Source organism: Arachis hypogaea, chromosome 20, assembly GCF_003086295.3.
Source record: "Arachis hypogaea cultivar Tifrunner chromosome 20, arahy.Tifrunner.gnm2.J5K5, whole genome shotgun sequence".
Classification (NCBI taxonomy): domain Eukaryota; kingdom Viridiplantae; phylum Streptophyta; class Magnoliopsida; order Fabales; family Fabaceae; genus Arachis; species Arachis hypogaea.
Window position 1 is genome coordinate 118346691 of NC_092055.1, and position 72089 is coordinate 118418779.

The window sequence follows — 72089 nt, forward strand, 5'->3', positions numbered from 1 at the left end:
ATTTAGTTATTTTCAAGATATTGGAATGCTTGGTTGTGTGTGAAAAATTTGGTGAAATATTATTTAAAACTAAAAGATGCAATAATGTGTATAAACTTACCTTGGAGGAACTAAAAGAACAAAATGTAGCTTGTTTGACTTCCATTAAATTTGAAAATGGTTATGGTATAAGAAATTATGACATGCCAGCATGTTTCAAATTTTTAAACTTATGAAAAGAAACTTGGTTAGAGGTCTTCCTAAAATAAAATTTGAGAAAGACATCACTTGTGATACTTGTCAATTTGAAAAACAAACTAAAATTTCTTTTAAACCCAAGGATGACATCTCAACCAAAATGCCATTGGAAATGCTACATATTGATCTTTTTAGTCCTACTAGAACTCAAAGCCTAGGTGGTAAATATTACAGTTTAGTGGTAGTTGATGACTATACTAGGTTTGGATGGGTTCTTTTCTTGACTTATAAAAATGATGCTTTTCTTGCTTTCTCAACTCTATGTAAAAGAATTGAAAATAATTTCTATAAAAAGTGATCATAGAAAAGAGTTTAAAAATAAAGACTTTGAATCATTTTGTGATAAATTTGATATTTCACATAATTTTTCATGTTTTAGAACACCTCAACAAAATGGAGTTGTTGAAAGGAGAAATAGAAGCCTCAAGAAATGGCTAGGGTAATGTTTTGCAAAAATAAAATTCTAAAATTACTTTAGGCTGAGACTGTAAACACAACTTGTTACATTTTAAACCGAACTATCATTTGAAAAGTTTTAAAGAAAATCTCATATGAGCTTTGGAAAGGAGTACCACCCAATCTTAAGTACTTTCATGTTTTTGGATGCAAATATATTTTTTTTAAATACTAAAGATAACCTTGAAAAATTTGATCCAAAATCTTATGAAGGTGTCTTTGTTGGTTATTCAACCACTAGTAAAGCATATAGAGTTTACCTTAAGGACATAGAATCATAGAAGAATCCATTCATGTAACTTTTTGTGATTCTAACACAATTTCAAGTGTTATTGAGAAAAATGATGCAGAAATTGAAACTGAATTAAGCTCTAAAAGGATCCATGATCAAGACAAATTAGAACCTACTTTGAAAAAAGTTGTCCCTATTTCTGTAGACCAAAATGTAGGAGACAATTCTATTTTGTCTCCTACTAAAGTAGAGAACTCTGGAACTCTGAACAATGAAAAACCGAATCATGTCCAACCTGAAATCACTTCACCAAGTTCCAGAGAATGAAAGTTCTTGAAGAACTATCCACATCAGTTCATTATCGGAGATCCATCTTATGGAGTTACCACTAGATCCTCAAGTAAGAAAAGAGCCAAATTCAATAATCTTTCTCTTATATCTCAAGTGGAACTCCAAAATGTGAAGGAAGCCCTTAATGATCCTTCTTGGATAAAGGCAATGGAAGAAGAACTAGTCCAATTTGAAAAGAATGAGGTTTAGACTTTGGTACCTTATCCGAATGATAAGAAGGTAACGGGTACGAAATGGATCTTTAGAAACAAATTGGGTTAGGATGGTAGTGTAGTTAGAAACAAAGCTAGATTAGTAACTCAAGGGTATGATTAAGAGGAGGGCATTAACTTTGATAAGTCATTTGCTCCGGTTGTAAGAATGGAAGCAATAAGATTATTGCTTGCATATGCTGCCCATAAAGGGTTTAAAATCTTTTAAATGGATGTTAAGTGTGCCTTGTTGAATGGCTTTATTGATAGAGAGGTATACGTAGCTCAACCCCCTGGTTTTGAATATAAAGACTTTCCAAATCATGTATTTAGACATTCAAAAGCTCTTTATGGTTTGAGACAAATTCCAAGAGCTTGGTATGAGAGACTTAGCTCTTTTTTGTTGAAAAATAGTTTTCAAAAGGGTACTACAGATACTACTATTTTCATTAAAGAATCTAATGATCATTTCATACTTATTCAAGTTTATGTGGATGACATTGTATTTGGATCGGCAAATAAAACCTTGTGTGATAAATTTGAAAAATTAATGACTAGTGAGTTTGATATGAGTATGATAGAAGAACTCACATTCTTTCTAAGACTCCAAATCAAACAAACACCTACTGAAATTTTTGTGCACCAAAGTAAATATGCCAAGGAGTTAGTGAAGAAATTTGGTTTAGAAAATTTCAAACTAATGAGTACACCAATGCATCCTAATTCTAAACTTGAAAATGATGAAAATAGGAAAGATGTTGATGAAACAAGGTATAGAGGTATGATAGGATCACTTATGTATTTAACATCCTCTAGACTGAACATTGTTCATTGTGTGGGTATGTGTTCTAGATTTTAATCTCATACAAAAGAATCACATCTTTTTGCAGTAAAAAGGATCATTAGATATATCAAAGACACAACTGATTTTGGTCTTTGGTATCCTAAAACTGATGAATTTTGTGTAGTTAGGTATTATGATGCAGATTTTGCTAGAGATTGTATAGATAGAAGAAGCACTTCAGGGACTTGTTGCTTTCTTAGACAGTCCTAAATGTGTGGTCAAGCAAGAAGCAAGATACTGTTGCTCTATCCACTACTGAGGCAGAATATATAGCATCTTTCTCCTGTTGTTCTCAATTAATTTGACTTGAAACACAACTTGCAGATTACAAATTGCAAGTCAAAAGTATCCCTTTATTATGTGACAACTTGAGTGCAATTAATATTTGAGTAAATTTTCTTTTGCGGTCCCTAACCATTTGTCCGATGGACTTTCCACCCCCTAAAAAATCTAAAAATCCAAATCGGTCCCTATCTACTTTGATATATGTACGTTCCAGTCCCTATCTATTTTGAGTAAATGCCCTTTCCGGTCCTTAACCAGGGACTAGAACGTACATATATCAAAGTAAATAGGGACTGGTTTGGGGATTTAGATTTTTTAGGGGGTGAAAAGTCCATCGGACAAATGGTTAGGGACTGAAAATGGCATTTACTCTTAATATTTCTAGGAATCCTGTTTTACACTCAAGAACTAAGCACATTAAAGTAAGATTTCATTCCATAAAAGAACATATGCAAAAGAGTACTATTCACATACAATTTGTGAAATCTGAGAATCAGTTGGCTGATTTCTTCACAAAACCTCTATGTGAAGATAGATTTTGTAAATTGAGAACTGTTTTAGGGATGGTTGATGCTGAATTTTTTAACTAAACTTGCTTAATTTGAGTTTTAGTTATTTTTGTCTCTCAGGCCGTCAGGAGACAAACTGGACAGATGATAACTTCTTCTAGGTTCCATGAAGATCTGAAAGTGCGTTGATGATCATAATTTTTTTTTGGTTTCCAACGGTATCCCCCAACCTGACAGGTCAAGGACTAATCCGTCGCGGATTTGAGCTCCATTTAAGGGTTTGCCGCTGGCCAATGGGATGCTGCATGCACAAGGCGGGATTCGAACCCCCGACACTTGCTTAAGCGGACTAGTGAGCTGACCACTTGACCAACCCAAGTTGATTATTGATGATCATAATTAATCTAGAACTGAACCAAATCCATGGTGGTCCATTGTTTTTCCTTAAAACCACCACTGGCCCAAGAGAAAGATACTCTGTTATATGAAGTGGGTCTCATTACTTGTTTTGGATCACCAACATCAAAAGAGTATTGACTTTTAATTCATTAATTTTATTATTTTCTCTCAAGTCAAATCAGTTTCAGTTTCTTTTCAAAATCCTTATTTGATTTGTCATTTCAAAAATTGCATGCATTATTTTAAAATTCAAAATTCTTTGAATCACGTTCCAATTTATTTATTTTTATATTTTTAAAGCATTTAAAGCAGTTATTGATTTGATAACTTCTTATCTCCTCCCATTACTCCACCACTTCCTCATTCTCTTTCTTCTTCGCACTCTTTATTTCTTTCACCATGAGAAAAAGGTTGCCACACGTAGGAGAACGGACACCATAAGACCTCCACAAAATCCACCTTCCAGACCACTAGCCCACATTCACATTCATATCCATTCACACTGATCCTCCTCTCACTCCTCTCAACCTTCCGAATCAATGGCAAGAACCAAAACCACAAATTCAAGGCCATCATCGGCTCCTCAAGAGGCTAGTTCCTCAAAGGCTAAAGTGGCAAAAGGCAAAAGACCCATGACAGAAGAGGAACCTCCATCTTCTCCTCCTCCTCGTTCAACGTCTCGTCTTCCAGGACACCCAGTTCCCTCTTCTCGTCCATCTAAAGGTAACAAAAGACCTTTTCTTCACTCCGTTAAATAACCCATTTACCCATATCTAGTTGTATTCAAATCCTATTTTGGTAAACAACTTCACTCTCATTTTGATTCTCAACGATTTACTTCTTGCATGGATTTTGAGTTTCATAAAGATATTGTGTCAAAAAGACCCCTATACTCTACCTTTGTTGCTAACCTGAATAATTTGGCTGAAAAAGGAATAAATTTCATTGAAAATTTTAAATTTTTGGGGTGAAAAAATTGTTTAAAATTCGAAAGCCCATATACCCAAATTTGATTAGGGAGTTCTGTAATTATGCACTATTCTGAGGTTGTTGTTCACTCATATGTCAAGGATTGCCAAATTTACTTAAACAAAGAGACTATTGGCAGATCCTTTGATTACCATGAAGTAGGAGTGAATGCCTACATCTCTCGTAAGTGGGACAATAATCTTGGAGTTTTTCACTAAGATATTTTGGCAAACATATGTGAGAACATTTTTCTCATGAATGGTGTCACACCCACTCACAGAGCCATAGGTCTGTCCCGTGCACAACTTCACCGCCTTATCACTCATATTTTTCTACCGTAAAGCGGTTCATATCAATGGGTCACCCTCTGTGATTCTTTGGTTCTCTTTGCCATAATCAACAAAATAAGAATTTTCTTTGCTTACTTAATGATGCTCCATGTGTTTGACTGCATAAAAAGTGATAAAATATCTCTCTTTCATATGGAATATTTTTTACTTGCATCTTTGAGTATTTTGGTATTGATTTGAGCGATGAGATCATGGAAGACAAATTTTGATACCTCAAAGGTGGTGGTGCAGTAAAACAGACCCAAAAAAAAAGCATAAAGGCTACTAAGGACATGGTTCTTGGAGAAGATCAGCAAGAAAGTCTCCTCCTCTATCCACAACCGAAACATCCTCATCTCATAAGTATCTTGTGAATGGTATTATCAAGTATGTTTTACAAGAATTTGTCAACCTTACAAAACAGATGATTAATTCGAGCAAACAAGCTAGGCAATTGGCTCTTCAAAATGAGAATTTCTTTTGGAAATCTCAGAGCCGAGTTGAGGTATTGCTTAAATATATAGACGCCTTATATGATGACCAAGAAATGACCAATCAAGATGAGGATCTGGCTGGAATCGAGGATGGGGATTCTGATGCTTAGTCTCTGCTCACTATTAATGTTGTTGGAAAATTGTCTCTGAAAAACTATGTTATTTCTTTTAGACTTTTATTTTATTTAGTTGACTGTAATAGACTTAGAAACTTAACTCTGCTATTAACAGACTTTCTCATTTTGCTCTTTTGGTTTGATTGTTAGACTGATTTTTCTGCATATTTTCCTTCTTAATGACAAAAGGGGGAGAAAGAAAATAAATTGAAAACACTGCTGTTGTTATTTTGAACATGTGATGAAGATGTTTGAAGTTTGGTTTTGATCTATAATGATAATGTTTGAAGCTGCTATTTTTGATGACATTTATGATTTGATTTGTTTTAAAATTTACAGCTTGATCTAGTTGAATGGATGATTTTTTATTAATATTTGGATTAGCTCTGATTTATGCTTGATTCAAGGTTGACCTATGATATTTTTAATTGACAATAAGCCTTGTGAACTCATGACATTTGATCAAATAGGTTCCTTAAGATATATAACTATTTTATTGGATGTTTGGCATTATTTTCTGTAAAAAGCTTGTTGGTATCAAATTATGAAAAATTAACATTCAGGAGAAGTTTGGAGATCAAAAGAAAGGGGGAGCTTTATGACAAAGGAAACATCAAAGGAAAGTTTCTAAAATTTTTTATCATTTTATTTCAATTAATTTAATAATGTTTGTCATAAAGGGGGGAGATTGTTAAATTTAGAGAACTAAACTATGATAAAAATGATGATTAAAGATTATTGGATTAATATCAAATTGTTTGTATAATTAATTTTGTTTAGTGTGCAGAAAATAAATTGAATTGAAACTGGCCCAAAAGGCAATGAAGCAAGCCAAATGGCATCCGGTCCACAAACTCAAATTATGGCCCATGATTCATTTGCTCTCACAAATATTTTTCATCAGAAAAGAAATCATAAGAAAAGAAAGAAAGTGAGCCCATATCCATAGCCAAGCCCAAACAGGTGGTCACTATAAAAATTCACACACTCCACTTAGTTGCTAACTAGGTAATTCAAATTTTATTTCATTCGAACACACCGCTCCACACCGCTGAAATAAATCCTCTCTTCTTTCTCCTCTTTTTTCTTTCACATTACATCACTCTTTGAAACAAGAAGAAAGAAAAGAAAAATTCTGAAGTTAGGGCAAAGGGAAGAACAAAAAGTAAGTTTTCATTTTCAAGCAAAGAAGAGAAGATAAAAAGGGCTAGAGCAAAAAGGAAAGATCACATAAAAAAAATCACAAAAGGAGATTTTTTCATTTGTGTTTCATTAGAGATTGTTGAAGAAATCCTCTGTGTCACAAATACTGTTTTGGAAAATATGAAAGGGAAGTCAATGGTGCTCTGTTGCCTATCAACGATCAAAAATCAAACTTGGAGGCAAAGCAAGAACGCACGGCTCAAATTTAAGAAGCAAGATGAAAAAGGTTGAAAGAGAAGATTGAAGGTATGGTTGCATGTCACTGCTTCTGTCATCTCTCTCCTCTGAACATTGCTACTGCATCTGTTTATTGGGAGAAGAAAAACCAACATGTGCTAAAGAAAGGTTTCAATCCCTGGAAGCTTCACTCCTCTATAATAGGGGTAAACGGCCAAGTATTGGAGCAAGGAGTGAGAGTACAACGTTTGAGTTCCCATAACTCACTGAGCTGTTTATTCTTCTCCTTTATGATTTTCATTGAGTATTTCAATTTCTCAGTTTAGTCTTTCTGTGTTTTATTGGTAAAAGCCAATGAGTGAAAAGGGTAGAGAGTTAAACTTGGAGAAAAAGTCACGGTTATCTCAGAAAATTTTTGTTAGTTTTTCTGTTTAGTTGTCATGATCTTGAGGAAATTCTATGACAAGTTGGTTTAACACTTTGCTGTTGAAAAGGTAGGTGAGTTCCTAGTCAAGTTCGGTTTGAGTTAGAAACTGGACTTGTCCCAGATAGGATTGGGTAGAATCTTAAGGAGAATTGGTGATTGTAATTTGTTGAAAGATAGTGAAATTCCATCATTGTTGTTATGGAGATTGGATATAGACTACATTACACTGAGTAGTTGAATCAGGATACATCTGTATGTCATTCTCTTTTTCTCTTTTCTGTTTCTGGTTCTACATTATAAGAGACAATACTAAATTATCTCCTGTTTATTCTATTTTTCCACATTTTTCTGTATCATACATTACTAGTATCTTAGTTTTAGCTCTTAACTCGTCCAGAGATAAAAATAAAGTATCTCTAATCTCTTACTCAAGATAACTCAATAGAATCTAAGTTTAAGAGTAAATTAAAAGAAACCAAAATTCAACTCCTTATTTTTTTAATCACTTATTACTATCAGAATTTTATTTTATTAACTATATGTTGGTAGAAAGATTGTTGCTATTGTTTTTCAAAAAAAAAAAAAAAAAAAAAGCTGACGGTGCATTAAAAAAAAATTGACAAATTATTTTACTATAAAAGATTAAGAGCCAACACTATAAGTTTTTTTTTTTTGGTAATTGAGCCAACACTTTTAGTTAAAAATAAAAAATGGACTAATTGGGCATGGTATTTTGTTTAGGTTGGGCTTATAGTTAGCTGGAGAAGGCGAAGTGAAAAAGAGAGAGGCTGGAATGGAGCCACATATGGTTAGAGACGTGGCAGAAATTAGAGTAGCCATGTGTTCCTGTTGCTTCTTGCTCTAATGCTTCTTCTTCTGCTTCTGCCTTGGTTTACTCTGATTTCAAAACCCAAGCAACGAATCCAGCAAGAGCAGCCACATTCGAGGTTCAAATGAGGACATTAGTCTCTCGATTGATCCATTCCAACCCCTCCTTCTCCAGGCTCAAGTCTCTTTCTCTCTCCCTTTTCCCCTTTTTGGTTCCACGCCGATGGAATTCGCTAATTTATTATTTTTATGCTCACTTGTGTGCTTGTTTTTTCCTTCAAGTGTAACTGCCTCGTCAAAGATCGCCCGAAGTTTCACCACTGATTCCAATCAGGTTGATGAACCCTTCAAGGTCGAAGAAGCTGAAACGGTAAACATACCTCCGCCCCCAACAGACAAGGTATTCATTCTATTCTACTACCGGGATTTATTTTCACTCTATTTTACTTAATTTCGTGTGTGTAAGTGTAACCTAATATGTGCTCAATGCAATTCAAGTTGCTTGTGTTGGGAGGCAATGGATTTGTTGGCTCACATATTTGTAGAGAAGCCTTAGATCGCGGTTTATCCGTTGCCAGTCTTAGCAGGTTCCAAATCCCACTTTCATTCCCATTAGAATTGTTTGTTTGGTGCAATTTCATGCCACTCACTTTGTGTTTTACTTGTTGCAGGTCTGGCAGGTCATCCTTGCATGATTCATGGGCTACCAATGTCATCTGGTATAAAGGTCTGCTTTTCACTTTCTTTATTTTCCTTTTGGACTCTGCATTTTTCACGGTGCTATTATGGATATCTCAATTGTTTTTGTGTAAACAGGGAACCTCCTGTCGGGTGATTCGTTGAAAGAAGCTCTCAATGGGGTCACTGCTGTCGTAAGTTTTCACTTATCTTGTTAAAATGCCTAGTAAATACAGATAATCATAAGTAAGAGGAAGCTCAAAGCCAACTCTGTAATTACTTTTATGTTGCTTTTTTGTTTTCTTCAATCTGTTTGGTGCCAATCACCTCTGTTTTGATCAATTTTTTATAGCAGTGTGGCTCAGATATCCAATACCAACCACTCTAGTTTCTAAACAGAGAAATATGTGCAGTTCTTTTTTTATATTCAAGTGTTTATTTGAGTCCTGGAGAAACAGTCGGGTTGTCACCGTGTGATGTCAAGATCACGGTTTCAAGTCCTGGAATTAGTCTCACTGATGTAATTATCAGTTAGGATACCTATATTACACCCTTTGGATGCAGTCCTTTCTTGGACCTTACCGCATTAATGCGGGATGCTTGTGCACCGGGCTGTCCTTTCTTCTTGTAAAAGGATTTTCTATTGTAGGGTGTAGCAAACTAGTAGACACAACTGAACAGTTTTAGAGGATGTTTAACTAAGTACGAATACAATCGTGAATCACAATAATGGGGTGTGAGTAGTGGGTCCTGACTTTGGATAGCAAAGGGAAGGGGGAAGCGGGTATAAGTAGTACTCTTAAAAAGAAGATGAAGATGCTCATAGTTTGAAATGGAAAGGAGAAGTCAATGTTGTGATCATGCTTTATCTTTTTCTTCTTTGGTTTTCCTCATGATTCATATGTTCATTGTGCTAATTATGTTTCTTTCCTAAGATCTCATGTGTTGGCGGTTTTGGCTCCAACTCATACATGTACAAAATTAACGGAACTGCTAACATCAATGCAATTAGAGCAGCTGCAGATCAAGGTAATTGAAGATTCAAAACATTTGTCATTTTTGATATACTTTTAAGTTCTTGCCAACCTTATTTTCTACTTCTATTGCTTTGAGTTGCTGGGTCAATTCCCATGCAATGCAAATATCTTTCTCTTGAGCTTAGAATAAGAATGAAAATGCTACATTCCACTTAAAGAAACATAAATTGAAATAAAAATGATGTACTATTCACAATTGAACTATTGAACTCCAACTGAATATATATACATAACAGTTATTTAATCTTCAACAGATATTACAGGGGTTCATTTTCATCCACTTTCCTATCAGTTACATATAATTCATGCAAAAACTGCTTTCATTATTTGTGGTTGTCTAACTATGCAGTAGTTTTATTTTCCATTTTTAGAGTCCATGTTACTTATTGTTCTTGGATGATTTACACATGGTTTTGCAGGTGTTAAAAGATTCGTCTATATCTCTGCTGCTGACTTTGGCGTAGTTAATTTCTTATTGCGGGGTTATTATGAAGGAAAGGTAATATGTCCAACTCTTCATCATCAAGTATATTTTGAGGAACATATCATCCATTGAAGAAATTTGGCAGAAACTTTTTTTTTCTTGTGGTAAAACTCCGCTGAATAAAATAAAACATATCATATGCTTCTCTTTAGACAAGAGTAAACAAAATTATTTAAATGGTCATTTCCATTTTTTATTTCATGATCCTTAAAATAATATATTGTCTTTTGATGTAGAGAGCTGCTGAAACAGAGCTTCTGACCAGATTTCCTTACGGAGGTAAATTTTCTGTCTTGGCATTACTGAGTGACATTTCATTCTCATCCATCTTTATGGTCTGACTTTTCCAAAGATGTTTCCTTAGTTAAAAAAAAAAAAAAAATCTCCCTTATGCCTGAGAGATCTAGAGGAAGTTTGGCAATAGTTCTCAGTGTGGGGCCTAATGGAACTTCTATGTGCATTTTCCAGGAGTGATTCTGAGACCTGGGTTTATATACGGGACTCGAACTGTTGGGAGCTTGAAGATACCCCTTGGTGCAATTGGGTCTCCAATGGAGATGGTAATTTCATGTTTTTCCCTAGTATTTATGACATTGAGATACCTCCTCCGATCATAAAGTGTGAATAACTTTTGTTCTTTAATCAATTGACATTAGATGTAAGCATCATGGTATTGAAGTTTGAGTCATTGTTTACTAAATTACTAGTATGATTAAAGTTCAGATTTTTCTTGAGCATCAGTATGATTGCATTTATGCCACATTATACATTACTGTCCTCTGGTTCTGAGTGTAATGCAATTCACTTCGAGTATGCAGGTTCTCCAACATGCAAAGCCATTGAGCCAGATCCCACTTGTTGGACCTCTAATGACACCTCCGGTCAATGTTACGTCAGTTGCAAAAGTTGCGGTTAGAGCTGCAACGGACCCTGTTTTCCCTCCCGGTATCATTGATGTTTATGGAATTCAACGGTATAGTCAGCACAAATCAAAGTAGAAATTTTCTTCCCCATTTTTTTTACTTCACTCGGAGCGGTTTGCTTCTACCAGATGCCATCTCTTTCACGGAATAATGTCTGAAAGGCGTGTGTATGTAACCATAGATGTTTCTTTCCGATTTCTTTAGTTTCAGCATTCATAATCTTCTTTTTCAACAAACTCTGTTGCCTGAAGTGGGTTTGAATATACTTTATATCTTGTCAGAGAGAGAGAGAGAGAGAGAGATTTTGATGAACGTAAACGTGTTGTACGCTTTCAAAATTTTCAAGGTAAATAAAACAATCACTTGCTTCACACTTCATGCATAGCCTTCACATTAACTTGTTTTGTTTGATACTTGAATTCAAATTCAAGTACTTGTTCTACTCTCCCCAGAAGTTTCTAGTTTTCTGTTTTCGTTGGTCAATATTCTTTTGGTATTTGATATGAAGTTTCCTGTTTTATAAATTTTGACCGGACGAGCATGGATGATCAACGGAACAAAAACAGAAAGAAAAAAGAAAAAAATGAAATAGCGAGCATAACATTCTTAAACTCTGAAAGAAAATTCAGATTGCGGAAAAATTTAAGCAAAATCGTAGTACATCAACAATGGTATTAAAATGTGAAAAATTCAAGAATACCAAAAAAGAAAAGTGAAAACTACGGGACAAACTGCACAAAATATATCACTATATTTAAAATAATTACATTTTATTATTCTCACATTCTCGCAGCTACGAGTAAAATATATTATGTTCTAGTAAAAGTTCTTAGAGATGTGATCCAAAAATATTGTGTGTATAAACTTGCATCCTATCTTCTTTGAGAATTACTAACACATCATGCAGCTTAATTGTAGTTGCGCTCTCTCAATTTGATCGAATGAAATGAAGGAATCCTTTCTCCTACTTTACTCTCAATATGAGCAAAATGCTGAACTATTACGAAAAAGATTACCGTAAATTTTCCTTAACATGGTCGGTATTTTAATATGTTGCACATGTTACACAATAATTGTACTGTTAAAATAGTGTACTTTCCTTCTTTCTCATCACTTTTTACTGTGCATAAATCAATTAAGGTGGGCTATTTTTTGTTTTTGGTTGGTTTGCATGAGAGGACCCCACAAATTGGTCAGGTAATCTTGTTTAGTCAATTCACAAAAGGAAAGCTAGCGAAATTCATCAAAGCCACTCTTTTTTAGTTTTTTATGATCTTTTCTAAAATTCATGATATTATATTTTGTTTTTTTCGATTTTAACTGATCTCTTATCTTCAATACTGTTTTCAATTTGCCTATGATTTGAAGTAGACAAACTGTAGTTAGTTGAAGCTGGCATTAGTTTCAGTTCATCATTCTTGATTCTGTTTCAATTTTAAACTCATATTGCAAGAGAACCAGAATCATTCACTGATAATCCAACAATAATATCATTTTTTCTTTTAATTCTTCTCCACCATCATAGGAGTGTAATGGAAATGCTTTAAAAAGTTTCAAAGAAGTACGTCCAAGAAGAAGATAAGGATCAAATCTCGGTGGAACTAATGAAAGACCACAACTACATGGATGCAATGCCTTCGACGTAATTGACCAAATTCACAAGAACGTTAAACTCACGGTGGCTGGAGGATTAAAATTGGAAAATGAGAAAAAAGAGAACGAATCGAAATTCCCAAGAAACGAATGTGTAAGGATAAAATTTATAAGAAAAAATACAGGTAGACAATAAGTTTAGTAAACAATGCAGTAATGCATACAGTAACCTTCCTTCTCCACTTATGATTTCTGTAGGAGTGTAACGTGTTTTTACTTTATTAGAGTAATTTTTGAAGTTTATTGTTCACATTATTTACGAAAGTTATTGTCTACTTAACAAAATCGAATTTATAAATATTTTTATAAATATTATTTCAGGAAGGAAAGGTTACCGGTATCCCTCTATACCAAATCATTGGTCAAAGTTCACTCACTGTTTCTGATAGCAAAGGCATGTGAGTGTGACCTCGCGAATAAAATTCGTGTGAGGGTTGATGATTATAATCTCTTTTTGTTTTTGTTTTTGTTTTTTTTTTTCACTTTTTTACTTTATGAATTGTTAATTTCACTGTACTGTGACAATCCACAAAGTAAAAATTTCATCCATTATTTTTTAAATAATCCCAGTCCAGTCATGACTCATGAAGTTAAACTTGGTGAATTGAATTTGACTTGATTGAAGACCTAGTATAGTATTACCTCCAATGATGACTATTATTGAATGAATATCCCCACAAGGATATTGGTCATACTATAGAAATTTGAAAGTTCATTTGACTTTCACATACCCCAATTTCCTAGCAGATCCTAGGAAAGCAAGGCACAAGAATGATTCCAACCGCATACCATGCTCCATCCGCACGTGTGCCTACGTGTCAGGGTCACTTGTCAGTAGCGAAGCTGATATGAAAATTCATACGAACGTTGCATGATAACTTCAAAGTGGAAAAACACACGACTTATGAAACACGCGCACATACTATTACTAACAAACTGAATATATATATATAGTCAAAACAAGAACGTATAGACTCAGCAATGATCACATCATCATGTTTTGTGGGGTCAAAATAAAAGTAAACGGCGGCACGCCATTTCTTCAAATAGGATCCATTCTTCATCATAGGCTTCTATTTCCATCCGTATTGTTTCCTTCTTCTTTAGATCATTAACGAAACAATGAATGAGACATTGAATGTGGCAGCACAAATGGGAGACATAGACTTGCTCTACAAGCTTCTTCAGGTGGATCCATATCTCTTGGACCGCATTGCTTCCGTACCATTCATCAATACACCTCTGCATTTTGCAGCCTCCGCGGGTCAAACCAGTTTTGCCACTGAGATCATGAGACTGAAGCCTATCTTTGCATGGAAGCTGAACCTGTATGGGTTTAGCCCCGTGCACCTTGCATTACAGAACGGAAACTACAGAACGGTGTGCAGATTTATAGACATCAACAAAGACCTTGTCCGGGTCAAGGGAAGAGAGGGACTCACACCTTTGCATTTAGCGACTAAGATTGGGCAAACCGATCTTGTAGCGAGATTCTTGTCGGCTTGCTCAGGTTCCATTGAAGATGTGAATGTGGGGAGTGAGACTGCTTTGCATATGGCGGTTAAATATAAGCAGCTTGAGGCTCTTGAGGTTCTGGTCGGCTGGGTTCGTAGGAGTTGCCACAAGTGTGCTCACGCAACAGAGAAACGGGTACTTAATTGGGCGGACGATAAAGGCAACACCGTTCTCCACCTTGCACTTCTCAAAGCCTTACCACCACAGGTAGGTAGAATTTTTCCACAACAATTTTTCATCACCTAAAAAAAGTTTGGTTGTTCATAGAACATTTCACATGTTTGATTAAAATATTAGCTAAAAATTCTTTTTTTTTTTATAAAATTAATAATTAATTAATAATGTTTAAAAATATGAGTTAAAAATATTAATTATATTACATATATACTAAAATCAACTATCAAAATCAGTTACTAGTATAAAATATATGTTAGAAATATAAAATATATATTAAAAATAAGCTACACAACCCATGTATTTATATGTAAATATATAATGAATGATTTTGATAACTAATTTTAATATTCAGATAATATTTTTGTAAAAATATATTATTAGATTACTATACTAATGAATTGGGATGGAGACTAAAATTGTTAACGAAAAATAATAAATTCTAAATAAATATATGTATTATTTAATTAATTTATAATATATATTTTATATTAATATTTAATTTTAGTATATATTTAATATTAGAAAAAATTTAAGGACTAACAATTTTATTAAATTCTGGTAAGCATGTAACTATGAGAAGAAAAGTAAGTAATTCTATACCATTGGATAAAATCTCACACCATTAAAAACATGATTGATAACTACTATGGTTACAAATCACAAAAATTGTTGGTCTCTTAACCTTCTCATCTTAAAATATTATTTAATAATTTTTAACTATTAATTTAATATAAATATGACTGCACGAGAATGCTAACTTTAATAATATTTTTTTCAGACGGTTAGATTGTTGATAGACAGCAACATTGACTTAAACATCAAGAATTTAGAGGGCTCAACAGCTTTAGACATTGTGGAGAACAATCAAAGGCAACAAGTTAACACTGCAGATATCACTCAGATCAGGGACATGTTAGTTAGAGGGGGAGCTTTACGCGCCACCTCACTCGCCATCACACCCCTGGAAGAAGACCTAAGATCAAGAATCACTTTCCACGAGAGAGTAGCAATCTACATCACGCGCCTCAGAAGGCGAATCTCAAACGACACGCGCAACGCCCTCTTAGTAGTGGCGATACTCTTCGCAACAAGCACCTACGAAGCCGCAATTAACCCCCCCGGCGGAGTGTACCAGGCGGAGGCCAAATCTCCACCATCTCCACCACCACCTTCGAGCAAGTTCAGCATCCCTTTCAGGCTTAACCATCATCATCATAATAACAATGTTGGTGCTGGGAAAGCGGTGATGAGGGTTCAAGATTTCATTTGGTTCTGGTCATTTAACACGTGCGCTTTTTATCTATCGATTTTGATGATATGTTTGTTAATGCCGAGAGGGCGTGTTAGTGTTATAGTGGCTTCTCCGCTGTTTCTATTCTGTGGTTGCTATATGTTCTCCATGCTCGTTATTTCGCCAAGCTGTAAATTGGGCATAGCAGCTGTGGCTCTACCATGCATTCTTTTGGTTTTGAACTTTTGGGGAGGTTCGGTATACATTCGATTATCCAAAAAGCTCAAAAGATATCGTTCTAAACAGGAAGATGGATCTAGATTCTCAGGAGGAAACAAATGGTGATCACATCTTTTTTTTTGGTGACTAAATGGTGATCACATCTATTAACAAAGAAAAAAAAACGTATATATGTATTTTATTTTTTCTTTAATTAACCTCTTTTTTTAAACCATTTTTGTGATTGTAACATAACAGAGATATCCGTTATAAATTGACTCAGTTTATTGTGGTTTTGCTAATTAACATTTTTAATTACTAACCATACATAAAAAATAAATAAAATCTATTTTTTTCATTATTAAAATTAACCAATATATATTTATGTATATCAACTGTATTACGTATATATTAAAATCCACCATTAAATTTAATTATTAGTATATAATATATATTGAAAATAAGTTAAAAGATACATATATAATGATTGATTTTAATGTAAATATAATATTTTTATAAATAAATATATTTATAATTTAAATTTTTTATATTTTATTTTATTTTAATAATTAATTTAGATAATTAATTTTAATATATAAATAAATAGTTGAAAACTAAATTCTTAATTTTATAATATATCACTAAAAACTAAAAAAGAAAGATTCAAAGACAGTGATAGCGTAGTAGCATGCATATTATATATTCTGCTAAGAGTTAAAATTGAATTACGTGGAATATTAGAGGATAGAGGATATGTAGTGTAAGAGTTCGGATTTTCGAAAATTAAATATAATTAAAAAATTATTTATTATAGATAGATTTATAGATAATTTGATTTTTATTATAGACGAATTTTTGGTTAACAACAGATTTTATTTTTTTGTAAAAGTTTTGTCGAAAATTACTTACCGACATATTTTTTTTATCAGTAATTTATCCATAGATTTATTTTTGTTATCGATAAAATTTTTTTCAGTAATGGTCCCCTTTCGCTAAAAAATTGTCAAATTTTTCGATAGATTTTCTGTCGGTAAGTTACCGACGGATTTGTTCCCATTACCAACGGATTTTTTTTTTGGTAATTGTCACTACTATTTCGCTTAATCGTCCGATTTTTCGACAGATTTTTCGTTGGTAACTAGCGTCAGATTTTTTGACAGATTTTTTGTCGATAATTGGAGCTTTGGAAAACATTTCCAAACTCTGAATACAGATGGAAAATTCGTCTATAAGCTAAAACATAATTTTTTTTAGATTTTTTCATTGCAAAATAGACCTGTTTTCATGTAAAATAAATATAAATTTAATAAAGACAAATTTTCATCTAACTTATATTCGAACATTTATAATATTTTAAAAAATAAACATGTTCATCGTATTATCAAACTAAAAGAGAATTACCATAAACAAGCAAGTTAATTCAAGGTTTAATTACTCTGTTGGTCCCTATAGTTTCACCAAATTTTTAATTAGGTTCCTATACTTTTTTTCCTTTCAATTGGAAGTTAACTGAGTATTTCTTTGCAAATTGAAGGTATTTATAATTAAAAATTTAATTAAATTTTTGACCGCATGTGTTTTGGTAAAAATATTATATTAATTTTAATATTTTTAACATTAAAAGGTCGTAATTACAAAATTAAAAGTAGTGTAGGGACCCAATTGAAAAGAAAAAAGTATAGGGACCTAATTAAAAATTTGGTGAAACTATATGGACCAATAGAGTAATTAAACCTTAATTCAAAACATAAATAAAGTGTATTGATACATCAACTATAATCGTCATTGTATAATCATACTAAAACTATCAACTATAGTCCTCAGTGTCATATTCATCCTCATTATCATCATAGTCCTCATTCGAAGAGATTAACGGTAGCGGCGACTAGGAGTGGCAACACTATCCGAACCCGCGGGTACCCACCCCGCCCCTACCCGTTCGGGGCGGGTTTTAACGGGGAGGGTTCTTAGGCGGGGCAGGGCGGGGTCGGGTTTAGGCTAAACCCGCCCCTACCCGCCCCAGTATATATAATATATGTAATATATATAAAATAATTAATAAAATGATTAATAATATTATATCATATTTTAATTTATGTTATGTATGTAAATGATGGTTATATAATTTTTAAAATTTAATTTTATTTGTTGGATTTAATAATTATATGGGCGGGTAGGGGCGAGGCAAGTACCCGCAAGAACGGGTTAGGATTTAACATTTTACTACCCGCGGGTAGAAACGGAACGGGTTCGATGCGTGTTTTTGTACGGCGGGACGGGGTCAGGTAGAGCAAAAATCCGCCCCGTTGCCACCCCTAGCGGCGACAGTGGTTGTAAAACAACACTAAAACTATAAGTCTAACATACAAAGAACAAAATCTTTTTATCAGTATTATTGCCTAATGTTATTTCTGTGAAGATATTTATTCAATCATAAATAATGATATTTAGAAGCATTTACATAATTATTAGTAAAAATTTGTACCGATATGACTTGTACCCAATTTCTGTATCAAATGTCCATACTACAAAGATAAAAAATATAATTAAATCAGTAATATAACATGAATCAGAATAGATCAATTGAATGTAAAAAATACAGAGTTAAACCTGAAATATCTTGTCAATTTTTTAATATGTTTTTCTTTCAATTAGAAGTACTTTTTTCTCCAAAAAAAACCTACCCAAGTTATCATCAACTATAAGAGAATTGAGGCAGCAGAAAAATTTTATTGATTGATTATCAATTTAAAACAAATGTCCATTCATAATGCAGAACACTTAATGAGAATATGGTGCTAACAGGACATACTAACCAAACAATGACCCTTGCATGCTGGAATCTTCAGCGGCAGACTGCTTGGCAACAAGTAAATGTGTCGAAATTCAGCACCTGATAATAGAAATGAATAGCAATAAACAAAAACAGAGTTATATGAAGAAACCAACAAACAACCAATTAACTAGCCAATGTTGATCAACAATCTCTAAGACTCACACCTGCACATCATCTAAGAATCCATTTCCAGATTCGCCATCAACCACTATCATCTTGTTCCCAACCACTATAATAATACCTCAATTCAATTAGTACCTAACAACAAAATTTTCACAAAATACACTAAGAAGAAGAAGAAAATTACATACATTGGATCTAGGAGTTTGTTTATCCCCTACAATTGACAAGACCATCCAATTATCTGAGGTGGTTGATTGTGGTTGAGATGAAGTGTGGCTGTTCCTTCTTCTCCTTCATCTTCACCCTGAAATGAATAAAAGCAAACAAGCTTAAGACTTTATATATTGCTGAAATGAATAAAAGCAAAAAAGAAAATTACTACATTGGTGGTTCCATTTCGTTTGGGGTTCCTGACGGGACTCCTAATTCCCTGAGTTGAGTCAGAAAGCTGCACCTTCAATCTACATTGCAGTACACGTTCAAGTTTAACACATTAATTAATTGAAGCAAACTTGAAAAGAAAGAGGGGTTTTGGTGCGACGACGAGAGAAACCGAACATTTCGATAAAGGATTTGTTTCTTCTGATGAGGCAAGTGGCAATCAGCAAGTGAAGAAGGAAAACAAGAGAAAACGATTGCTGGTTGTTAAGGGTTATGGTGGATGAACAACATTCTTTAATTTAATGAATGAGTATTAATTGATAAAGCAAGTGGCATGGTGAGAAGAGTGAGTGAGACAAAAACTCATAGCAGTGAGGTCACTCTTTTCTTCCGCATATTATGGATTCTCTTCTCTTCTCTTTACTTCACTTCCTAATCAGTAATAATTGAATAATAATCATGTGGGACACAAAAACAAATGCACCAATAAACAATCAAATACCTCCTTATAATGTTAATTCGTTCCTCATTCTGGCGTCAACCTGCAGATTGTTGTGCATGTAAAAACAAGAAAATGATCAAAACATAAATGTAAAATGTAATCACCAATTACCACGTATAAATTCTTCAACTCTTGAACATTTTAGATAGCCAAAGAAGTCGAGAATCACCAACTACCACATACACTCCTACAAAATATTGAAGAAAATGAAATATGCTCTACAAGACTAAACTAAGAAACAGAAAGATTCAAAATATTGAACATAGAGGTGACCCAACCTATAATTAAAAAACGCAAACATTTTCAGAAGTTTAGTGTAATAGAAGTTTAGTGTAGTAGAATCCTGGTGTAAAAGTTTACTGTAATAGAATTACAATAATAATAATACTCTTCCATAGTTTTCAACTTATCTTATCAAAGCCTTATAATAAGTTAAATAAGAAAGCTGGGAATCGAGTCCCAGCATATATATTGGAATAGTATCAATAATAATAATAATAATTTTAGTTTCTTACTTCATAAACTCATATAATCTTTTTCTTTAGAATTCTATATTATCCAAAGTTGCAATCACAATTCAGTGCGCTCAATCATAACATTAGAAAACTCTTTGAGGGTTCGGACATCAAACATTTTAGACAGTATTTAAAAGAATTTATTCACGTGAAAATGAAAATAGCTAAGATTTAGATAAATATTATACTAAACTATTTAATCAAAAATACAATATGATCAAACAGTTTAATTTTCAGCAAAAAAAAAAAAAAAAAAAACAATGATGATGATGATGCATTGGAAATGACTAAGACTAGAAATAGATATTGAGATTTTAGTAAACTAATTCTGGATGGATTAGTTGAACCTTAGATTTGAACTTTGGTTAAGTTAGAGATTAGAATTGTTTAGTGGGTCCATGTTTCTTTATATAGTCTCTATTTGAAACTATTATCTTATTGGGAACCTTCGAGTTCTCATTCGTCATAAATTTTCTGTTTTTTAGATGTAGGGTGTGACACACTTCGTTGAGAGTGTGGGATTCTATTTGGTGAAGCGAAAAAGACTCTTTTAAACTTTATTTTGATCTATTTAGAATTTTTTCCGCATTTGAGATCTTCATTGTATATTTCCTCTTAGAGATTTTTCTTTGGAAAAACAGGATTTTTATTTTGTATATTTTTCTGGTTTTGTAATATTCTCGTCGGCCTTTTCTTCGCGGATCGAGACTAGTGACTTTTATGTATCTTATTCCGAAACTTATGTGTGTGTGTGTATATATATATATATATATATATATATATATATATATATATATATGTTTGCTTCTGTATATGACATTTCTTACGTTATCATTTTGTGTGTGAATGTCGGTGCTCGATTTTGTTTATTGATGGTTTTCAGTGGCTAAGAGAAGGGGGGGTTGAATCTTAGCCCATTTTTTCGCTTGATAACACTTGCTGGTCTTTGAAACAACTTCTGGAGACTTTGTGCCTTTTTGTCTCATAACCAGCCACGAGACTTTTTCTTTTGTCTCGTACCCAGCCACAAGACTTTTCTTTTTGTCTCGTCGATCAGCACGAGATATTTTTCAGTTTTATCTTCTGTGCAGCAGAAACAGAAATGGAGTAGAAGAGAGAGAAAATTACACCCAGATATATCCTGGTTCAGCTGCTAAGTGCAGTGCAGCCTACATCCAGTCTCCATCACAACAATAATGAAATTTCACTATAATCATCTTTGATTAAAAACACCAATTCTCCCTAGGAACTACCCTTCCTATCCGGGACAAGTCCAGAATCTAAACCCAATCCTGAACTTGACTTGGTTACTACCAAGCTTTCACTGCTAAGTGCTAACCCAACTTGCAAGGGGATTCCCACAGAATCATGAAACACAACACAGATGTACAAAGGACCTCTAAGGACATCTATGGCTTTTTCTTTTAATTTTGCACTCTCTGCCTTTTTCCGCTCTATGACTTTTTCATTACAAACCTCACTGTTTGTCTTTTTTCATGAGACTCAAGACAGAAAAAATTAAACAGAAAAATTACAAAACAGAATACATTGAAGGAGAAGAAATTCTGTTAGCTTAGGTAGCTCTGAGAATCCTGTACTTTGCACTCTCATTCATTTCTCCTTAAATCAAACCTTGACTGTTCATCCTTATTTATAGGGAGAAGCCTCCAAGGTTGAAACCAAACAAACCAAGCTAATATTCTTCTTCTTCAAAACAGAACCGGTTCGGCCAGAGAGAGAGAAGAGATAACCCATGCAAAACCTAACATGCAATTACCTCTAGTCCTTCCTTGGTCACCAATCTTCATCAATCCGAGCCCTCCATCCTTGCCTTGCTCTCCAAGATGGATTCCTGGTCCTTGATGCTTCATGATGATGACAACTTCATCTGCTCCAATCTCTGCCTTTTCCATCACGTAGCCACTGTAGCTACCTCCTGTGGTGGTTAAGCAGAATCAGAGACAAGCCATCCCTCCAAGAATCTTCTTCTCTGATCGAGATCTTCTTTTCTATTTTTGGGTATGGAGAAGCCAAGATCTCTTCACCAAATCTTACCACAAGTGTTGAGAATCTTAGCCACAGCATACTTTTAGTTTTCTTTTTCTTGCCATCATTGTGATGGTCTTGTTGCTTGCACTTTCTTCTTTTCGGTGGCTCAATGTTTCTTCCATAGCTTGCTGTGTAATGACCGAGAACAAGAAGAAAGGTAAGAAAGAGAGGAGAGAGAAATTTGAACACTAACTAATGGATTTTGATGAAGTAAATTAAATTTCTACTTCCCTTGCATTAGGTAGCGTACAGCATGATGATGTCCATCAAATCAAGGACCAATTCTCTCTCATGTTTCCAATGCATGTATTAACTTTACTTTAATGAAATTTGAATTCCATATTATGAAAGAATGAGATCCGTTGGAAGCAATAAAATTTTGCTTTCTTAGCTTAATGGTTTTGGACCAGCAAGCTTGCCTTCAAGCAATTTAATTTTGGGCTTAGTTTAACATGGTTCTGCCCCAATTAATCACAAATTGCTTCAACCACTTAATATACCATACTTTGAACAAAGCTAGATACTTAAAAGCACATTGGGCTTGCAGTAATAAATCAAACTGGCCCAATAAAATAATTCAGCCAACATAATCATATTTAACATCAAGGCTGAAGGTGAGATGCATATATGGGCTTGCAACAGTTTTCCTTTATTTTTGGCCCAATTAAAATATGCATAAACAAAATAATCAATTAATACATATGAATAAAAAACAAATTGATATTTTTGTAATTTAATTAAATTAATAATATTTGTTTATCATCAAATTAAATTTAGAGTTTTCCAAACTTATCAATCTCCCCCTTGATGACAAACATTATTAAAATTAAAATGAAAAGAGACTAGAGTTTAGAATATTGAGTACTCCCTTTGAAGATTAGTATTCCTTCCCTTTTCCAATTGTCACAAGGCTCCCCCTTAATGTATGCTATTTTACCAAGGGAAGCTTTATACCTGTAACTTTAGAAATCAAGCTTAGGCAACTATGTTATTCAACATATTAATTTTGAGATGTTGAATGCTTGATTTATGAGCAGAATTGGATGACAAACAAAAACTCTTTTGTTATCATAAAAGTGATTTTTCTGCTCAAGCACATACAAAACAATTAGGTACAAACAAAAATTAATGTTTCTTGAAGCTGCTTTTCAAGCTATTTTAAAAATATTTTCCACTTAATAAATCAGAGCAAATTAATCATAGCATGAAAAATATATCTAATCAAGTATGATCATCTCAAATCATATCAACTATCAAACTTCATGTTTATATCACAGCTTAAAGGAACTGCCAAAAAATAAATCCAAAACAGCAAATATTTTATCAAGGTAAGTCAAATGCATCACAAACCCGGCAAACAAACATTTTACCAAGATAAATAAAATAAATTACAAGCATCAAGCAACAGCACTTAAGATAGAACGGATGCCTTATCAAACATATCATCACAACATGATATTGAAACTTGAAACAAGCAAGATCATGAATCCTCAAAAGGATTTCATCCCTTGTTTTGTTAATTGAACATATCATCACAACATGATATTGAAACTTGAAACAAGGAAGATCATGAATCCTCAAAAGGATTTCATCTCCTGTTTTGTTAATTTCAATTTTCAGCATTTCTCCCCCTTTTGGCATCAAGGGGCACCTGCAAAAGATGACATAAAAAAACAGAATATCCAAAATATATCCAAAATGTCAGGAGTGTTTCATAGTGTCATATGTCTATAGTACCAAAATAAACTACTACAGTTTTCAGATTGAGCCATCATAAGCCAAATATCAATAAACAGAAAAGAAACAGAGATTAATCATCAGATAAGTAGAATTCAGATTCCTCAGCCTCCACTTCACTAGCAGCACCCAACTCCTCCTCAAGGCTCTGCAACATGAGTCCTACCCGATCTTTGCACCTCATCCACGCCCTCTCATTTTCATAGGCTTGCTTACGAGCTGCCTTATGGGATTGTACCATCAGCTCCGACATGTTGGAGAATTCAGTGAGAATTTCTTTGATGGATTCAGTGGTTTTGGAAAACTCAGGCCGACTTTCAAACTCATTATCCGAGGCTGCTGATTTCTTCCCCTTGGTTCCCTTCGTAGCTCCTCCTCCTTTGATCATAGATACCTTATTTTCTACAGCTTCATTTAGGAGATTAATTTTAAAAAATTCAAAGATACTTGTTAAAAATATGCCATAAGGCAGATTCGCCTTTTTGGTGCTCTTAACTGATTTCGACATGTGTCTGATCATAAGGTAACTAAATGATATAGGAGTAGATGTAACAAGAGTAAATAGTATGAGAGAGTCAGAAAATGTTACTCTATTATGGGAGCCACTTTGAGGGGTCAGGATGTGGGTGATGATCCTGTGAAGCAGGGAGTTGGTAGGACCGAGTGCTTTGTGGGTAGGAATAGTGCCGTCCAAGCCAGATAGATTTTCACAAATATGTTGCAAGACGATTTTGTACGTGACCCCGACTTGGGAGTCCCACTTCTCAGTCATATAAGCTCTTGGCCCTTCCTCTTTATAGCCGAGAGCAGTCCTAATAGTCTTAGAGTTTAATGTTATGAAAACCTTCTTGACATAGGAGTGGATAGTGCCATCTATCAATCGCATGTTGGCATAAAACTCACGGACTAAACCGGGGTAGACCGGTTTCTAGATGTGGAGCAGTGGTGTCCAGTGAAGAAGTTCAAACAGAGAAGAGATTGATCCCTTTGTTGGTGAGTGAGTCAAGATTGACGAGATAGGTGGAACAAAGGTGGCATTTTTCCAATACCTCTTTGTGAAATTCATAGGAGGCACAAGAGTTGAACTTTGCCGGATCAAAATGTGAATGTAATCGGTTGAACTTGTTTTTGAAATCTAATGACTCCAAGTTTGCTGGCTCCTTGGTGTCATGCAAGGCGAACCCCTTTGTCTTCTGGGTACTCCGTCCGGGTGTGGTCCTCTTTGGTGGTGATTGCGGTGGTGATGGAATGGGTGAAGTGTGTGATTCTTCTTCTTCCGCTACGGAAACCTTCTCCTTCTTTTTCCTTGAAGATGTCTTCGTGGCTATTACTTTCCTCCTCATGGTGTCTGTGTGTTTGGATGGTGGTGAGGGAGAAGACGAAGAGGTAGAATGGATATGTATGTGGGTGTGAGTTTGAGGTGTGGAAGGTTTTTTAGAGAAGAGGATTCTTTCACTTTTTCTAGGGGCAGTTTTCTTTTTCATGATAAAGAAAATGGAGAAGTGGAATATGAAGAGATGAAGAGAACCGAATTGAGTGAGGGAGAAGGGAGGTTAGGGGCACATTAAATGTGGAGTGGAGAGAGAATTGAAGGGAGTTTAAATGACCATTAGTGGGCGGTTATTAACCAAGAGAGTTTCCTTTTATTTGAAATAAACTGAAAAGTGGTTTCTGGTGCGCAGAAATCGTGACGGTTCCATTCCTTGGTAACGGCGCTAAAAACTCAATACGCACGTTCATGATCTTAGTTCTTTGTCACAACTTCGCACAACTAACCAGCAAGTGCACTGGGTCGTCCAAGTAATAAACCTTACGTGAGTAAGGGTCGATCCCACGGAGATTGTCGGCTTGAAGCAAGCTATGGTCACCTTGTAAATCTCAGTCAGGCGGATTCAATTGATTATAGAGATTTAATAATTAAAAAGATAAATAAAACGTAAAATAAAGATAGTGATACTTATGTAATTCATTGGTGAGAATTTCAGATAAGCGTATAGAGATGCGTTCGTTCCTCCTGAATCTCTGCTTTCCTATTGTCTTCATCCAATCATTCATACTCCTCTCTATGGCAAGCTGTATGTTAGGTATCACCATTGTCAATGGCTACATCCTGTCCTCTCAGTAAAAATGGTCCAATGCGCTGTCACTGCATGGCTAATCATCTGTCGGTTCTCGATCATGCTGGAATAGGATCCATTGATCCTTTTGCGTCTGTCACTACGCCCAGCACTCGTGAGTTTGAAGCTCGTTGCAGCCATCCCTTCCCAGATCCTACTCGGAATACCACAGACAAGGTTTAGACTTTCCGGATCTCAAGAATGGCCGTCCATGGATTCTAACTTATACCACGAGGACTCTCATTAAGGAATCCCAGAGATACTCATTCAATCTAAGGTAGCACGGAAGTGGTTGTCAGGCACGCGTTCATAGGTTGGGAATGATGATGACTGTCACGATCATCACATTCATATTGAAGTGCGAATGAATATCTTAGAATCGGAATAAGCTTGAATTGAATAGAAAAAACAATAGTACTTTGTATTAATTCATGAGGAACAGCAGAGCTCCACACCTTAATCTATGGTGTGTAAAAACTCTACCGTTGAAAATACATAAGTGATGAAGGTCCAGGCATGGCCGAATGGCCAGCCCCCAAACGTGATCTAAAGATGAAACTAAAGATGTTCCAAAAAAGATCTCTAAATACAATAGTAAAAAGTCCTATTTATGCTAAACTAGTTACTAGGGTTTACAGAAATGAGTAAATGATGCAGAAATCCACTTCTGGGGCCCACTTGGTGTGTGCTTGGGCTGAGCATTGAGCTTTACACGTGTAGAGGCTTCTCTTGGAGTTGAACGCCAGTTTGTAGCCTATTTCTGGCGTTTAACTCCACTTTGCAACCTGTTTCTGGCGTTTAACTCCAGAATGCAGCATGCAACTGGCGTTGAAAGCCAGTTTGCGTCGTCTAAACTCAGGCAAAGTATGGACTATTATATATTGCTAGAAAGCCCTGGATTTCTACTTTCCAACGCAATTGAGAGCGCACCATTTGGAGTTCTGTAGCTCCAGAAAATCCACTTTGAGTGCAGGGAGTTCAGAATCCAACAGCATCTGCAGTCCTTCTTCAACCTCTGAATCTGATTTTTGCTCAAGTCTCTCAATTTCAGCCAGAAAATACCTGAAATCACAAAAAAACACACAAACTCATAGTAATGTCCAGAAATGTGATTTTTATTTAAAAACTAATAAAAATATACTAAAAACTAACTAAATTATACTGAAAACTATGTAAAAATAATGCCAAAAAGCGTATAAATTATCCGCTCATCACAACACCAAACTTAAATTGTTGCTTGTCCCCAAGAAATTGAAATTCAAATACGATAAAAAGAAGAAAATATACTATAGATTCCAAAATATCAATGAAACTTAGCTCCAATCAGATGAGCGGGACTTGTAGCTTTTTGCCTCTTGAATAGTTTTGGCATCTCACTTTATCCATTGAAGTTCAGAATGATTGGCATCTATAGGAACTCAGAGTTCAGATAGTGTTATTGATTCTCCTAGTTCAGTATGTTGATTCTTGAACACAGCTACTTTATGAGTCTTGGCCGTGGCCCTAAGCACTTTGTTTTCCAGTATTACCACCGGATACATAAATGCCACAGACACATAACTGGGTGAACCTTTTCAGATTGTGACTCAGCTTTGCTAAAGTCCCCAATTAGAGGTGTCCAGGGTTCTTAAGCACACTCTTTTTTTGCTTTGGACCTTGACTTTAACCGCTCAGTCTCAAGTTTTCACTTGACACCTTCACGCCACAAGCACATGGTTAGGGACAGCTTGGTTTAGCCGCTTAGGCCAGGATTTTATTCCTTTAGGCCCTCCTATCTACTAATGCTCAAAGCCTTGGATCCTTTTTATTTACCCTTGCCTTTTGGTTTTAAGGGCTATTGGCTTTTTGCTCTTGCCTTTTGGTTTAAAGAGCTTTTGGCTTTTTCTGCTTGCTTTTTCTTTTTCTATTTTTTTTCGCCATTTTTTTTCTCTCCTTTTTTTTGCAAGCTTTTGTATTCACTGCTTTTTCTTGCTTCAAGAATCATTTTTATAATTTTTCAGATTATCAAATAACATTTCTCCTTTTTCCTTATTCTTCAAGAGCCAACATATTTAACATTCATAAACATCAAATTCAAAAGACACATGCACTGTTCAAGCATTCATTCAGAAAATAAAAAGTATTGTCACCACATCAAAATAATTAAACTAGTTTCAAGGATGAATTCGAAACCCTGTACTTCTTGTTCTTTTGTAATTAAAACATTTTTCATTTAAGAGAGGTGATGGAGTCATAGGACATTCATAGCTTTAAGACATAGACACTTAAACACTAATGATCATCTAGTAAAGACACAAAATTAATTAAACATGAAGCATGGAAACCGAAAACAGAAAATAAATAGACAAGGAGATTAAGGAATGAGTCCACCTTAGTGAGGGTGGCGTCTTCCTCTTCTTGAAGGACCAATGGTGCTTTTGAGCTCCTTTATGTCTCTTCCTTGTCTTTGTTGCTCCTCCCTCATAGCTCTTTGATCTTCTATAATTTCATGGAGGATGATGGAATGCTCTTGGTGCTCCACCCTTAGTTGTCCCATATTGGAACTTAATTTTCCTAGGGAGGTGTTGATTTGCTCCCAATAGTTTTGTGGAGGAAAGTGCATCCCCTGAGGCATCTCAGGGATTTCATGGTGAGGAATTTCCTCATACTCTTGTTGAGGTCCATGATCTCTTATTTGCTCCATCATTTTCTTAGTGATGGGCTTGTCCTCTTCAATGAGGATGTCTCCCTCTATGTCAATTCCAACTGAATTGCAGAGGTGGCATATGAGGTGAGGAAAGGCTAACCTTGCCCAAGTAGAGGACTTGTCAGCCACCTTGTAAAGTTCTTGAGGTATAATCTCATGAACTTCCACCTCCTCTCCAATCATGATACTATAGATCATGATGGCCCGGTCTATAGTAACTTCAGACCGGTTACTAGTAGGAATGATTGAGCGTTGAATGAACTCTAGCCATCCCCTAGCCACTGGTTTGAGGTCATGCCTTCTTAATTGAACCGGCTTGCCTCTTGAGTCAATTTTCCATTGAGCTCCTTCCTCACATATGTCTATGAGGACTTGGTCCAACCTTTGATCAAAGTTGACCCTTCTTGTGTAGAGGCGTGCGTTCTCTTCCATCATTGGCAAGTTGAACGCCAGCCTTACATTTTCCGGACTGAAATCTAAGTATTTTTCCCGAACCATGGTGAGCCAATGCTTTGGATTCGGGTTCACACTTTGATCATGGTTCCTAGTGACCCATGCGTTTGCATAGAACTCTTGAACCATTAAGATCCCGACTTGTTGAATGGGGTTGGTGAGAACTTCCCAACCTCTTCTTTGGATCTCAAGTCAGATCTCCGGATACTCATTCTTTTTGAGCTTGAAAGGAACCTCAGGGATCACTTTTTTCTTGGCCACAACTTCATAGAAGTGGTCTTGATAGACCTTTGAGATGAATCTCTCCATCTCCCATGACTCAGAGGTGGAAGCAATTGCCTTCCCTTTCCTTTTTCTAGAGATTTCTCTGGCCTTAGGTGCCATAAATGGTTATGAAAAAACAAAAAGCTATGCTTTTACCACACCAAACTTAAAATGTTTGCTCATCCCCGAGTAACAGAAGAAAGAAAGTAGTAGAAGAAGAAGAGAAATGGAGGAGAGAGAGAGAGGGGTGTATTCGGCCAAGGGGAAGAAGAGAGGGTTGTGTTGTGTGAAAATGAAGAAGGAATAAGGGGTTTATATAGGAGTGTGGGGAGGGTTAGGGGTTCGGCCATTAGGGTTGGGTTTGGGAGGGAAAATAGTTTGAATTTTGAAGGTAGGTGGGGTTTATGGGGAAGAGAGGGTGGATGTGAGTGGTGAAGAGGTGATGGGAAAGAGTGATTGAGGTGATTGGTGAAGGGCATTTGGGAAAGAGAGTTATGAAAAGGTGTGAAGAGGAGAGAAGAAGATGTGGGGATCCTGTGGGGTCAAGGACTTAACATCCCTGCTCCAATTAGGCATGTGAAATGCCCTTGCTGTGCAATCCTGGCGTTTAACGCCAGACTGCTGCCTGTTTCTGGCATTTAACGCCAGACAGATGCTTGTTTCTGGCGTTTAAATGCCAGACTGCTCTCCTCCAGGGTGTGCTATTTTCAATGCTGTTTTTCATTCTGTTTTTGATTTTTCAGTAGTTTTTGTGACTTCACATGATCATCAACCTAATAAAACAGAAAATAAAATAGATATGATTAAATAACATTGGGTTACCTCCCAACAAGCGCTTCATTAATGTCAATAGCTTGACTGTGAGCTCTCATGGAGTCTCACAGATAATCAGAGCAAGGTTGGAACCTCCCAACACCAAACTTAGAGTTTGAATGTGGGGGTTCAACACCAAACTTAGAGTTTGGTTGTGGCCTCCCAACACCAAACTTAGAGTTTGACTGTGGGTGCTTTGGTTGACTCTGCAGTGAGAGAAGCTTTTCATGCTTCCTCTCCATGGTTACAGAAGGAGAACCTTGAGTCTTAAACACAAGGTAGTCCCCATTCAGTTGAAGGACCAACTCTCCTCTGTCCACATCAATCACAGCTCTTGCTGTGGCTAGGAAGGGTCTTCCAAGGATGGTGGATTCATCCTCATCCTTCCCAGTGTCTAGGATTATGAAATCAGCAGAGATGTAAAGGCCTTCAACCTTTACTAACACGTCCTCTACTTGTCCATAAGCCTGTTTTCTTGAGTTGTCTGCCATCTCTAATGAGATTTTGGCAGCTTGCACCTCAAAGAACCCAAGTTTCTCCATTACAGAGAGTGGCATTAAGTTTATTCCTGATCCCAGGTCACACAGAGCCTTCTCAAAGGTCATGGTGCCTATGGTACAGGGTATTAAGAATTTGCCAGGATCCTGTTTCTTTTGAGGTAATTTCTGCCTATCCAATGCATTTAGTTCATTGGTGAGCAAGGGAAATTCATCTTCCCAAGTCTCATTACCAAATAATTTGGCATTCAGCTTCATGATTGCACCAAGGTACTTAGCAACTTACTCTTCAGTAATTTCTTCATCTTCTTCAGAGGAAGAATACTCATCAGAGCTCATGAAGGGCAGAAGGAGGTTCAATGGAATCTCTATGGTCTCTAATTGAGCCTCAGATTCCTTTGGTTCCTCAAAGGGGAACTCCTTATTGGTCACTGGACGTCCCAGGAGGTCTTCCTCACTAGGATTCACGTCCTCCTCTTCCCTTGTAGGTTTGGCCATGATGGTTAAATCAATGGCCTTGCACTCTTTCTTTGGATTTTCTTCTGTATTGCTTGGGAGAGTATTAGGAGGAGTTTCAGTGACTTTTTTACTCAGCTGGCCCACTTGTGCCTCTAAATTTCTAATGGAGGACCTTGTTTCATTCATGAAACTCACAGTGGCCTTAGATAGATCAGAGACTATATTTGCTAAGCTATACGGATTCTGCTCAGAATTTTCTGTCTGTTGCTGAGTGGACGATGGAAAAGGTTTGCTATTGCTAAACCTGTTTCTTCCACCATTATTAAAGCCTTGTTGAGGCTTTTGTTGATCCTTCCATGAGAAATTTGGATGATTTCTCCATGAGGGATTATAGGTGTTTCCATAGGGTTCACCCATGTAATTTACCTCTGCTATTGCAGGGTTCTCAGGATCATAAGCTTCTTCTTCAGAAGATGCCTCTTTAGTACCGTTGGATGATTCCTTCAATCCATTCAGACTCTGAGAGATCATATTGATTTGCTGAGTCAATATTTTATTCTGAGCCAATATGGCATTCAGAGTATTAATTTCAAGAACTTCCTTCCTCTGAGGCGTCCCATTATTCACAAGATTCCTTTCAGAAGTGTACATGAACTGGTTATTTGCAACCATGTCAATGAGTTCTTGAGCTTCTGCAGGAGTTTTCTTTAGGTGAATGGATCCACCTGCAGAATGGTCCAATGACATTTTAGATAATTCAGACAGACCATCATAGAATATATCCAGGATGGTCCATTCTGAAAGCATGTCAGAAGGACATTTTTTGGTCAGTTCCTTGTATCTCTCCCAAGCTTCATAGAGGGATTCACCTTCCTTTTGTCTGAAGGTTTGAATATCCACTCTAAGCTTACTAAGCTTTTGAGGAGGAAAGAACTTGGCTAAGAAAGCCGTGACCAGCTTATTCCAAGAGTTCAGGCTGTCTTTAGGTTGAGAGTCCAACCATATTCTAGCTCTGTCTCTTACAGCAAATGGGAAAAGCATAAGCCTGTAGACTTCGGGATCAACCCCATTGGTCTTAACAGTATCACAGATCTGCAAGAATTCAGTTAAGAACTGAAAGGGATCTTCGGATGGAAGTCCATAAAACTTGCAATTCTGTTGCATCAGAGAAACTAATTGAGGTTTCAGCTCAAAGTTGTTTGCTCCAATGGCAGGGATTGAGATGCTTCTTCCATGTAAATTGGAATTAGGTGCAGTAAAGTCACCAAGCATCTTCCTTGCATTATTATTATTTTCGGCCATGTCTCCTTCTTTTTCAAAAATTTCTGTCAGATTTTCTCCAGAGAGTTGTGCTTTAGCTTCCCTTAGCTTCCTCTTCAAAGTTCTTTCAGGTTCGGGATCAGCTTCAACAAGAATGTTCTTGTCCTTGTTCCTGTTCATATGAAAAAGAAGAGAACAGAAAATATGGAATCCTCTATGTCACAGTATAGAGATTCCTTTATGTGAGTAGAAGACGATATGAATAGAAGAAGGAGAATCCAAACACAAGGGTGAGGAGTAGGTTCGAATTCTTGGGTGAAAGAGGGGTGTTAGTAGATGAATAAATAAACAGAAGGAGGTGAGAGGGAGAGAATTTCGAAAATTAAATAAATTAAAATTAAAATATTTTTATTTTTAATTTAAAATCAAAGTGAAAATTCGAAAAATTAAAAAAAATGAAATTAAATTAAATTAAAGTTTAAAACAATTAGTTAATTAAAAAGGAATTTTGAAAAAGAGGAAGGTGATTTTCGAAAATTAGAGATAGAATTAGTTAGGTAATTTTGAAAAAAGATAAGAATCAAACAAAAAGATAGGATTAGTTTGAAAAAGATTTGAAAATCAATTTTTGAAAATATAAGAGGTTAGAAAAAAGTTAGAAGAGATTTTGAAATTGATTTTGAAAAAGATATGATTGAAACTTAATTTGAAAAAGATTTGAAAAAGAAATTTGAAAAGATTTGAATTTTGAAATCAAAGTTGATTACTTGACTAACAAGAAACTAAAAAGATATGATTCTAGAGTTTAAAGATTGAACCTTTCTTATTAGGCAAGTAACAAACTTAAAGATTTTGAATCAATCACATTAATTGTTAGTAAAGATTTTGGAAGTTTAGAACAAAATAAGAAAAAGATTTTGAAAATCAATCATAAAGTTTTCGAAAATATGAAGAAAAAATTGAAAAAGATTTGATTTTTTTTTTGAAAAGATTTGAAAAAGATAGAATTTTTAGATTGAAAATTTGATTTGACTCATAAGAAACAACTAAATTTTAAAAAGTTTTGAAAAAGTCAACTCAAATTTTCGAATTTGATGAGAAGAAAAAGGGAAAGATATTTTTTTGATTTTTGAATTTTTAATGATGAAAGAGAAAAACATAAAAAAGACTCAAAACATGAAAATTATGAATCAAAACAAGAAAAATATGCAAGAATAATTTGAATGCAAAGATGAACACCAAGAACACTTTGAAGATCATGATGAACATCAAGTATGTATTTTTGAAAAAAGTTTTTAATAAAAGAAAACATGCAAGACACCAAACCTAGAAATTTTTAATATTTAGACACTAAGAATTCAAGAATGCATATGAAAAACAAGAAAAGACACAAAACAATAAATTTTAAAGATCAAACAAGAAGACTTATCAAGAACAACTTGAAGATCATGAAGAACAAGAAAGAAACTCAATGCATGTGTTTTCAAAATTTTTTTTAAGAAAAATAAAATGATGCAATTGACACCAAACTTAAAAATTGACACAAGACTCAAATAAGAAACACAAAATTATTTTTGATTTTATTAATTTTTTTTGGATTTTTCGAAAATTATTTTGGAAAAACGAAAAAGAAGAAATTTTTTTTTTGTATTTTTCGAAAATAAGAAATAAAAAGCTTAAAAAAAATAAATTACCTAATCTGAGCAACAAGATGAACCGTCAGTTGTCCAAACTCGAACAATCCCCGGCAACGGCGCCAAAAACTTGGTGCGCAGAAATCGTGACGGTTCCATTCCTTGGTAACGGCGCTAAAAACTCAATACGCATGTTCATGATCTTAGTTCTTTGTCACAACTTCGCACAACTAACCAGCAAGTGCACTGGGTCGTCCAAGTAATAAACCTTACTTGAGTAAGGGTCGATCCCACGGAGATTGTCGGCTTGAAGCAAGCTATGGTCACCTTGTAAATCTCAGTCAGGCGGATTCAATTGATTATGGAGATTTAATAATTAAAAAGATAAATAAAACGTAAAATAAAGATAGTGATACTTATGTAATTCATTGGTGAGAATTTCAGATAAGCGTATAGAGATGCGTTCGTTCCTCCTGAATCTCTGCTTTCCTATTGTCTTCATCCAATCATTCATACTCCTCTCTATGGCAAGCTGTATGTTAGGCATCACCATTGTCAATGGCTACATCCTGTCCTCTCAGTGAAAATGGTCCAATGCGCTGTCACTGCATGGCTAATCATCTGTCGGTTCTCGATCATGCTGGAATAGGATCCATTGATCCTTTTGCGTCTGTCACTACGCCCAGCACTTGCGAGTTTGAAGCTCGTCGCAGCCATCCCTTCCCAGATCCTACTTGGAATACCACAGACAAGGTTTAGACTTTACGGATCTTAAGAATGACCGTCCATGGATTCTAACTTATACCACGAGGACTCTGATTAAGGAATTCCAGAGATACTCATTCAATCTAAGGTAGAACAGAAGTGGTTGTCAGGCACGCGTTCATAGGTTGGGAATGATGATGACTGTCACGATCATCACATTCATATTGAAGTGCAAATGAATATCTTAGAATCGGAATAAGCTTGAATTGAATAGAAAAAACAATAGTACTTTGTATTAATTCATGAGGAACAGCAGAGCTCCACACCTTAATCTATGGTGTGTAGAAACTCTACCGTTGAAAATACATAAGTGATGAAGGTCCAGGCATGGCCGAATGGCCAGCCCCCAAACGTGATCTAAAGATGAAACTAAAGATTTTCCAAAAAAGATCTCTAAATACAATAGTAAAAAGTCCTATTTATGCTAAACTAGTTACTAGGATTTATAGAAATGAGTAAATGATGCAGAAATCCACTTCTTGGGCCCACTTGGTATGTGCTTGGGCCGAGCATTGAGCTTTACATGTGTAGAGGCTTCTCTTGGAGTTGAACGCCAGTTTGTAGCCTGTTTCTGGCGTTAACTCCACTTTGCAACCTGTTTCTGGCGTTTAACTCCAGAATGCACCATGGAACTGGCGTTGAACGCCAGTTTGTGTCATCTAAACTCGGGCAAAGTATGGACTATTATATATTGTTGGAAAGCCCTGGATGTCTACTTTCCAACGCAATTGAGAGAACGCCATTTGGAGTTCTGTAGTTCCAGAAAATCCACTTTGAGTGCAGGGAGGTCAGAATCCAATAGCATCTGCAGTCCTTCTTCAACCTCTGAATCTGATTTTTGCTCAAGTCCCTCAATTTCAGCCAGAAAATACCTGAAATCACAGAAAAACACACAAACTCATAGTAAAATCCAGAAATGTGATTTTTATTTAAAAACTAATAAAAATATACTAAAAACTAACTAAATTATACTTAAAACTATGTAAAAACAATGCCAAAAAGCGTATAAATTATCCGCTCATCAGTTTCCTAGAATCAAGGGATTAGAGGAGGGAAAAGATTTGATTTGACAATAACCACTTCCAACAGGATTTGATGAGACAACAAAAAGAGATTGTGATTTACATAAAAAGAAACTAACAAAACGGTCAGAGTGGTGTCAAAAAAATTTTGGTGGGGCCCATAAGAATTAATTTCTACGCAGTCTCCCCCTTGATCATAGCCCTTCCAACACACCCTGATTTTTATCTCCTGCTTTTCTACGAGACAAAAACTGAGCAGAATAAAAAATTTTACAAGTTATCAATAGAACTTAAATCAATCATTCCTAAACTTTTTCTCAAAGTGCAGAATCTGTCTTCACAGAGGGGTTTTGTAAAAATGTCAGCAAGTTGGTCTTCAGATTTTACAAATTGAATACCAATAGTACCCTTTTGTACATGTTTTCTAATGAAATGATATTTAATTTCAATGTTCTTGGTTATTGAGTGCAAAACATGATTTTTTGAGATGTTTATAGCACTCATATTATCACAAAATAAGGGTATACTATTGATCTTCAATTTGTAATCTTCCAACTGCGTTTTTAACCATATTAATTGCGAACAACATGCAGATGCAGAAATATATTCAGCTTCAGCTGTGGATAGAGCCACTGTGGCTTACTTTTTGCTTGACCACATGTTGAGTGAGCTTCCAAGGAAGCAACACATGCCGGAGGTGCTCCTTCTATCCACTCTATCTCTCGTATAATCTGCATCACAAAACCCTACTGCAGAAAAGTCATCAGATTTAGGATACCACAAGCCATAATCACTAGTTTCCTTGATGTATCTAATGATGCACTTAATGGCTGAAAGATGGGATTCTTTTGGGTGAGATTGAAACCTTGAGCATACACCCACGCTTTGAACAATATCCGGTCTAGAGGAGGTAAGGTACATAAGTGAACCTATCATTCCTCTATACCTTGTTTCATCCGCATCTTTGCCATCATCATCCTTTTCAAGTTTTGTATTTGGATGCATTGGAGTTCCCATTAGTTTGGAACTTTCTAGGCCAAATTTTTTGATAAGTTCTTTTGCATACTTTCCTTGGTGAATAAAGGTACCACTAGGAGTTTGTTTAATTTGGAGGCCAAGAAAGAAATTTATCTCTCCCATTAAACTCATCTCAAACTCACTAGTCATGAGTTTTCCAAACTCTTCACACAAGGACTCATTGGCCGATCCAAACACAATGTCATCCACATAAACTTGAACTAGGAGGATATCATCATTAGATGCTTTAATAAATAAAGTAGTGTCGGTGGTTCCCCTTTGAAATTGATTATCCAACAAGAAGGTACTAAGTCTTTCATACCAAGCTCTTGGAGCTTGTCTAAGACCATAAAGAGCCTTAGAGAGTTTGAAAACATGGTTTAGAAATTCTTTATCTTCAAAACCGGGGGGTTGTGCCACAAACACTTCTCTATCAATAAAGCCATTAAGAAAAGCACATTTTACATCCATTTGAAACATTTTAAAACCCTTATGGGCAGCATAGGCAAGAAGCAACCTAATTGCTTCCATTCTTGCTACAGGAGCAAAAGACTCATCAAAATCTATACCCTCTTCTTGATCGTAACCTTGGGCCACTAATCTAGCCTTGTTATGAACAACTTTTCCATCCTCACCTAATTTATTTTTGAACACCCACTTAGTACCCGTAACTTTCTTACCATCTGGATGAGGTACTAGTGTCCAAACCTCATTCTTGTCGAATTGAGCAAGCTCTTCTTGCATGGCTTTGACCCATAATAGATCTTCAAGAGCTTGTTTTACATTGTTGGGCTCCAACTATGACAAGAGGGCAAAATTGCTTGGTTCGGATTGCCTTTTGGTTGAGGATCTTGTTGTTACACCTTGAGAGGGATCACCAATGATAAAGTCATGAGGATAACCCCTCATGGACTTCCATTCTCTGGGCTTCTGGATTCGTATTGAGCTTTGATGAGCTTCTGGGGGTCTCACTGTTTCAGTTTCTCGTGCTAGCTCAGGAGACAAAATGGAAATGTCTCTTCCAATCTGACGAGACAAAACTGGACTGACAGATTCTTCATTTTGAGCAGACTTAGGATTTTCTTTACTTGTTCCAGCTTCTTCACAATATGAATCATTATCTATCACAATACTGGGAATTAAATTAGAATTACAAAAAGTAACATGTATGGATTCCTCTATGGTCCTATGTTCCTTGAGATAAATCCTATAGGCCTTGCTAGTGGTTGAGTATCCAACAAATATCCCTTCATAGGATTTTGGATCAAATTTACCAAGATTTTCTTTATTATTAAGTACAAAGCATTTGCATCCAAAAATATGAAAATACTTAAGATTTGGAGGGGTTCCTTTCCATAGCTCATAGGGTGTTTTCTTCAACCCTTTTCTAATAATTGTTCTATTCAAAATGTAACAAGCTGTATTTACAGCTTCAGCCCATAGAAATTTAGGAATCTCATTCTCACAAAGCATAGCCCTAGTAATCTCTTGAAGGCTTCTATTCCTTCTCTCAACCACCCCATTTTATTGAGGGGTTCTAGGGCATAAAAAGTTATGAGCAATTCCAAAGTCATCACAGAATTTTTCAAAGTCTTGGTTTTCAAATTCTCTTCCGTGATCACTTCTCAAATGGGCAATTTTTAAATATTTTTCATTCTGAATTTTCTTGCAAAGGGTTGAGAAGGCATGAAAAGTATCATTTTTATGAGTAAGAAAAAGTACCCAACCAAATCTAGAGTAATCATCTACCACAACTAGACCATAGTATTTACCTCCTAAACTTTGAGTCCTTGTTGGACCAAAAAGATCAATGTGTAATATCTCTAATGGCCTTTTGGTTGAGATTCTATCTTTTGGTTTAAAAGAGAATTTTACTTGTTTGCCCAATTGGCAAGCATCACAAGTAAGATCCTTATCAAATTTGATATTTGGAATTCCTCTAACCAAATTTTTCTTAACTAGCTTAGAAATTTGGTAAATGCTAGCATGACCCAAATTTCTATGCCATAGCTATTTTTCAGATTCAAGAGAAGCAAAACATGTTACATTCTGTTCTTTCAAGTCCTCAAGAGTCAATCCATACACATTATTGCACCTTTTAGCCTCAAATAAAATATCCCCAGATTTTTTACAAACAACCAAACGCACAAACTTTCTAAAAATAACTTCAAAACCTAGATCACACAATTGGCTTACACTAAGTAAATTATGTTTCAAACCATTTACAAGAAGAACATCATTTATACAAGATGAAAAGCTTTTACCAACTTTTCCAACAGTCACTATCTTTCCTTTAGCATCATCACCAAAAGTGACAAATCCTCCATCATATTCATCAAGTTTTATGAAAAAGGTTGTCTTTCCGGTCATATGCCTAGAGCATCCGCTGTCCATATACCACATATTCTCCTTCTGTTTGGATGCTAGGCACACCTACAAAACAAGCTCAAGTGACCTTAGGTATCCAAATTTTCTTGGATCCTTTCACGTTAACCATCTCTTATGTCCTAAGCCATTGTAATAAAAAAAACTTTGTAAACTTTATCACCAATCACCCTTTCACCAAAAAAATATTGAATGGGAAAGTGTCCATTTCGGTTACATAGCCTACAAAATCTTGGAGTTGCTGTTTTGTTAAAGCTTGTTGGGTTTTGAAACCTTGTATCATTAGAAGATGAGGCAATGTTTTCAAAATAAGGTTTCTCAACAGATTTATAGAATCCCAAGCCAGCTTTATCATAAAGAGATTTTTGACTAGCCAAGATTTGATTTAGATTTTCAGAACTTTGAGTGAACTTGGCTAAGTCATCTTTAAGTCTTTTGACCTCTTTAAGCAACTCTTCATTTTCTTTAAAACAGTTTACATATGCAACAACTGAATGGTCACTTTCACAGCTCCTAAGTTGGGTTTTAGCTGCTTATTTTCTTCAACAAGTTCACAAGCAGTTTCGGCCTCCCTTACTTTTTCTTTGAGAAAACTATTTTCTGCTTTAAGGATGGTGATTTGTTGTTCAAGATCTTGGTTATCCAGCAAGAAGCATCTTATTTTTTCAGAAAGATGATCTATCATAAGATGAAGTGATTCAGTGTCTAGGTTAGGAATGATTACCTGTTCAATGTGGTCAGCCATAAGATATGGTTGAGACTTGGTTTCGGATTCTTCATCATCTTCAAAATCGTTTTCTAAGTCCTCCCAAGAAGCCATAAGCCCTTTCTTCTTACCATTCTTTGGCTTTTCTTTCTTCAACTTAGGGCAATCTGACTTGAAATGCCCAGTTTCTTTGCAGTTGTAACATGTCACCTTGCTGAGATCTCTCTTCTGTTTTCTTGAACTGCCTCCCTTGCCTCTCTCTTTGAGCTTCACCATTTTCCTGAATTTTTTGGCAAACAACACAAATTCATTTTCAGATAAGTTATCACTGGATTCATCATCCAGAGGGTTAGTAACAGATGAGAGAGCTATTCCTTTCTTTTTTGAATCTTTTTTCAAATAGGTGTTTTTAAAAGCAAGTAAATTTCCTCTCAAGTCATCATATGTCATGGAATCAGGACCACTACTCTCAGAAATTATTAATGCTTTTGTTTCCCACTCTTTTGTGAGACATCTCAACACTCTTCTCACAAGCACATATTCAGGATACTTGATTCTCATAGCATCCAAGCCGAAAATGATGGTGTTGAAGCGCTTAAACAATTCATCAATAGATTCTCCTTCCTTCATTGCAAACATTTCATATTCTCTGTTTAGCATATCTATCCTGGTCTTCTTTACAATGGTGGTTCCTTCATGAGTAACTAGAAGTTTGTCCCAGATTTCCTTTGCCGTTGTGCATCGTGATACCCGTTGGTACTCCTCGAAGCTGATAGCACAGTTGAGTAAGTTGATGGCCTTGGCGTTGAGCTCAACCTTCTTTCTGTCTTCTTTGGTCCAGCTTGCTTCTGGTTTAAGAGAGACAACTCCTTCAGCACCTGTGACGGTTGGATATTGAGGACCTTCCAGGATAATCTTCCAAAGTCTGTAATCCACTGCTTGCACAAAGATCTTCATTCTCTCCTTCTAATAGGTGTAGTTTTTCCCATTGAAAAGAGGAGGTCTGTTGCTTGATTGTTCTTCGGTCAGATTGTAGGACACCAGATTTGAGCCACTATTTTCTGCCATCTGGATCTTTTTTCCAAGCTGCAAAGCTTGATCTCAAAAGCTGCAAAACTTGATCTCTTTGAGACCAAGCTCTGATACCAATTGATGGTTTTTTCTTGCCATCATTGTGATGGTCTTGTTGCTTGCACTTTTTTCTTTTCGGTGGCTCAATGTTTCTTCCATAGCTTGCTGTGTAATGACCGAGAACAAGAAGAAAGGTGAGAAAGAGAGGAGAGAGAAATTTGAACACTAACTAATGGATTTTGATGAAGTAAATTAAATTTCTACTTCCCTTGCATTAGGTAGCGTGCAACATGATGATATCCATCAAATTAAGGACCAATTCTCTCTCATGTTTTCAATGCATGTATTAACTTTACTTTAATGAAATTTGAATCCTATATGATGAAAGAATGAGATCCGTTGGAAGTAATAAAATTTTGCTTTCTTAGCTTAATGGTTTCGGACCAGCAAGCTTGCCTTCAAGCAATTTAATTTTGGGCTTAGTTTAACATGGTTCTGGCCTAATTAATCACAAATTGCTTTAGCCACTTAATATACCAGACTTTGTACAAAGCTAGATACTTAAAAGCACATTGAGCTTGCAGTAATAAATCAAACTGGCCCAATAAAATAATTCAGCCAACATAATCATATTTAACATCAAGGCTGAAGGTGAGATGCATATATGGGCTTGCAACAATTTTCTTTTATTTTCGGCCCAATTAAAATCTGCATAAACAAAATAATTATTTAATACATATGAATCAAAAACAAATTGATATTTTTGTAATTTAATTAAATTAATAATGTTTGTTCATCATCAAATTAAATTTAGAGTTTTCCAAACTTATCATTTATCTTTCCTTCACATGCTCCTAGCTATATTATTATTCTTCAAGTAATATGTATGCATCTTCTTTTTATGTGTCGTGATACCTCACCACCTTTGATTTATCATTATAGCGTAAGACTCTGTGTGGTAGGGTGTAACACAATAACGAACCTTCTAACCAACTTGAACTTGCCTCTCCCTCCGACCATAGCAGTTCCCTATGCGGCTTCATCAATGGATTCCTCAAAAATACACTGATCCATCTTCCTCAAAACTCTCCATCTGTGAATGCATAATCCACACACATAAGGGTTAGATCCTCACCTTGGCTTGAAGACATGTATAGACCACGCGTGTTACCTATGACGGTTGAGTTTTCATCGGGCCCTTCCCTCGATGGATCACCAATTGCATAAATATGGCCGAATGGAGTGGCAAATTTGTGAGTTGAGAGAGTAGGGGATGTGAATCAAATAGCGCAATTCTTCAAGGCATTTGTTACACACACTTTCTTTTAGGCTTAATTCGCCCCCACCAATGTATAACGGTGTGCAAAATGGGTTACTGGCAAATTTTCTGCAGGATATAATGAAGAACACTTGACTTGTTTATGCACTCACACAGTCAAGCCTTACACTAAATGATAATTTACAGAATGATATTCTCTATTCTTCCTTTTGCGCATAAAGAAAGTGTCAAGATTGATGCTTTAGCAATAATGAAATGAGGGAAATTTATAGATACGGAGTACATGCAACATGCAGCTACGTACTCAACAGACACAACTTTTCAAATAGTTACAACCTTTCAACAGACATAATTTTTCAAATAGTTGCATTCTTTTAACAAGCATAACTTTTGAATAAGTCACAACTCTATGAAGAGATGTAACTCTTCAAAATAGCTTTTCATATATTTTGAAAATATATCTCACAATCCCCTACCATTTTCAAAATTCCTTTTCAATCCTATCATTCTGGAAGTTTTATGCTTTCAGTAGAGGTATCTTGCGCTTTGAAAATTTACCTAGTAACAAGTGGTATTCACTCATCCGAATTTAAAATGGTAGACAAGCTTTGAACCATTTAACTTATATGAACAAGCGTGCACTGATGACACATAAAATTTCGGTATCATTTAGATGTTATATTAAATATGACACATTTAGTATACTACATGGCCTTGTGTCTTGTATCTTTTCGTGAGTGCTTCAAGAGTAAAATCTTAACTCTAAGAACCGGCCTCAGTTTACACTCATGTAGGTAGACTCTATCAAAAGTATCCCATAATTAAATACTTCAGCAATAATATACTTGCTATAGGTCTATTAAGAGCAAAGCTCATCCTGTTCCTTTATACCATTATGGTTCCAAGTACTTTTTACCTTGGGATGAAAGAAATAATTATGAGTACTTGCAATTACTCTAATAGTGTACTTTACTGCATTGAACTCAAGACTTGATGTTACTCAAGTGTGAGTTGGGTTTTCACTATTGGTAATTATTTAAAATACGGATTTTAGTCCCATCCCTTTTGATATTTTAAACACCAAATCCCTTGTCAATGCTTTCGTCAAAGAATCTACAAGATTTTGTTCTGACCTTATAAAATTTATAGATATAACTCCATTACCAATAAGGTTTTTAACATAGCTATGTCTTACTCCAATGTGCCTAGATTTTCCATTATAAATTTGGCTATAAGCCTTTGATAATGTTGCTTGGCTATCACAATATATAGAAATTGGTGCCATTAGTTTTGGCCAAACTGAAATTTCATGTAATAAATCTCTAAGCCATTCAGCTTCCTTGCTTGCTGCTGCCAAAGCAACAAATTCTGCAGCCATGGTAGAATCCGTTATGCAAGTTTGTTTCTTGGATTCCCAAGAAACAGCACCCCCACCAAGGGTAAAGATCCAACTACTTGTTGATGCATGATCTTCTGTATAGTTTATCCAACTGGCATCTGTATATCCTTCTAAAACAGAAGGTTCACTACTATACAATAAAGTATAGTTTATTGTTCTTTTCAAATATTTTAATATTCTTCGGACAGTATGCCAACGGTCTTTACTTGGATTGCTTGTATACCGACTTAAGCGACCTACAGCATATGCTATATCTGGTCTAGTACAGGTCATAGCATATATTAAGCATCCAATTATTTTTGCATACTCAATTTGTGAAACAGACGAACCTGTATTGGGTACTAATTTAATACTTGGATCAAAAGGAGTACTCACTGAATATCCTTCAAACTCATCAATCCTTTTTAATATTTTTCTATATAATGAGATTGAGATAATCCTAAATTATGACCATCTCTAATAATTTTAATTCCTAAAATTATATCTGCAACTCCCATATCTTTCATATCAAAATTACTAGAGAAAAAATGTTTAATTTTTTTCTACCTCTTCTAAATCAGTACCAAAAATAAGCATATCATCAACATATAAACAAATCATAACACCTTTACCATTTTTAACTTTACTATACACACATTTATCACATTCATTTATTTTATATCCATTAGTATGAACAGTTTCATCAAATTTTTTATGCCATTGCTTAAGGACTTGTTTCAGTCCATATAACGACTTAACTAATTTGCACACTTTATTTTCTTGACCAGCAACTATAAAGCCTTCGGGTTGCTTCATATACACCTCTTCGTCTAGTTCACCATTTAAGAAAGCTGTTCTAATATCCATTTGGTGAATGACAAAATTAAAAATTAAAGCAAGTGCTATAAACACTCTAATTGTAGCAATTCTTGCTATTGGTGCATATGTATCAAGATTCAAAGTAATCAATTCCTTCTTTTTGTGCAAACCCCTTAACAACTAACCGTAGTTTAAACTTATCAACAATTTCATCTACTTTCATTTTCTTTTTGAAAATCCATTTAGAACCAATGGCCTTTGACCCACGAAGAAGATCCACTAATCTTCAAGTGTTATTTCTTATTATTGAGTCTATTTCATCTTGTATTGCTTCTTTTCAAAAATCTGAATCTCAAGACCTTATAGCCTCTTCATAGGTCTCAGGATCACCTTCCATACGAAGGCATATAGGTACAATGCTATGTATTGATTCTCCTGTCCCTTCCACAAGGAACATAAAGAAATCTGGTGCATAAGTCTTTGCTTTTCTTATTCTTTTACTTTTTCTAGGTTCAATATTTTTAACAGGCTTATTTTTTATATTTTCTTCTATTTCTAAGTGAATTTTATTTTTAGGTCTTGGAGTTGAATTAAATCTATCCTCTAAGAAATTGCATCTCTTGATTCAATAATTGTATTAGCAGAGTATGATTCATTAGATTCAATAACTACAAACCTATATGCTTTACTGTTCTCAGCATATCCTAAGAAAATACATTCTATACCTCTTTCTCCTAATTTCTTTCTTTTAGATTCAGGAACTTTTACTATTGCTCTACAGCCCCAAATTTTAAGATATTTAAGATTAGGCTTTTTATTCTTCCAAAGTTCATATGGAGTTATTTTATTCCTTTTATTAGGAATTCTATTTAAAATATAACAAGCAGTTAATATAGCTTCACCCCAATAACCTTTTGCTAGACCAGAATAAGATAGCATAGCATTAACCATTTCTTCCAACACCCTATTTTTTCTTTTAGCAATACCATTCTTTTGTGGAGAATATGGTGCAGTGGTTTGATGAAAAATACCAGTGGACTCAAAATAACTAGGATTATAATATTCTCCTCCACGATCAGACCTTAAGCACTTAATGAAGGTTTCATGTTGTAATTCAACTTCGATTTTAAAAATCTTAAATTTATCCAAGACTTCATCTTTAGAATGCATCAAATATATATAACAATATCTACTAAAATCATCAATAAAAATTATAAAATATTTCTTTTCACCTATAGTAGGCCAACCATGCAAATCACATATATCAGAATGTACTAATTCTAATAACTTTGAATTTCTTTGTACTCTTTGAAAAGGAAGTCTTGTTATTTTGGTTAACATACAAGTTGTGCATACATCTAAATTTTTAATTGATTTTGAAATAAGATCATATTTTATCATATCATTTAATTTATGAAAATTAACATGTCCTAAACGATTATACCATAAATCAAAGGACTCAGCAATATAAACAAAATGTAGTAGTATTTACAATATTCAATTTAAACATATTCTCACATAGATATCCTTTACCCACAAACACTCCACTCTTAGACAGAATAAATTTGTCTCCTTCAAATACAGACCTAAACCCATACTTGTTAAGTAGAGGGACAAAAACTAAATTTTTTCTGACTTCGGGTACATAATATACATAAGTAAGAGTTAGTACTCTTCCAGAAGTGAATTCAAGTTCCACTGTTCCTTTACCCATTACTTGAACAGTTGATGCATTTTTCATGTACAGAATAGTCCCATTCTCTTCTTTGAATGTCTTGAAAAAATCTCTATTCTTGCATACATGTCGAGTTGCACCAGAATCTATCCACCATGATCCAATGTTTTCAATCATGTTGATCTCAGAAATAATAGCAATAAGATTATCTTTTATTGCTGTGTCGTTCTTTTCTTTCTTCTTTTTTAAGAAACAACATTCTTTCTAAAAATGTCATAGTTTTTCACAATGAAAATAATTTCCTTTCTTTTTATTCTTTCTGATATCACCATTGTTACCTTGAGATTTATTAAAATCTCGGTATCTCTTTTTGTTGGGCTTGTTGGATTTTTAATCTTCCATTACGTGAAGATTAGCATGAGTACTTTGCTCTTTAGTATCGTTTTGTTTACGATTCAAGATGAAGGTGATTACTTAATTACTCAAGAGAAACATCATCCTTTCTATGTTTCATGGTTCTTTTGAATTCTTTCCATGATGGAGGAAGTTTGTCAATAATTGAAGATACAATAATAGTATCATCTATGTGCATGTTATGTTGCTTAAAATTATTTAAAATACGTTCAATTTCATGCAGTTGTTCCATGACAGATCTACCATCAACCATCTTATAATTATTAAAGCGAGTGACAAGAAATTTCTTACTTGTTGCGTCCTCGGCCATATATTTTGCCTCTAATTTGTCCTATAGTTCTTTTGCGCTCCCAACATTTTGGTAGACATCAAATAGTGCATCAGCCATGTCATTGAGTATGTGCCCGATGCATATATAGTCATCGTTGTTCCATTTTTTCCTGGCTCGTGTTTCTGCAATGGCCTCCCCTTCAACTTCTGGTGGTCTTGGTATGGTAAGAACATATGCCACTTTTAGTGTTGTGAGAAGGAAGTGCATCTTCTTTTGTCATCGTATGAAATTTCTACCATCAAATCTTTCTAACTTGATGATAAAATCTGACGTCATCTCCTTAATTAATGTAGTGGCCATTTTTGTTTTATTGGTGAATACTTAGGCTTAAAGATTGTGAGTTGAGAGAGTAGGGGATAGTGAATCAAATAGCGCAATTCTTCAAGGCGTGTGTTACACACACTTTCCTTTAGGCTTAATTCGCCCCCACCAATGTACAATGGTGTGCAAAATGGGTTACTGGCAACTTTTCTGCAGGATACAATGAAGAACACTTGACTTGTTTATGCATTCACACAGTCAAGCCTTACACTAAATGACAATTTACAAAATAATATTCTCTATTCTTCCTTTTGCGCATAAAAAAGTATTGAGATGGATGCTTCAGCAGTAATGAAATGAGGGAAATTTATAGATACGGAGTACATATATGCAACATGCAACTACGTACTCAACAGACACAACTTTTCAAATAGTTACAACCTTTCAGCAGACATAATTTTTCAAATAGTTGCAACCTTTTAACAGGCATAACTTTTGAATAAGTCACAACTCTATAAAGAGATGTAACTCTTCAAAATTTGCCCCCGTGGCCGTGCTGGGTTGCACAACCTTAACGATCATGGAGGTTTTCCCGCTAAGGATGTCAAAGAGGTTGAAATGGAGATTGGTCATTTTCTCCGTGTTTGAAACCATGCTTGTTCCCAAAGTGATATTTTGAATGAACTTGAAGGCTCATGTAGCATAATGATAATGCCAAACTAGGAGGGTTATTTTCTTCTCCATTCTTTTTTATACAAACAAAGTTGAATTGTGTAGGTGATTTTATAGACGTAGTAGTCATTCACTACTATGGATTTGGTTTGAATATTTGTTCTTGTTTTTGGTTTGCACCAGGAAAATCCACCATGCTGAAAATTCGATGACTAATTTTTTGGGTTCTGCAGAGGCACAAAGTGGACAAATGATGGTCGAAAATTTGATGGACTAAATTAGCAAGTGCACCAAATCGCTTCAAGTAATACCACTATGAGTGAATATCATTTTCACGAGGATTAAAGGATTGAGCAAGCAACTTTTAATCGAATCTCTAATTAGATCAACAGACCTTTGTAGTGGATGAGATCTTGAAATAATAACAATAATGTATAGTATGAATGGATGCTTATAAATGATTAGAGAAATAAACAATAAATGGAGATATTAAGGCTTCGGAGAAGTTTTGTTTTCAAAAAAGGAAACTTTCATGTTTATTTACCTTGATTCATGCAAGATAATTTTACGACAAATCATATATAATAAAACTCCAATCTCTTGGCAATTAAATTTCTCTTTATCTTATTTAATTGTCAATTTCTTTGTCAATTAATTAAGAAAAAGACACTACAAGAAAAATGCTGATTACCGTGAGATTTACCGTCGGATTAATCAAATAAATCCGCCGCTAAGTACATTACTGTCGAATTTACCATCGTCCTATAGTTGACGGTATAAATGGCCAAAAACCCCTTACCAACAGATTTTTTTAGTCCAACGGTAACTATCGCGAATTTTTCGTCGGTGTTTTTAATGGATTGTCGAGCCTGGGTTGATGATTACTGTCGGATTAATCCGCCTGTAACTTTGGCGCCATTTCACTTCAAATGGTGCCAAAACTTACCGTCAGATTAATCTGACAGTACATCCACCAGTAGGATATTTTTCTTTTTTATTTTGGCACACTTTAACTATAAGTAACAGTCAAATCAAATTAAAACTCTTGTAAACGAAATTGTTATAAAAAATCTAAAATTAGCAGAAATCAACAAATTATTTTGTTAAAAATAAATGGTATGTATACAATAAAATGTCACTGAAGTAGAGTAATATACCATAAACAAACAAAAATGCATATATCATAATAACTACAGGTCCTGATAATCGTCGTCGGCGGCGGCGGTGGCGGCGTCGTGGTCCCCCTGCTGAGGCGGCGGAGTAGGTGCTGCCGTTGGTCCCCCACTAGTAGCGTCATTGCTGGAAGCAGCAGCGCCGCTGCCTCCACCGCGCATCTATTGGCTGTACTCCTCCATCTGCTATCGCAGCCGCTTGAGCTGCTCTAGCTTCTCTCTCAGGTTCGAGCTGGCGGCAACGCATGTATGAATCTCATGATACCTCTGCTCAGACTGCTCCTGCTGCTGGTAAAGCTCCCGTGTTAGCTTCTGCACCTCCTCCCTCAGGTCGATAACTTCCTGGGGATCAGCAGGGTTGATGGCAGAGACAGAGGAAGCCGCCAACGTGGAGGAGCGGAAGTCACTGGCGAAGAACGAGCCAAAACCAAAGCGGCGATTCTTGTGGTGTTTATAGGTAGTCTCGCGCCAAATCCTGTCAGGATCCACGGCTGAGGTCTCGAAACGGGCTTCGGCTCCACTAGGCTGCTGAGATTTCTAGGTCGCGGCCTCCAACCTCTGCTGATACTCCTCCTATGTCACACACGTTAGTTGTGATTTAAGATAATAGTTAAATAATTGACTTTAAATCAAATCAAGTTGAAATTTAGGATTAATTTAAACTCACATAATTGGCTGCCAACCGCTCGTCAGCCAATCTCTCCTTATTTGCCTTTAAAATTTAGGTATACTTGAAGGTCCCGCTAGTGTCGCCTCACGATCCCATGACTTAGATTACAAATTAATATATCAACCAAACAATAAAATAAACGAACAAATTAAACAATAATGGACAAATATATATGAAGCTGGAAATCTCTATTATAATTTCGAAAACATAATTTTAATTTTTTCGATTTAAATGAAAATCTTATAAAATTTTTAATAAACTCTCCCTTAAAATTTAGATTTAGCCACCATTGAAGGGTTCCCGTCCAAACCAAATTAACATCATTATTTTCACAGTCAAGCATTTTTTAAACAACTTCAGCAATAGGAATCAGCAAACAATTAAATAATATAATATTTTCCAGCAATCTCAGAGCCTAATCTAATCTATTCTAACCTATCTTAACCTATCCTAACCACCTAACTCCACTAAAACTGAAAATTAGTTACCGTAAACTCTACTAACTAAATTGGGTAACATGATAATGAAAAAGGAAATTAAACACCGTAAACTCTACTAACTAATTCAAGTAACAACTATAACATATAACAATGCCAAAATTCTTACCAGTCTCGTCTTCGTCTTCATGAAGGTCACCGACCCACCCGTATACCTCGACGACTTGGGCGAAGCCTTGTTGGGGATGCTCGTCAGACGTCAGCACTTGAACCCCTCGTTATCTCTAAAATGAGCCTCCAGGTCACGCGTGATGTTTGGACGAATCCATGAGGTCAGGTGGTCTTTCTCCTGAAGAACATCGCTCATCATCTGCTGAAAACGTTTGGCTGCCTGGTGATGACAAGTCATCCTAGCCCATTTTAGCTAGTCTTTTTCTTTAGTTTTCATTAGAATTATGCACTTTCTTGAGCTACAAGCAAGCTAATTGAGTAGATTTTCATGTTTCCCTTGATTGAACCAACCATATGTGAATTCATGCTATTTCATGAGGTTTTGAGCTATATTTGTTGCATATTGTGGAAGATTGAATACCTCATGATTTTGAGCAAAGCTTTGATTAGTTTGGTTGATCAATGATAGGTGAAGAAGGCTTGGAGAAAGGTTGAAGCAAAGAGGAATGGCAAGGAGTGAAGAGAGGACAATGGAATAAATGAAAATTGAACCGGGTTGCATGAAGTTAGCCCCAACGTTAGCCCCCTAACTTGGAGGCTAACGTTGGGCATGTAAATCACTCCCTGGAAGTGGCCAACGTTAGCTCCAACGTTAGCCCCCTAACTTGGAGGCTAACGTTGGAACTTGAGAGTTTCTCCCCTGGGCACCAACGTTTGCGCCAACGTTAGCCCCCTAACTTGGAGGCTAACGTTGGCACTTAAATCACAAAGGGGGAAGGCCAACGTTTGCGCCAACGTTAGCCCCCTAACTTGGAGGCTAACGTTGGCGCCACTCACACTAAGCATTGCCAACGTTAGGGTCAAAGTTAGACCCCTAACGTTGGCACCAACGTCCAAACCAGGGAATTTAGCTTGCTGATATGAAAAGTTAGGGTCAAAGTTAGACCCCTAACTTTGACCCTAACGTTGAGATCATCTTTGGCCAACTTCAAAAACCGGTTCAATTGGTTCACTTCGGTTCTTCTTCAATCTTCAAAGAGCAATCAACCAAGGCCTCTTTCAACCCAATTCCACCAAGAACAAAGGCCCAACTCAAGGCTTGAAGATCATTTTGGAAAGTGTATAAATAGGATAGAATTCAAGTTATTGAGGGAGCTTTCCTTTTGGAATTTCCATAATAGTTTTTGGGAGAGCTTTGGAGTGAACTTTAATTTCTTTGCTTTCAATTTCATTTTTACTTTTGTCTTGGATCTTGGATTGGAGAATTGAAGAAATTCTGTTTCAATCTCAATCTTGGATCTCTCTGTTTATTTACTGCTTAATTGAATTCCATTTCCGGTTCATTGTTCTTCATCTCTTTTCTTTGCAATTTACAATTTCCTTGCTATTGTTCTTGTTGGATCTAGGAAGGCATTGAGATCTAGACTTGGTTTTCTAGTCTCTGGGTCCTGAGATCCAATTCCCCAATTTACATTCTGTTTCTTTCCTTTCTATGTTCATTTACTTTTCCGCTTGATTTCCGGTTCAATCCCAATTGCCTTTTACTCTTCTGTTTGATGCAATCTAATTTTTCCTTGTTTAATTTCTGCAAATCCACATCCCAATCCCCTTTACATTTCAAGCAATTTACATTCCTTGCACTTTAAGATTCCGCAATTTACATTTCTTGCACTTTAAGTTTCTGTCATTTAATTTCTTGTTCTTTAAGTTTCAGCAATTTATTTCTTGTTCTCTTTACTTCAATGCAATTTAATTCTGCAAGTCACAAAACCATCAACCAAATCTCAATTCGCTTGACTAAATCAACCACTAAACTAAAATTGCTCAATCCTTCAATCCCTGTGGGATCGACCTCACTCCCGTGAGTTTTTATTACTTGATGCGACCCGGTGCACTTGCCGGTTAGAATTGTGGTATTTTGGGAGAGATTCGTTTCTTCCTCCAAAATATCTCATCACCTGGTGGTCTTAGATCTTTTGGATCATGAGGTTATGCTCCACATCCCATATGAATTTTAACTGCACAAAGTGATTCACCAACATTAGTTAGTTGGAATAAAATATAGTTCAAATGCAGTCAATCAATTCTAACCAAATTGAGTTCTTACTGCCCACTTCTAAAATCAGCGCTCTTTGGTCTCAGCCGGAATCTGCGTGTAGGTCAGTCATGGATGGTCATACATAGACTTAATGACCTTGGATATCTCTGGTGTGCAAGCATTGGGGTTCGTGTAAACCTGTCACAGATCAAACCGTACAATAACAATCACATAAGATAAACAAACTTAACATAAACAAACTAAAGATAAACAAATTTAATATTATAAAATTGAACTCACGATACATACCATCGGGCCAAATCCTCAGCCGGATGACAGGCGATAGTGGAAGGACTTCCTGCTCGGGGGCATTGGAGGTATCACCCACTGCAGGCTCTGTCGGCGGGATCGTTGCATCTACAGGGGGCGTAGCAGAAGGAGGCACCTGGTTCGGGTTGAGGACCATGATAAATTGTTAGTCCGATGGACCCGCCTGCCACATCACAGGGGTTGATGGATAAGTCGGGGTAGAGGGCGATGATTGGACAGCGCTGGAAGATTCGGTGGAAGTCCTCCCTCTACCACGAGCACATGTCCCACTCGACTTATCTCTGTTGCCTGTCGTCATGTCTGTACAGCGAATATATTAACAATATATTAATAACGTAAAGAATATCAGCAAATAATAACATAACAAGCACTAATTGCAATGGAGCATATTTTCTTTCATAAGAACCAAAATGAATATATACATATAATTTCGAAAACAATTAATTATAACAATTTTAAAATATAATTTTAAATTCACCAACTCTGAAAGCATTTTAATACACTCAACACAGTAATTATATTAATAAAGCTTTAGTCACAGCATAGCGACAATCAAAACATTCTAACTTTCAAAGCATTCTAACAATTTTTCATAGCATTCTAATTTCAAACCGAATCATAAATTTTTATGTCAAGTGTGCTTAAATACTTGTTATGTTATTAGCTCCTCGTGAAGACATTTATGCAAGTACATCACTGCATGGGATCACTATATGCATGGAATTAGTCCAATTTTTCTTTGAATACGTTGAGCCCCAAGGTTTGGCGCTTGAATTTGGACCTCTGGATTGAAAAATCATTTGGAGTTGGGCGCCAAAGTATAAGCGCTAGGCGCCCAATACTATGCATAATTACTAGAGTTGGGCGCCTAATCCTGAAATTAGGTGCCACTCCTTCTTCTTCTTTTGCAGGCGTTGGGCGCCCATTTTGATTGATTATTGGGCGTTGGGCGCCCGTTTTTTTGGACGTTCAACTTGGGTTCTTTTATGGTGCCGTCTTTGATTATTTTTTTCATTTGATTTTTTAAAAAATAATTTTGAATACACAATAATTTTAAAACAACTCCAAATATATAAATCAGTTATAAAAACTTCAATTAAAATAAAAACATTTTAGTTTAAATATAAAAAAACTACTAAAAAATGTAAAAATTACTAAAAATACTGCAAAGACATCAATAATCTTCCCAAATAAGCAAGTTTTATTTTTATCTAACGGAGAAGGGACACAGATTATTTTCCATATAAATTGAAAGCGGTTTGCTGGATTTGAATGATTTCAAATTTTTAATGCTATCTGTAAATATAGTAATTTGGAAATGAAATCTCAAATATTTAATTCCAAATACGACTTGTATGTTTTTAGTAGTGTATTTTAAATACTTAATTAGAGTAATTCATTTTCAACTTTGTCTATATATATATTTTTTTAATTTTATGGATAGAAATAGAGTAAGTAATTATAAATCTATCTATATTAATGAGAATTGAGGTACTTGAATATTTGTAACTAATTTTTGCCTCTCTCATGTGTTTTACACATATATGTCATATACATTGTCTCAGACACAATTTCTTGTTTCCGTAAAAGTTAAACTGCTAATTGTGATTTATCAAAAGTAACTGTTCAAGGCATCTGATCTGGAATTATAGAGGTTGTCAAAGCGCAGCAAAATTACAAATGATCCCAAATTCATAACGGAATCTCAGCGGATGAACAAGGGAATATATATACGCCATTAATTCCATATTGAATTGCCAATTAATACATATTACAAGACGAAATCTTAACAAAAAGACGTTACTCATTATATTAAATCAGAAAGATACACATTATCGCAGTGTCCTTGCAGATTTTCCTTCCAAATCAATAATAACATATTATGATAACTTTCCAACAAGTAAAATTTAGGAAACCTCATTGTTTCATGATATCTGCTATGAATCCTCTCCTTAACTTTTTTTCTTTTTCTTACTATATTAATTTTATTATTTTAACACAATGAAACGTAATAAATTAAAATGGAGAAAATAATATAATGATAATCATTCCGTCATATTTGAGCTTAGGATAATATCACACTTAAAAAATATTATTTGTACACTAAAATCAGCCACTCAAATTAATCACTAATGTATTTGTGTATAAATACATGTGTAATATAATTTATTTTATATGTGTATTTATATTCCAACATATATTTTATACTAGTGACTGAATTTGATAAATAATTTTGGTATACGAAAAAGTTTAAGAAATCAGCAATTTTATTAAATTTTGGTCAGTATGTAACCAACATAATTTTACACCACTAGATGAAATCTCACACCATTAAAAAATCATTGATGACTATTTGATAGCTATAAATCACAAAAATTGCTGACCCAGTACTCCTCTGGAGCACCTAACATTATTCTGTTACACCTTATTAATAATGTAAAACAGTAACGTTATACTCAATAATAGCATCACCATTTGTTGTATTGAGATAATAAGTTGTAAGCTCAGCGAAGCCTCTAGCGAGCCTGAACTTGCCTCTCCCTCCGACCACAGCCAATTCCCTATGCGGCTCCGTCACCGGATTCCTCGAAACCACGCTGATGGAGCTCCCGTTGAACTCTCCTTTGGTGAACCCAAAATCCACATTCATAAGAAGGGTTAGATCCTCACTTTGGCTTGTTGACAAGTAAAAACCCCGCGCATTGCCAATGACGGTTGAGTTTTCATCAGGCCCTTCTCTCAGTGGATCATCAATGGCATAAATATGGCCGAATGGAGTGGAAGCTTTTGCCCCCACGGGACGGTTGGGTCGCGCGATCTCCACGGCGGAGGGGTTTTTCCCAGTGAGGAAGTCAAAGAGGTAGAAATGGAGATTGGTCGCTTTCTCCTTGTGATGGAAACCGTGCTTGTTCTCCGAGTGATATTTCGAATGAACTTGGACACTCATGCAGCAAAATAACAACGCCAAAACTAGGAGGATTGTTTTCTTCTCCATTTTTCTGATACATGGACAATTGAATTGTGTGGGGTTTTTATTTTAGTGATAGTAGTAACTAGTAATTAATGCTTAGATTTTTGGTCAACTGCAAATCCGCAATGGATGATATATGTGGTTTAATTTGATATAGATCAACTTCCCCCCTTTAAAATGGAAAGACCAAAACATGATAAAGTGATATTCTAATTACTAATGAATTAAAATATAAAAATGTGAGAGAGATAATATCTAAAATTATCTTATAAAATATTATATTTATAATTTTATATTAATAATTTTTTAAATTATATATTTATTATATTTAAAATTATTTAAAATGTTTTTATAATTTCTCAAAAATTATTAATTAAATTATTATTTTATTATTTTATAATATTCTTACTTTAAACAGATATTTTTTTTAATTTTGTTTTTTAGATACATTCATGAAACCCAAAATGGTACCCATATAAGGGACGGATTCTGTTTTCTTTGTAAATGATTATTTCAAATCTAAATATATAAATATCCATTTTTATTAGTCTTACTAGTATTTTTTATTGTAATAATAAGATAAAGTATGCTTTATATTTCTAAATTTTAAAAATAATTCTAACGTTTAATTTGTTTAAATTTAATTTTATTATTAATATTTTTGACAAATTTTAATTTTATCTTTATCGTTAATTTTTCTATGATCAATTATTAGTCAATTTTTTTTTCAATTTTACTCCCAAAATTTATTCTTCATGGTCATCATCATTTTTCTCTTTTTTATTTCTCTCTCTCTTACACATAACCTCTTTTCAAATTTCTGTTGACACACAATACCAACACTACTACCAACATTTTTTAAATTGTAAAAACGTGTTACAACTAATTAGGTCTAGCAGATACTGTATAATTAATTTGACAAATTACCCCAAACAAGATGCATCTTTCAATTTCGGAAACTGAATTCATACTTTACAATCCAATCATCTAGCCCCATTCGACTAGCCTCCCACGCCAATAAAAAACAAAATAAAATAAAATAAATATATCTCTAAATAGATTGAATCTCTAAAAGAAGAAACATATTCAACTAAAATATCTCTAAATAGATTGAATCTAAATTTGATGGAAGAAACTCTATTTAAATTATTTAATACTAGTATCATCAATTCGACATAATAAAAAAAAAAGAAGCTAAACTTAAAATATCCACAAAAATTGAAAAATAGAGGGAGAAACAAAAAATGAAAGAAAAAGAAAGTAAGACCAGAGGCAGGGCCACCAGACCAGATGTCTACTATTATAGCGAAGTTCAATGATAAAAAAAGGGGATGTCTACTATTATAGCGAAGTTCAATGAAAAAAAAAAAAAAAACCTTTTTCAGTGAAATCTAATGCCTCTTTTTTTTTTTTTTTTGGTCATAAATGCCTATAAACTTGGAATAACGAGAAAAAACATCTAAGTTGGAAGAAAAAAGAGGAAAAGAAGCATGTGTTGTGAGAGATACTGAAGGCAAAAGTAGAGTGTTCATCTAAGTTTAGAGGATGACGGTGGTGGTAGTGGTTGTAACATTTCGTATTTTTTAAGATTTTCATATGAATAAATTGTGATTTTATTGTATTAAGTTTAAATTTTATAATTTTATAAATTATTCTATTAGAAATAATTAAATAGATTCGCAGATAATTTTATTTTAAATTAATTAATATTTTTAAGTAATTTATTATAATTGAATATTTTACATAATTTTAGTAATTAAAACATAAAAAAGAATTGTATAGTTTAATTTAAGTAACTTTTATTAAAAAAAAAATTATGACTTATTTTATTAATAAAAATTTTTTATTTTTAAAAATTAATCAATTAAGAATAATTAAATTAATTTTATTAATATTTTGAGTTAAGTTAATTATCATTTTTATATAATTTTTATAATTAGTTATTTTATATAATTTGAAATTAAAATTTAGTAATGAAAGAGTTATAATTTAATTCTAGTAATTTTTATTATGAATAAATTATGATTTATTTTATTAATTTAGATTCTTAGAGATTAATTTATTAAGAATGATTAAATTGATTTTCATAAATACTTTAAGTTTAAGTCTATATATATATATATATATATATATATATATATATATATATATATATATATATATATGTTCTGGTGAGATAATGAGAAGTTATATGATTTAATTTGGATAATTGATATTTGGGTTTAAATTGTATCTTTGAGTGATTGTATAAGTCTTATGTATTGTTGGTTGTATAGTTGGTTGTCTTGGATGAATATGAATGCTTGTTTGACTGGATTATTATTTGGTTTTGTAAAACGGACTGTTCTTGAAATGCTTCTTTAAAGTTGTTTCTTAAAAGTTTTGAAATCGAGGATAATCTTTTGGAAATTGATTTGAGATTGAATTGGTGTTCTTGAAATCTGAAAATAAAACCAACTTGCTGATTTGAACTGATTTGGTTTTGAGCCCATTAAAGAGGGTTGCGGAATGGTTTGGTTGGGACCCGAAAAGGGTGGTAGAGTCCAAGTTTTAGGAGAGGTACTGCCGAAATTTTTGTAAAATCTGAGACTTTATTGAAATGTTATTTGAAAAATTATGAGTTAAAGACTTCTACTATTATACTTGGATTATTTAAGAAAGGGATGACTTATGCTTTTGAAATAAATAATTAAAAAAGAAACTATGATTTAATCTTGTTTCTTAAGAAAAGTATTATATCTCTTTTGGGAGCAAGTCATTTAGAAGAAACCTATGTTTTAAGGCTGTTTTAAATGTAAAAAGGGTTTGTCTTTGAATTTGACTTGAGGGTTTGAATTGGAGGAGTTTCAGTGACTTTGAAAGAACTTGAATGTCTATTGATAAGTCTCATTTTATAATGTTTTAGGAAAAGTTTTAAGCACTCTTTGAATTCTGAATTTTTGCAAGACTAAAATAATTTTGAGCAGTTTGAAACGCTATTTAATCATGGAATAGAAGTTGATTTTGTTTAAGTAAAAAAATGATTTTGAAAATATGTTCGGAGTAATTGACTACACGACTGGGTTTGGCTTAGATTCTATTTTTATTACTCAAATCAGAAAGCCAATGTTTTAAAGATTTTAAACGAATTTGAGGAAATGAGTTATGTTATTCTCCCCTAAAGACTTGAGACTCTGCTGAGGAACTTTTGTTACCAAATCCTGTTTTACGATGAATGATTTTAAATCTCTCAGAAAAAACTTTTGATTTGGTGTGATTTTTAAAATGTTATGGAAAGATGTTGAGGAAGGTGACTTTGTTTTAAAAAGAGAAATTTACGTTTGAGGAAAAGTGGCTTATGAGCCTGAAATAATTTGAGAAATAGGGAGTTTAAAGTTGAGGCGGGAAGGAATTGATTTTGATTTCAAGGTAAAGTGATTTGTGGAGAAAGTGATATATGGCATAAATGAATGTATGTTTGAGATACCTGGGTAGTAGCAAGGATGGTGGTTCGTTCCGCTTGCTCCAGGTCAGTGATTGTGATGCTTGGGTAGTAGCAAGGGTTGTGGTTCGTCCCACTTGCTCCAGCTTGAGCTTTTAAACATTCGCCTAGGTAGTAGCCGCAGTAGTGATTATTCCACTAGTTCTGGGTTAAGCGGGTAGTAGTAAAGGGTTGTAGCTCAAACCCATTTGCTCCGCATGGGTGTTTCAGTCCATGGTTAGCTACCAGGACGTGTCGGGTTGGCTGTATAATTGACAAATAATATCATCAACCATAGGGCAGGCATTCATCATATGCATCTATGTGACATTGTTTGGGTGTGCATATTATAATTAGTTTTCCTATGTGAATAATTATATTTAATTGCTAATTGCTCTACTTGATGTAACTGCTTGATTGTGTTTGAAACTTCTTACTTGTGTTTGTGACTGAAAATTGGTTGGAATATAATGGATTGGCTGTGGATTGAGTTGTTTGAGCATAGGGTTGTAATTGATTATAAGATGGGCCGAAGGCCGTGTTTGGTTTGTGTTTTTTGTTTAGAAAAGTATGAAAAACTAAACTGGTCCAGCATAGACTTAATGAACCTATGCTTGGAACAGTTTGGCCATTCATACTGTCTAGAAAAAAAATTTAAAATGGCTTTTGAATTTTTGAAGAATTAACAGTTTTCTCTTTTAGAAAGGATTTCAGAGTTTTGATATTAAATCTTTGGTTTTGAAAAGATGCATAAGGCGGTTATTAATTACTGTAACGGTTTTATTTTCACGTATCCTATTATATTAATTCTCTAACCTATAGTGAGAACCAGCGAGGACGATGTTCTCACTCCCCTACAGGTGTTTTCTTTTTCAGGTTATGGATGACGAAGTTCAGAAAAGCTCATTTATTCCTTTCCTGTTTTAAACGATATTTTGTGTTGTATTAGTTACTTTTTCCCTCGCCTTTATCTTTACAAGTTTCTATAAGAGGGATAGAAAATTGATTATGTAATGCCTGTAAAGTAATAATATGTATGTATGTATATATATTTGTATTCTCTGTAAGTATTGTAATTTGTATTGTAAGTATGGATGTATGTTTTGAAAAATTCGGTTTAAGTTTTAAACAGGCTCATATTTTAGTATTAAATATTTTAAGAATCGTTGTAATACCCGAGCTATCAGAGTGGCGCAGCTGGAAGTGTGACATTTTGATAGTTAGGGTGTTACAGTGATGTTGTGTGACAATGGAGATTTGGAAAGAAGATATTTGAAAGGGAGAGAGGAATGGTTCAAAGAGAGAGGAATGGTTCAGAAAAGATCATAAGAATGATGATGATGAAAAATGAATTTTGAGAGTAAAATTGAAAAAGAAAAATTGACTAACAGTTAGATTATAAAAAAATTAAAGAGCTTTTTTTGATGAAAAAAGTATATTGTGAACCTTGAAGGAACAGATAATAAAAAAAATAAAAAATATAGGAGTCTATTCACAAAAAATAAAAAAAACATTTGAGACAAATTTGGAGAAAATATACTTTATTTACCATCAATGCTAGACATATCAATTTGCAAGTTTCCTAGAAATCATGGTCTTCTATTACAGCAGGTATTTCTAGTTCTTGCAATTATAAATTGATTTCTATAGATGTTGTTACTACCATTCTTAAATTTTTATTACATTCCTTATCGTACCAGATGTTCCACTAGCAATGGCCGATGCCGTTAATAGCGGAAGTGAGATTTTGTCAAATTTTATGGTAGAAACACTATGGAAGACAGTTGCCAAAGAATCAGGGAACACTTTTGGTGTGTGGTTAATAGTAAAGGTGAAGCCATGGTACAAAATGATAGAGATGATGATGGCAAAAAAAAAAATAATAAAGAAAGGAAAATTGGGCATAGGGTAAATGAAACTGAGCCTCCGATTATCATAGGAACGGAGGAAGTAATCTCATCAAGGAAGAGGCGCGGAGGCAGATGGGTGGCGGTATGGCCATGGATACCGATTACTGGAAATGTAGCAAGAAGTCCCGTCGAAACAAAGATCGCATTCGGTTCCCTGTAATTTCAGGTAGAAGAAGACATCTCACACCGACTTGAGGCTATTACTTGTAGCGACAAACTAACTCTAAGAAGAGAAATTGTATGATGAGATGATGTTTTCCCTTGTTCCGATCTCCATTTCTTCTTTACTAGTAGTATATTGTTTCGTTGAAAATTACCTCTTTTTTATTAAAATAATAATAATATAAAAATAAGTTTTTTTAAATATTATAATTAATTATTATTATTATTATAATTTTTTAAGGTCCAAAACAAATAAACTATTTTTAGATTATTAAAGTTTTTTAAGGCCCAACAGCCACTCAGCCCATTAATCCAAATATCAACACTTTTTCGAAAAAAAAAAATTTTAACCGGTCATTATGTCGTCGGTCTAACCAGACCACAATATATCTGTTGTAATTCAGATAAGTATTGAGTCACATTTAATATTATAGACAACTTATATACAGAATCAATCTGAACCACACATCAAGAATATTTCTGCTTGGTCTTTAAAGGACTAGATTATTCTTTTCCCACCAAAGACATTTCCAAAAATTAATGGTAAGAATAAAATCGAAACTTATTGAAAACATTAAGAATAAAATTGAAACGAATTAAATTTTAAGGGTATTTTTGAATTTTTTCGAAAATATTAGGGACAAAAAGTATACTTTACATGTAATAATATTACGAAATTATAACTTTCTTAAATAAACTGCATGTCCATATTTAATTTTTATTATAGAATAAAAAAATTAATGATATCTAACATTTTTTAAATAAACATTAAAATTTTTATTAATTTTAAAAAATATATAGTATTGTTAATAGTGTCAACCTTACGTATAGGAGTGTTCAAATTCAAATCGATCTAAATTAATTGCTCGTCCAATCCAATCCAAACAAAAAATCGATTAAAACCGTACTAATTTAGATTTGATTAGATTTTATTTTTGAAAAATCGCATGAATTGGATTAGATTTCGAATCTACTTATTTAAACTAATCCAATTCAAACTATACAATGTGATATATTATTATTTTATTATTGTATTTAAATTTTGTTTATAATACGTTCAATTTGTTATACATTTTTATATTATTCATATATTATTTTTATTTAGTGAATAATATTTTATGAATTCAAAATGAGATTTTCTTATTTATTTATTTTAACTAACCTATAATTTTATTTCTATTGTTATGCTATTGTTAGTTTTTTTAAGATATTGTTGAGACTCGTTATATCATTATTGGTTATTTAAAATGTGATGTTGATACTTGTTATGTATATTTTTTTTTAAATTTACAAAATTGCAAATTCAATTCAATCTAAACCGGTTGAAATTGGATCGAATTCTCTAGAAAAAAAATATCCAATACAAACCGCACCACAAGTAAATTTAGTATTCGGATCAGATGAGTTTTTGACTCAAAACCGATCCAAACCCTAAAACCCTACTTACGTGGACTTAGTCATAACTATGGGTAGGAAAAAAGGCCAAACCCAATGCGCCGGCTGTAACACCCTAACTACCAAAGCTCACACTTCCGGCTGCGCGACTCTGATAGTTCGGACATTACGACGACTTTTATATTATTTAATACTAAAATATGAGCCTGTTTAAAACTTTAAATCGCAATACCGATCTAAAAATACTTTTATCCGATATCATACATCCATAAATACCATACAACTTATAAAACTCATAAAGAGTACATCCATATATATACATACATATATATAAGTAATATTACAACCATAATCCAATACAATTCCTATCCCTCTTACAGATTATATCAAGATAAAGGCGAGGGTAGAATAAACCATAGCTAAAACAATACAGAGCATCACAACAACAATTAAATAAGCTCTTCGTAACTTCTGCGCCCATATCCTGAAAGGGAAAAAATGTAGGGGGGTGAGAACATCATCCTCGAAAGGGTTCTCAGTAGAGGGTTTTTGGGAATTACTGTAATAGGATACGTGAGTATAAACCGTACCAGTGATTAATAACCGTCTTATGCCTCCTTTTCAAAAACAACGGTTTACAATAAAAGTAAAGTCGGAAATCTTTTCTGAAAGAGGAACCATTCAATTCTCAAAAACTCAAAAGCCTTTCAAAACGATTTATCTATGCTGAAACAAAATAGCCTTTCATATTTTATTCCAAACCAGAAACACAAAACCGAAATCAACCATCGGTTCATCTCATTCCAACCACGGCCCTAGGCCCAAACAATCCAACCATCAACCAATCACCACAATCCAACAGAGTCCCAGATGCAAACACAGATAGGAAGTTCAAGCACAAACAAACAGTTATTACAAGTAGAACAGTTAGCAATTAATCACATAGGCAAACCAAGTATAATATGCACACCCAACCAATGTCACACAAATACATATGATGCATGCCTGTCCCTAGTGGCTGATGATATCATCTGTCGGTTACCAAGCCAACCCGACGTGTCCGGTAGCTAACTCGGACACAGTCTCTCTGTTGCGCTTTATTATCATTAGAGGGTATCTGCGCCCTGTCGCCATTAGAGGGTATCTGCGCCCTGTCGCCATTAGAGGGTATCGGTGCCCTGTCACCCTTACAACCAAAGAGAAAACACAAGCATACTCGCATACAACATTCATCTCAGCCATCCGGCTTAAATTCACAATTCATTCGATTGCATACATGCATTTGTACTCAACCATGGATCACCATCTATCTCAGCCATCCGGCTCACGGTTCAATCCAGAACCAGCCAATTTATCAATAAATACAGCCCTTCGGCTTAAGTTCATAATTCATAATCAGCCATACGGCTCACAACTCATTCGGCAATCAGCCATAGTTCAATAGCATACACGGCCATTCCGGCTCACAACAAAACAACACTTCCACCATTCAACATCATCAAATTCATAAAACCAGCATTTAAGCCATAAATCACTTTTCTCAAGCCATTTCACTTTGAAATCAAATTTTAACTCTTTTTAGCCTTGGCTTTAAAGATCTCATTTCTCAAATCATCTCAGGCTCATAAGCCAAATTTACTCAAAGTGAGTTCCCTTTTTAAAACAAAGCCACTCTCGGCATTCTCTTTCCAAAACTTCCAAAACCATGGCAAGTTAAGGATTTATTTTAAAGTATTCAAAATCACCCATACAACAATGGAATTTCATAACAAAAGTTCCTCGGCAGAGTCCCAAGTCCTTAGGAAAGGTCAACTTATATAAATTCCTTAAAATTCATTGAAACTTTTAAAATCATAGATTCCCGGTTCAAGTAAATAAAACTGAATTTATTATGAAACCGATCATGCAAAATCACAAGTTCCAACCCGGTCCAAAAATCAACTCATTTGAAACGGAACCGGTTCATTCGAATCAAACCACTTTCAGGTTTCTTTTTGGAACCCATTTTCCTAACTCTTCCAAAATGCCTCAAACTTGATTACTCAATCAAAAGTCTAAATTCCTTTAAAATCACTAAAAGCTCCTTTTTATATTGAAATCAATATTAGAGCATCATTCTTTCCTTCAGTGATTCAAACTGTACAAATAGTTCGTTTCTAAATAAGCCGAACTCAACGCATAAAGTTCATTAAATAAATTAAGCTTGAAAACATAAATATTCTCTTAATAAATCAATTAATACAATTTCTCAAATCCAACCCTTTTTAAATAACTTTACAAACAAGAGTAGGATTTTGTAGAAATTTCGGCAGCACCTCCCCTAAAACTTGGACTTTTACCACCCGGTTCGGGTCCCAACTAAACCATTTCTCATTCCTTTTCAACAGCTCAAAACCAGAAATCAATTCAAAGCAAGCTAAATCCAACAGTCGCCTCAGTGGCATATTTCAAGAAAACCATTTCAAGATCAACTCAATATCAACCGATTTAACTCATTTCCAAAGCTTTAAAGAATCGATTCAGCAATAAATCATTTATCAAAACCAAATCAGTTAAAGCAACCCAGGCTGAATTTCAAGAGTATTCCATCTTTCACATCATCAAAATAATTGACTCAATTCAAACCAATCCTTGACGGATTAAACTCATTTCAAATCTTTAAAGAATCAACTTCAAACATTACATTTCATAAGCCACACAACAATTCAGCCAAACCAACATCCATAGTCATTCGAGTCAATCAAATAATACATAAGGCAGATACAATCACCAAATACACAATATCTCACATCAGTACTCATATGTAATAATTCCAATAATAAACTCTAGTTTTCGAAAAGCGCCCCTACCTCAAAACGCAATTCCATAATCCAAACGTCTCATAGAGTCCTTTCCGCCTCATCCCGAACTGACGGCAACCAAAACCTCGGCTCCCAGTCACGTTCGCAATGACCATAGCAACACTAATCGCAACATACAATAATCAGGACTCGACCCCACGTTATCAAAACTCATATTCATTAACCGAACACAACAGAATACTAACGCGAGGCTTTTCGAAACAAAATCTCTTACCGGAATAACAACACGAAGCAGTTTCGATTTCGAACCGGCCCCGGCAACAGCTCCGGCGGCGGCCAGAAGCTCCGGTGGGTCATCTATAAAAAACCACGCAGCATCAAAACCTTCTCGAAACTCAAAATGACCGAACCTACAAATTTAAAACCCTTACCCGCAGAGTTCTCTGGCGGCGGCAGCGAAATTTTTTCGGTGGCCAGAGGTGCAGCGGCCATGGCTGACGGCGATGCGAGCTCCATCAAAGGCGGCTTGGACCACAGGAACCCATGCAGCGGTGACGGCAACCACCGAATCGGCGCTCACGGCACGACAACGGCGGAAGAAGATCCCCCTTCGCGCATCCCCCTCTCTGTGCGCGAGAATGCGAAGGTGGCCGCGCGGCTCCTCTGCAACGACGGCGGCCACTCCCCCTTTTGGCGCGGCGGCAACCAGGGACTGGGTGTGGCTCTCTCCTTCGTGACTTGCTCTCTCTCGCCTGAGTTCTGACCCGCGACGGCGTCGTCTTCAACGGGCAGCAGCGGAGTTGGGAGAAGCAGCGGCGACAGCAGCGCCGTCCTCCACCCCGTGCGTGTGCTCTCGGTTCGTGGGTCACCAAGGACGGCGACGCGGCTCGAAGCCCCAGGGACGGCAGCGACGAGGCGCAAGTTCGGCCCTTCTTCGACGCCTCTTCTCCGTGACGGTGGTAGCAGCGGAAATGGGTTCGACTGCGAGGCGTGGTGGCACGTAGGCGTGGCAGCAGACGTGATCGACCGTGGCGGCAGCAACTCCTTCCCCTGGCCGGCGCACTTTCCTCCCTTCTTTTCCCCATTTCTGCTTTCCCTTTATGCTCGCCTTTCTTTCTGGTTCCACCGTGGGTTTGGGTGATAGGAGGGAAAGGGATAGTGACGGCTAAGGGTTAGGGACTAGGGTTTCACTTTTGAAACTTAGGGTTAAGGGCATGGGCATTTTAGTAATTTCACTTAAAAATAGGGTAATATAGTAATTGAAACCCAATTTAAATCCAACACTAATTATATATAGAAAATACTATTTGCTCACCAATTTCACAAATTATTTTCAATAAAATATCCAAATCAAATAATTAGGAGTAATATAATTAAATCCCTTATTTTCCAAAGTAGCAGTATTAATATTGAAAATATTACTTATTTAATCCAAATCATATAGAAATCCTTATTATTTCACAACTACCAACTTTATACTCTGAATATAGAAAATAATCCAATAATTGTGAAATTGGATAATAATCATAACTTATCTCAAATCACATAAATCAAAACTTGCCTTAATTATCTTTAATAAAGTGATTTCCGAAATTAAGGCTATAAATAACCGTATGATTTGAGACTTGATCATAATAAGACTTTTCAAAGATTCTGGGTCTTACACCGGCCCACCGAACCCGCCAAAAGGTTGCTTGCCAATCTCGCACTATCAAACTCGTAAGTTTTGGGGAGATTGGATGGGCTAGCCCACCGGCCAATTTTTTTTATATAAAAGAATGATTAATTCTACAAAAATTAACAAATATACAATTTTTAAATACATTTCTTTCATTTTTTAATTTTTTGTTCTTTTTTTATTATTTATTTTATTTTATACTCTCATATATGTTTTCAAATTTTGTAACTTATTTTTTAAAATAAGATAATTCTATTTTATGCATATTGTAAACCATTTCATTGAAGGTGAAAATTTAGAAAAAGATAATGAAAAAATTGTGTTGTAATTTTGGCTATTTTTTATTTTTATTTTATTTTTAATTATGTTTCTTTAGATTAATTTTAATTAATTTTATTAATTTTGTTTTAAAAAAGTTTTGGCGGGATAGCTCGTTGGCCCGCCAACTCACAAGGCCAAAGGATCACAAAAAAAGGTCGTGGAACCAAAATATTCAGTGAGCGAAGGAAACCAGGGCAAAAATCTCTCATGGCTCAAGGGAGTCATCTATGATCGGATGGTAGGGATGGGCATTGACAATCAACTTTCATAGTTTGAGGTTGTCTAAGCAGTCGACCAGGGTTTTGGTGGGTTAGGTCGCCAAGTGTTGTTCGATGATCGAAAAAATTGTTCCAATGACGTGGCCAATGGTAGATCAGTTGTCTATGTTGGTCGTTAGTTAGTAGTAGATCGACGTAGGCCAGTGGGGTTGTTCGACGAGCAGTCATCCAAGGTCGATTGTCAGTGGTCAGTAAGTTGAAATAGGTCATAAGGTAGTTCTTTGTCTATCAATCATTAGTCGATTGGCCAATTGGTTGATTACTTGGGGTTGTTGGAGGTTGGTCGGGAAAAATTGCCGAAGTATCACTTGGTCAACAGGTTCGAGTCTTTTGGCGATTGATCAGTCGGTTAGATAGCTAGCTCCAGTCACAAGGTGTCAATTGGTAGGTTGGCAAGTTGATGGTCAGTTGGTAGGTCAAGGTGGGTCAGATCAGACGCTGGAGTATCCATCAGTCATTTGGAGTAGGTTGCTGTACTACAGGAAAAATATTGAATACCGTCAGATTTAGCGTCGAGTTGTATCGGCGAATTTACCGTCGGATTTTCCAACGGAAAGAAAGAGAAATTTGTCGCCAGGAAAGATTACTGTCGGAATGTACTTGTAAAAACCGATGATAATTGTTGCCGCAAAAATAAGACTTGACGGCGCCAATGTTACCGTCGGATTTTCCAATGGTATAATCTGCGGTATAACAGTTTAATGAAATGCATCTTTTTAGTGATTTACCATCGGAAAAATCCAACGGTAAATGTGGCTTAAAATTTAAACGCAGAACCCCTCCCCCTCACTTGTCTGAACCCTCTCTCTCTTCTGGTGTGCTTGATAAACCACTATTTTATGGTTTATCTTGTGCTCAATTGAGTGGATTTCATCAACTCTTTACCCACTTATTCATATTATTTGCATGGTTTTACATTTGCCTTCCTAATTATGTGCTTTGATTGAAAACATGCTTCTTTGATCTTATATTTGCTTATTATTAATCCTCTCTTATTACCATTAGATGCCTTGATATGTGTGTTAAGTGTTTTCAGATATTATAAGGCAAGGATGGCTTGGAGGATGGGAAGAAAGCATGCAAAAGTAGAAGGAATGCAAGAAGTTGGAGAAATTGCTAAGCTGTCCAGCCTGACCTCTCTGCACTCAAACGACTATAACTTTAGCTACAGAGGTCCAAACGATGCGGCTCCAGTTTCGTTGGAAAGCAAACGTCCGGGGCTTCAATTTGATATATAATATGCTATAGTTCCCCTGACTCTAGGCGACGCGACCGCGTGATCCATGCAACCACGTCGCAGTGACGGAAATCCAGCGTGGCAAAATTCGAAACTAGCGAATTCTGGACTGTTTTTGACCCAGTTTGCATCCCAGAAAACACAGATTAGAGGCTATAAAGTGGGGAAATACATCCATTCATGAGGAAGACTCTCACAATTCACAATTTTAGGAGTAGATGTAGGTTTTAGAGAGAGAGGTTCTCTCCTCTCTCTTAGGATTAGGATTTAGGATTTCTCTTAGTTTTAGGAGTGCCTCTAAATCCCAGGTTCAATGTTCTTCAGTTATTATTTCTCTTCTACTTTTAGATACTCTAATACTTTTATTTGTTAATTACTTATGTTGCCCATTTGATTCATAAATCTTTCATGTTAGATTGGATTGCTTTTATTAATATAATTTGAGGAATTTTCAGATTTAATTTTGCTTTGCTTTATTTATATTGATGCTATTTAATTTAGATATTTTCTTCCTTTTGGCTTTGGTTAAGTAATTGGTAACGCTTGAGCTGTCAAATAAAAGAGTGGTTGAAATTGGGAGTTGCTCCAATAACTCTAGTCTTTCCATCGGAATTGACTAGGACCTGAGGATTAAGCTAATTAATCCACTTGATCTACCTTCATAGTTAGAGGTTAACAAAGTGAGATTAAATCTAATTTTCATCACAATTGATAAGGATAGGACCTCCAGTTCTTATACCTTGCCAAGAGATTTTATTATTATTATTTTATTTTATTTGTCATATAACATATTCCCACCTTACTTCCTAAACCCCAATTTACAAACTCATAACCAATAATAAGAACATACTTCCCTGCAACTCCTTGAGAAGACGACCCGAGGTTTAAATACTGGGTTATCAATTTTAAAGGGGTTTGTTACTTGTGACAACCAAAACGTTTGTACGAAGGGATTTTTGTCGGTTTAGAGACTATATCTACAACGCGACTGTTTTTATGACATTCTTTACTGGCAAAAATCCTAACGTCAAAATGGCGCCGTTGCCGGGGAATTGCAAACGTGTGCCTTATTATTGGTTATTGTAAATATTTGCTTTTTTATTTATTTTTATTTTTATTTTTACTTTTTTTACTTTTTCATAAATTAAAAAGGTTATTGGTTTTTATTTTAAAATTTTTATCTTATCTTATCTTATTTAAAAAAAAATCAAATTTCAAAATTCAAATTTAAAAATTTTCAAAATTCAAATTTAAAAATTTTCAAATTCAAAATTTAAATAACCTTTTAATTTTAATTTATTTTTATTTTCATTTTTAATTTTTATTTGCTACTATGAACTCTCACCCCTTTGGCTATGAGTCTGGTTACAATTATGTTGCAGGAAGAAGAAATTACAATGAGAACAGGCATCAAGGTTGGAACAATCAAAGATGGGAGGAGCCACAAGGACTTGATCAATCCTCATGGCAACAACCACCTCCAATGGACTATCAACAACCACCACCATATGCCTATGAACCCTTTCCTCAATATAACTTTGGACCACCAAACTCACAAGCCCCTTTCCGCCATTCACCTCCATATGACCCTAACCCTCAACCATTATACCAACCACCTTATGAGCCATATGAACCATATATAGAACCACCCCAATTCCAACCCAATTACTCACAAGAACCACCACTTCAATATTCACCATCTCCATATCCATCAATCCAAGAGCACTATGATCCTATTTATGAAAGCCGAGTGCATCAAGAGGCAAAGGATCGTCTCAAGGAAACAGTGGATCGATGTCAGGCAACCATTCATCAATTGGGGCAAGTAATAATGAGTCAATTAGCTTTCCGACGTTCGGACACTCAAGGAACCCCCATGGCTTCATGTGGACAATCTAATGAAGAACGTAGCATGAAGGAGATACTAGAAACTCCAGTAAACAGTACGGAGCGTGACTTTGTACTGGAACAAGTAGAGGAAGCCGGAATTATTGAAGAAGAAGAAGTGGTTGAAGACTTAGGAGATGCAGAACCTCCATGGGAAAGTCCAGTCATAGAACCTCCTTCCAAGACAATTGAAATTGATGCTGAGGGTGTACAACCTCCAAAGCATATCATAGTTGAAGACTTGGAAGATGTTGATCAAGATATGGAGATTCAATAAGAAGAAGCACAACCTCCCATGCCCTTGGAAAGCAATGAAGAGGAGATTAAATTGGAAGAGAGTTGCCAAGAGGAAGAGGTTCAAATTGAAGAAGCTTGCAAAGAGGTGGTAATTATCAGAAAAGAGCACAAGGGAGTGGAACTTGCAATTTCATTAAACATACCTCCCCCTAAGTTGCCATCATCCTTCACAACATTCAAGTGGGTAAATTTTATATCCCTTAGCTTTCTAATTCCACTTGAATATGGGCTATTGGAGACGGATGGTCAACTTAGAGCTCTTTGTAACATTAAGAGTAAGAGGAAGATGGCCAGTGGTAAGGATTGTCCCGCAAAGTTCATCATGGTTGGAAGCTTTAAGTTCAAACGCAAAGGTTGGTATAAAGCTCAACTGAATGAGTCTAGGAAGCTTTTTGGTCGCTGCAGTGAGAATTCATATCACCTTTCACCCGGCTGGAAAAGTGCAGATCGAGACAAGAACGGGTGTAAAAGTAAAGTTTGGGATCCTGGAATCTGTTCTGACATCCAACACCCCGGAAGCCTAAGAATCTTTTTGAAGCTGCTCAAGGGTTTTACATGCCTAGTTTGGGACCCCGGAGGTTACTGGAGATACAAACATTGGTGGAGATTCCTGGATGAGTTCAAGCACAAGCCACCATAACAGGGAGCTCACCAAATGTCCAACTTAAGGACTTTAACTAAAAGTGCTAGGTGGGAGACAACCCACCATGATATGATCGTTCCCTTTTCATTTTTTTACTTAGTTTTATTTATTTTTGAATTTTATTTTATTTTGTTATATTGAACCTG

General features: G+C 35.1%; 3 protein-coding genes and 1 non-coding gene across 4 annotated transcripts; 3 read left to right on the top strand and 1 right to left on the bottom strand.

Moving 5' to 3' along the window:
• Nucleotides 1–7883: 7883 nt before the first annotated feature.
• On the top strand, nt 7884–11542 carry LOC112783516 (uncharacterized protein At1g32220, chloroplastic). The gene is made up of 10 exons (XM_025826492.2): nt 7884–8228; nt 8330–8447; nt 8546–8634; nt 8719–8774; nt 8864–8919; nt 9661–9754; nt 10182–10261; nt 10483–10525; nt 10715–10806; nt 11065–11542. Exons 1-10 carry the CDS (start codon nt 8173–8175, stop codon nt 11242–11244), a joined length of 864 nt encoding a protein of 287 aa, XP_025682277.1. The 5' UTR covers nt 7884–8172; the 3' UTR covers nt 11245–11542.
• Nucleotides 11543–13817: 2275 nt separating this feature from the next.
• On the top strand, nt 13818–16263 carry LOC112782286 (ankyrin repeat-containing protein BDA1-like). The gene is made up of 2 exons (XM_025824632.3): nt 13818–14544; nt 15293–16263. The coding sequence occupies exons 1-2, from the start codon at nt 13945–13947 to the stop codon at nt 16088–16090; spliced, it is 1398 nt and encodes a 465-aa protein (XP_025680417.1). The 5' UTR covers nt 13818–13944; the 3' UTR covers nt 16091–16263.
• Nucleotides 16264–32197: 15934 nt separating this feature from the next.
• Nucleotides 32198–32305, top strand: LOC112788509 (small nucleolar RNA R71). Its single transcript, XR_003195869.1, has one exon. It is a non-coding gene; the product is annotated as a small nucleolar RNA R71 (small nucleolar RNA).
• Nucleotides 32306–55152: 22847 nt separating this feature from the next.
• Nucleotides 55153–55999, bottom strand: LOC112783888 (dirigent protein 4). Its single transcript, XM_025826966.3, has one exon. The coding sequence runs from the start codon at nt 55896–55898 to the stop codon at nt 55332–55334; it is 567 nt and encodes a 188-aa protein (XP_025682751.1). The 5' UTR covers nt 55899–55999; the 3' UTR covers nt 55153–55331.
• Between the last annotated feature and the right edge of the window lie 16090 nt (nt 56000–72089).

Bases quoted from the DNA above. Each gene is read 5' to 3' on its own strand.
- LOC112783516 (XM_025826492.2), top strand. From the start codon at position 8,173: ATGAGGACATTAGTCTCTCGATTGATCCATTCCAACCCCTCCTTCTCC. The intron at 8,775-8,863 runs GTCTGCTTTTCA...TTGTGTAAACAG, and splicing joins CAATGTCATCTGGTATAAAG to GGAACCTCCTGTCGGGTGAT. The intron at 10,262-10,482 runs GTAATATGTCCA...CTTTTGATGTAG, and splicing joins GGGGTTATTATGAAGGAAAG to AGAGCTGCTGAAACAGAGCT.
- LOC112782286 (XM_025824632.3), top strand. From the start codon at position 13,945: ATGAATGAGACATTGAATGTGGCAGCACAAATGGGAGACATAGACTTG. The intron at 14,545-15,292 runs GTAGGTAGAATT...TATTTTTTTCAG, and splicing joins TCAAAGCCTTACCACCACAG to ACGGTTAGATTGTTGATAGA.
- LOC112783888 (XM_025826966.3), bottom strand. From the start codon at position 55,898: ATGGAGAAGAAAACAATCCTCCTAGTTTTGGCGTTGTTATTTTGCTGC.